Genomic DNA, 72,089 nt, shown 5'->3' with positions numbered 1-72,089 from the left:
CATCTCGAAATGAGCAAGTTGAGGTGTGTCAAGCATCTGCCAAAAACATGGGATGTTTTGGGCTTGTCGATTGGTTTCTAAAGTGTGAAAGAATAATCCGAAATTGTGTTCTGGCACCTTCAGTTAATCACAGGCAGATTAATGCGTAATACTGTCAAATTAGTTTATTTTTAATGTGTTGCAGCCTGCCGTTCCTTACAGCTGATGGCATGGAGATAACCTCCCACACCTGCAACACATCCTCTTTTCAAATTCAAATTCAAATTCAAATTCAAATTTTATTTGTCACGTACACAGTCATACACAGTACGATATGTAGTGAAATGCTTGGACAACTGCTCGTGACCTAAAGAGAACAAAAAAAAGGAAAAGGCTATGAATAAGATAGGAAATAAATATGAAAAATTAAAAAGGGTAAATTTAACTAGGAAGGAATAAAATATAAACTAGAAAAATTTGCATTTCCTGCGAAAATGCAGTGTGGATGCTTAAAGCTGAAGCTGTATGCAAAAAGTAGCTGAAAAAGCTGAAAAGTTGCAGAAATTGTAAAAACTTTGCAGAAGCAAAAGAAGTTTGCTAAAATGGAATAACTTAGCAGAACTGCAATATCTTAGAGGAAACATAATACTTGGCAGAGATACAATAGCATAGCAGAATTTAGCAGAAATATTGTAACTTACCAGAAACATGATAACTTCTCAAAAATACAAGAATTTAGGAGAAATAGTATAAGATAACAGAAAGAATATATTTAGCCAAAAATACTTAAACATTACAGAAACACTATGATTTAGAAAAATAGTACAACAGAGCAGAAATATTGTGATTTACCAGAGACACTGTGATGAACTATGAATATTGTAATTTTAAATTAAGACTATGTTTTAGCACAAATATTATAATTTGGCAGAAATACTATAATTTAGCAGAAATACTATATTAAGCACAAATCCTATAAAAAGCAGAAATGGTATGATTAAGCACAAATACTACATTTAGTAGAAATACTTTGTTTTAGCACAAATCCCATAAAAAGCAGAAATACTGTACTATGATTTAGTAGAAAAACTATAATTAATCAGAAATACTAAATTTAGCAGAAATACTATATTAAGCACAAATCCTATGAAAAGCAGAAATAATATGATTAAGCATAAATACTACATTTAGCAGAAATACTATATTAAGCACAAATCTTATAAAAAGCAGAAATACTATATTAAGCACAAATCCTATAAAAGCAGAAATAGTATATTAAGCACAAATCTTATAAAATAGCAGAAATAGTATGATTTAGCACAATAGTAATAAGTTAAACAGAAAAATTGGAAAAGCAAAATGGACAGCTGAAAAAATGCTGAACATGCTGAGGGTCCCTCAAATATACTTGTTAAATGACAAAAATCTGAAAAAAAATTTATGACAGCCACACAATTACAAATATGTACACATGAGGAAACACACATGCACAGAGAGACACACACACAAGATCCAATTCAGTCAACCAGTCTAACTATATTCAATTTAAATCCTACAATGACATGCTGCCAAATAAGGGCAGGGTCCTCTCTCTCCCACTAAACACACACACACACACACACACACACACACACACACACACACACACACACACACACACACACACACAGAGGGAGAGAGCTGCCGAATTTAAATCCACCAATCAGAGTGGCTGTTTACGTTTTCCCGCCAAAACAGGTGCATCTTTTTACACACGCAGCACAGAGAGGCACAGGATTATTGCAGCCTATTTCTCATAGTGAGGACTCCCCTCAAACAAATGACCATAATTTCCTAACCGTAGGGGCTAGAGCGGTCATTCTTACACCGTTTTGTTCAGAAGTGATTGGGGAATCTTCAAGTGTTGACAATTTATCATTAAAATATGAATTTTTAGAGATATATGACATGGATGACTTATTGACTTAGAAGCCACGAATTCCCCAATATGCAAATTTGAATGGCTCAGGCCACATATATGATTGGCTGGCTGGGAAGCCATGCAGGCCCTGATTTGTGGATTTGAATTCCTCAGCCCTGATATGATTGGCTGGCTTAGAAGCCATGAAGGCCCCAATATGCAAATTTGAATGCCTCAGGACACATATATGATTGGCTGGGAAGCCGTGCAGGCCCTGATTTGAAAATTTGAATGTCTCAGTCCTCAGAGAGGATTGGCTGCCTGGGGACCTGGCAGAAATATATAGAAATACTATGATTAAGCATAAATACTACATTTAGTAGAAATACTATGTTTTCGCACAAATACTATAAAAAGCAGAAATACTATAATTTAGCAGAAATACTATATTAGGCACAAATAGTATAAAAAGCAGAAATACTATATTAGGTACAAATCCTATAAAAAGCAGAAATACTATATTAGGCACAAATCCTATAAAAAGCAGAAATACTATATTAGGCACAAATCTTATAAAAAGAATAAATACTATAATTTAGCAGAAATACTATATTATGCACAAATCTTATGAAAAGCAGAAATAGTATGATTTAGCAGAAATACTGTATTTAGCACAAGTACCGAAAAGTACCAGAAATACTATGATTTAGCAGAATAGTAATAACTTACAGAGGGACACACAAACACAGGCTCTAATCCAGTCAACCAGTCTAACTATATTCAATTTAAATCCTACAATGACATGCTGCCAAATAAGGGCAGGGTCCTCTCTCTCCCACTAAACACACACACACACACACACACACACAGACACAGAGGGAGAGAGCTGCCGAATTTAAATCCACCAATCAGAGTGGCTGTTTACGTTTTCCCGCCAAAAAAGGTGCATCTTTTTACACACGCAGCACAGAGAGGCACAGGATTATTGCAGCCTATTTCTCATAGTGAGGACTCCCCACAAACAAATGACCATAATTTCCTAACCGTAGGGGCTAGAGCGGTCATTCTTAAACCGTTTTGTTCAGAAGAGATGGGGGAATCTTCCAGTGTTAACAATTTATCATTAAAATGTGAATTTTTAGAGATATACGACATGGATGACTTGTTGACTTAGAAGCCACGAATTCCCCAATATGCAAATTTGAATGCCTGAGGCCACATATATGATTGGCTGCCTGGGAAGCTGTGCAGGCCCTGATTTGTGGATTTGAATTCCTCAGCCCTCAGATATGATTGGCTGGCTTAGAAGCCATGAAGGCCCCAATATGCAAATTTGAATGCCTCAGGACACATATATGATTGGCTGGGAAGCCGTGCAGGCCCTGATTTGAAAATTTGAATGTCTCAGTCCTCACAGAAGATTGGCTGCCTGGGTACCTGGCAGAAATATATAGAAATAGTATGATTAAGCATAAATACTACATTTAGTAGAAATACTATGTTTTAGCACAAATACTATAAAAAGCAGAAATATTATAATTTAGCACAAATAGTATAAAAACCAGAAATATTATAATTTAGCACAAATAGTATAAAAAGCAGAAATACTACATTTAGTAGCAATACTATCTTTTAGCACAAATAGTATAATAAAGCAGAAATACTATAATTTAGCAGAAATACTGTATTTACCACAAGTACCGAAAAGTACCAGAAATACTATGATTTAGCAGAATAGCAATAACTTACAAAATTACAAATATGGAGGCATATTGAAACAGAAATGCAGAGAGGGACACACAAACACAGGCTCTAATCCAGTCAACCAGTCTAACTATATTCAATTTAAATCCTACAATGACATGCTGCCAAATAAGGGTAGGGTTCTCCCTCTCCCACTAAACACACACACACACACACACACACACACACACACACACACACACACACACACACACACACACACACACACACAGAGGGAGAGAGCTGCCGAATTTAAATCCACCAATCAGAGTGGCTGTTTACGTTTTCCCGCCAAAACAGGTGCATCTTTTTACACACGCAGCACAGAGAGGCACAGGATTATTGCAGCCTATTTCTCATAGTGAGGACTCCCCTCAAACAAATGACCATAATTTCCTAACCGTAGGGTCTAGAGCGGTCATTCTTACACCGTTTTGTTCAGAAGAGATGGGGGAATCTTCCAGTGTTAACAATTTATCATTAAAATATGAATTATTAAAGATATTTGACTTGTAATGCACCATAACTGAGTAGGGCGAAGCAAAAACTGCCTTGACTTGCCCTCAAACAACGCTTTCTAACTCTAAATCTATTTTGAGTATCGATATCATTCTTTAACCGTAAGAGACAGCAGGCTTTGGTGAACAATCATGGAAATTTTCAGGTCTCTGTGGAAATCCAACAAAAAGTTATGACGAGAGAAAAAAGTGGTTCATTTCCACAGTTTGAAATCTGAAGAAATCTGAGCGAGGGACAAATTTCCTACCCTCAAACAAGTCCAACTCATTTCAGAACGGTAATAGGTGAGAAAGAAATTCTTGAATTGTGAGCGTCAGGAGTGTCTGAAGATATACCGGGACAAGCCTCATGTCTTAAAGTCGCTTCGTTAAGGAGATATGACGATTCGAATATGCCTCTCATTACAGAAATCCAGCGATGATTTTGAACAAGCTCTCCATTGACTTTATATGGAGAGTTTTGAGACCTTGTGTTGGTCTGAGGAGATTTGCCAAAATTCTATAAACCCCACAACAATGATGGTGACATTTTCTGAAAGCCAGCAACAATACCTACGTTTTGATGTATAATTTGTGGAAGTTGAGTGAAAATTGAGCAAGTAGCAAGAAGTTGTTCGGACGTGAAGTGAAAATTGCAAAAGCTTCAGTGGCACACTGGAAGCCAAGAGCATAGCAACCATTACAACGCATGTATTTTGTGAAAAATCACAATTTTGCAACTCAAAACTTTAAGAGGCATAAAAGTAAAACAGTAAAAGATTTGAAAAAGCTGAATCATACCTGAATAGCCCAATAATTTGTGAACATTTTAAAATTTGAATGGTTGTTCTAGGCGAAAGTATGAGGAAGTAGTTAAGTTTCAAAAACAAGCAAAATTTAGCAGAATTTTGGAAGTTTTCCATTCATTTCAATGGGACAAATTAAAGGAAAAAAGTGGAATATTTTAAAAAGTATAATAGCAAAAAATAGCAAAAATCATAGCGATGTTTAGCAGAAATAGCAGAATAGTATAAAATTTGAACGGTGAAAATAGCATAAAAATTGTGGAAGTAGTTAAGTGCCAAAGAAAGCAGAAAAAGTGGCAACTAGAATAATAACTAGAAAAATTTGCATTTCCTGCGAAAATGCAGTGTGGATGCTTAAAGCTGAAGCTGTATGCAAAAAGTAGCTGAAAAAGCTGAAAAGTTGCAGAAATTGTAAAAACTTTGCAGAAGCAAAAGAAGTTTGCTAAAATGGAATAACTTAGCAGAACTGCAATATCTTAGAAGAAACATAATACTTGGCAGAAATACAATAGCATAGCAGAATTTAGCAGAAATATTGTAACTTACCAGAAACATGATAACTTCTCAAAAATACAAGAATTTAGGAGAAATAGTATAAGATAACAGAAAGAATATATTTAGCCAAAAATACTTAAACATTACAGAAACACTATGATTTAGAAAAATAGTACAACAGAGCAGAAATATTGTGATTTACCAGAGACACTGTGATGAACTATGAATATTGTAATTTTAAATTAAGACTATGTTTTAGCACAAATATTATAATTTGGCAGAAATACTATAATTTAGCACAAATACTATAAAAAGCAGAAATACTATAATTTAGCAGAAATACTATATTAAGCACAAACCCTATAAAAAGCAGAAATACTGTACTATGATTTGGTAGAAAAAACTATAATTAATCAGAAATACTATATTTGGCAGAAATACGGTATTTGGCACAAATCTTATAAAATAGCAGAAATAGTATGATTTAGCACAATAGTAATAACTTAAACAGAAAAATTGGAAAAGCAAAAATGGACAGCTGAAAAAATGATGAACATGCTGAAGGTCCCTCAACTATACTTGTTAAATGAAAAAAATCAGCAAAAAAATCTATAACAGCCACACAATCACAAATATGTACACATAAGAAAACACACATGCACAGAGAGACACACACACAAGATCCAATTCAGTCAACCAGTCTAAATATATTGAATTTGAATCTTAGAATGAGATCATCCCATTAAAAGCCTTTCTCTCTCTCTCTCTCTCTCTCTCTGTCACACACACACACACACACACACACACACACACACACACACACACACACAGGGAGAGAAAAGTGAGTTTCTAGGTCAGCCTGGGAGCTGCTGAATTTGAATCCACCAATCAGACACAGAGCCTGTGCACTCTTTCCCTCCAAAACAGGTGCATCCTTTTTACACACGCAGCACAGAGAGACACAGGATCATTGCAGTCTATTTCTCATAATGACGACTCCCCTCAAACAAATGATCATAATTTCCTAACCGTAGGAGCTAGAACGGTCATTCTTACACCGTTTTGTTCAGAAGAGATGGGGGAATCTTCAAGTGTTGACAATTTATCATTAAAATATGAATTTTTAGAGATATATGACACGGATGACTTGTTGACTTAGAAGCCACGAATTCCCCAATATGCAAATTTGAATACCTGGAGCCCACATACATGATTGGCTGGCTGGGAAGCTGTGCAGGCCCTGATTTGTGGATTTGAATTCCTCAGCCCTCAGATATGATTGGCTGGCTTAGAAGCCATGAAGTCCCCAATATGCAAATTTGAATGCCTCAGGACACATATATGATTGGCTGGGAAGCCGTGCAGGACCTGATTTGAAAATTTGAATGTCTAAGTCCTCACAGAGGATTGGCTGCCTGGGGACCAGGCAGAAATATATAGAAATACTATGATTAAGCATAAATACTACATTTAGTAGAAATACTATGTTTTAGCACAAATACTATAAAAAGCAGAAATACTATAATTTAGCAGAAATACTATATTAAGCACAAATCCTATAAAAAGCAGAAATAGTATGATTAAGCATAAATACTACATTTAGTAGAAATACTATGTTTTAGCACAAATCCTATAAAAAGCAGAAATACTATAATTTAGCAGAAATACCATATTAAGCACAAATCATATAAAAAGCAGAAATACTATATTAAGCACAAATTCTATAAAAAGCAGAAATACTATATTAAGCACAAATCCTATTAAAAGCAGAAATACTATATTAAGCACAAATCTTATGAAATAGCAGAAACAGTATGATTTAGCACAATAGTAATAAGTTAAACAGAAAAATTGGAAAAGCAAAATGGACAGCTGAAAAAATGCTGCACATGCTGAGGGTCCCTCAAATATACTTGTTAAATGAAAAAAATCAGCAAAAAAATGCACAGGGAGAGAGAAGTAAGTTTCTAGGTCAGCCTGGGAGCTGCTGAATTTGAATCCACCAATCAGAGAGCCTGTGTACTTTTTCCCGCCAAAACATGTGCCTCTTTTTACACACGCAGCACAGAGAGGCACAGGATTATTGCAGCCTATTTCTCATAGTGAGGACTCCCCTCAAACAAATGACCATAATTTCCTAACCGTAGGGGCTAGAGCGGTCATTCTTACACCGTTTTGTTCAGAAGAGATGGGGGAATCTTCCAGTGTTTACAATTTATCATTAAAATATGAATTATTAAAGATATTTGACTTCTAATGCACCATAACTGAGTAGAGCGAAGCAAAAACTGCCTTGACTTGCCCTCAAACAACGCTTTGTAACTCGAAATCTATTTGGAGTATCGATATCATTCTTTCACCGTAAGAGACAGCAGGCTTTGGTGAACAGTCATGGAAATTTTCAGGTCTCTGTGGAAATCCAAAAAAAAGTTATGACGAGAGAAAAAAGTGGTTCATTTCCACAGTTTGAAATCTGAAGAAATCTGAGCGAAGGACAAATTTCCTACCCTCAAACAAGTCCAACTCATTTCAGAACGGTAATAGGTGAGAAAGAAATTCTTGAATTGTGAGCGTCAGGGGTGTCTGAAGATATTCGGGGACAAGCCTCATGTCTTAAAGTCGCTTCGTTAAGGAGATATGACGATTCGAATATGCCTCTCATTACAGAAATCCAGCGATGATTTTGAACAAGCTCTCCATTGACTTTATATGGAGAGTTTTGAGACCTTGTGTTGGTCTGAGGAGATTTGCAAAAATTCTATAAATCCCACAACAATGATAGTGACATTTTCTGAAAGCCAGCAAAAATACCTACGTTTTGATGTATAATTTGTGGAAGTTGAGTGAAAATTGAGCAAGTAGCAAGAAGTTGTTCGGACATGAAGTGAAAATTGCAAAACCTTCAGTGACACACTGGAAGCCAAGAGCATAGCAACCATAACAACGCATGTATTTTGTGAAAAATCACAATTTTGCAACTCAAAACTTTAAGAGGCATAAAAGTAAAACAGTAAAAGATTTCAAAAAGCTGAATCATACCTGAATAGCCCAATAATTTATGAACATTTTAAAGTTTGAATGGTTGTTCTAGGTGAAAATATGAGGAAGTAGTTAAGTTTCAAAAACAAGCAAATTTTAGCAGAATTGCAGAAGTTTCCCATTCATTTCAATGGGACAAATTAAAGGAAAAAAGTGGAATATTTTAAAAAGTATAATAGTTAAAAATAGCAAAAATCATAGCGTAAATTAGCAGAAATAGCAGAATAGTTTAAAATTTGAACGGTGAAAATCGGCTGAAAATTGTGGAAGTAGTTAAGTGCCAAAAAGTGTACGGAAGCAACTAGAATAATAATAATAATAACTAGAAAGATTTGCATTTCCTGCGAAAATGCAGTGTGGATGCTTTAAAGCTGAAGCTGTATGCAAAAACTAGCTGAAAAAGCTGAAAAGTTGCAGAAATTGTAAAAACTTTGCAGAAGCAAAGGAACTTTGCTAAAATGGAATAACTTAGCAGAACTGCAATATCTTAGAGGAAACATAATACTTGGCAGAAATACAATAGCATAGCAGAACTTAGCAGAAATATTGTAACTTACCAGAAACATGATAACTTCTCAAAAATACAAGAATTTAGGAGAAATAGTATAAGATAACAGAAAGAATATATTTAGCCAAAAATACTTAAGCATTACAGAAACACTATGATTTAGAAAAATAGTACAACAGAGCAGAAATACTGTGATTTACCAGAGACACTGTGATGAACTATGAATATTGTAATTTTAAATCAATACTATGTTTTAGCACAAATACTATAATTTGACAGAAATACTATATTTAGCACAAATCTTATAAAATAGCAGAAATAGTATGATTTAGCACAATAGTAATAACTTAAACAGAAAAATTGGAAAAGCAAAATGGACAGCTGAAAAAATGCTGAACATGCTGAGGGTCCCTCAAATATACTTGTTAAATGAAAAAAATTGGCAAAAAAAATATAACAGCCACACAATCACAAATATGGACACATATGGAAACACACATGCACAGAGAGAGACACACACAAGATCCAATTCAGTCAACCAGTCTAAATATATTGAATTTGAATCTTACAATGAGATCATCCCATAAAAAGGCTTCCTCTCTCTCTCTCTCTCTCACACTCTCACTCACACACACACACACACACACACACACACACACACACACACACACACACACACACACACACACACACAGAAGTAAGTTTCTAGCTCAGTCAAGCAGCCTTGGAGCTGCTGAATTTGAATCCACCAATCAGAGAGCCTGTGCACTTTTTCCCGCCAAAACAGGTGCACGCAGCACAGAGAGGCACAGGATTTTTGCAGTCTATTTCTCATAATGACGACTCCCCTCAAACAAATGACCATAATTTCCTAACCGTAGGGGCTAGAACGGTCATTCTTACACCGTTTTGTTCAGAAGAGATGGGGGAATCTTAAAGTGTTGACAATTTATCATTACAATATGAATTATTAAAGATAATTGACTTCTAATGCACCATAACTGAGTAGAGCAAAGCAAAACTGCCTTGACTTGCCCTCAAACAACGCTTTCTAACTCTAAATCTATTTGGAGTATCAATATCATTCTTTCACCGTAAGAGACAGCAGGCTTTGGTGAACAATCATGGAAATTTTCAGGTCTCTGTGGAAATCCATTAAAAAGATATGACGAGAGAAAAAAGTGGTTCATTTCCAGAGTTTGAAATCTGAAGAAATCTGAGCGAAGGACGAATTTCCTACCCTCAAACAAGTCTAACTCATTTCAGAACGGTAATAGGTGAGAAAATAATTCTTGAATTGTGAGCGTCAGGAGTGTCTGAAGATATACTGGGACAAGCCTTATGTCTTAACTTTGCTTCGTTGAGGAGATATGACGATTCGAATATGCCTCTCATTACAGAAATCAAGCGGTGATTTTGAACAAGCTCTCCATTGACTTTCTATGGAGAGTTTTGCGACTTTGTGTTGGTCTGAGGAGATTTGCCAAAATTCTATAAATCCCACAACAATGATAGTGACATTTTCGGAAACCCAGCAAAAATACCTACGTTTTGATGTATAATTTGTGGAAGTTGAGTGAAGATTGAGCAAGTAGCAAGAAGTTGTTCGGACATGAAGAGAAGACTGCAAAACCTTCAGTGGCAGACTGGAAGCCAAGTGCATAGCAACCATAACAACGCATGTATTTTGTGAAAAATCACAATTTTGCAACTGAAAACTTTAAGAGGCATAAAGGTAAAACGGTAAAAGATTTGAAAAAGCTGAATCATACCTGAATAGCCCAATAATTTGAGAACATTTTAAAGTTTGAATGGTTGTTCTACGTGAAAATATGAGGAAGTAGTTAAGTTTCAGAAACAAGCAAATTTTAGCAGAATTGCAGAAGTTTCCCATTCATTTCAATGGGACAAATTAAGCTTAATATTTTAAAAAGTATAATAGTGAAAAATACCAAAAGACATAGCAGGAATTAGCAGAAATAGCAGAATATTTTAAAATTTGAACGGTGAAAATCGGCTGAAAATTGTGGAAGTAGTTAAGTGCCAAAAAGTGTACGGAAGTCCCAAGAGGAACTCAATAGTGTGGATGCTTAAAGCATCCACACAATAACTAGAAAAATTTGCATTTCCTGCGAAAATGCAGTGTGGATGCTTAAAGCTGAAGCTGTATGCAAAAAGTAGCTGAAAAAGCTGAAAAGTTGCAGAAATTGTAAAAACTTTGCAGAAGCAAAAGAAGTTTGCTAAAATGGAATAACTTAGCAGAACTGCAATATCTTAGAGGAAACATAATACTTGGCAGAGATACAATAGCATAGCAGAATTTAGCAGAAATATTGTAACTTACCAGAAACATGATAACTTCTCAAAAATACAAGAATTTAGGAGAAATAGTATAAGATAACAGAAAGAATATATTTAGCCAAAAATACTTAAACATTACAGAAACACTATGATTTAGAAAAATAGTACAACAGAGCAGAAATATTGTGATTTACCAGAGACACTGTGATGAACTATGAATATTGTAATTTTAAATTAAGACTATGTTTTAGCACAAATATTATAATTTGGCAGAAATACTATAATTTAGCAGAAATACTATATTAAGCACAAATCCTATAAAAAGCAGAAATGGTATGATTAAGCATAAATACTACATTTAGTAGAAATACTTTGTTTTAGCCAAATCCCATAAAAAGCAGAAATACTGTACTATGATTTAGTAGAAAAACTATAATTAATCAGAAATACTAAATTTAGCAGAAATACTATATTAAGCACAAATACTATGAAAAGCAGAAATAATATGATTAAGCATAAATACTACATTTAGCAGAAATACTATATTAAGCACAAATCTTATAAAAAGCAGAAATACTATATTAAGCACAAATCCTATAAAAGCAGAAATAGTATATTAAGCACAAATCTTATAAAATAGCAGAAATAGTATGATTTAGCACAATAGTAATAAGTTAAACAGAAAAATTGGAAAAGCAAAATGGACAGCTGAAAAAATGCTGAACATGCTGAGGGTCCCTCAAATATACTTGTTAAATGACAAAAATCTGAAAAAAAATTTATGACAGCCACACAATTACAAATATGTACACATGAGGAAACACACATGCACAGAGAGACACACACACAAGATCCAATTCAGTCAACCAGTCTAACTATATTCAATTTAAATCCTACAATGACATGCTGCCAAATAAGGGCAGGGTCCTCTCTCTCCCACTAAACACACACACACACACACACACACACACACAGAGGGAGAGAGCTGCCGAATTTAAATCCACCAATCAGAGTTGCTGTTTACGTTTTCCCGCCAAAACAGGTGCATCTTTTTACACACGCAGCACAGAGAGGCACAGGATTATTGCAGTCTATTTCTCATAGTGAGGACTCCCCTCAAACAAATGACCATAATTTCCTAACTGTAGGGGCTAGAGCGGTCATTCTTACACCGTTTTGTTCAGAAGTGATTGGGCAATCTTCAAGTGTTGACAATTTATCATTCAAATATGAATTTTTAGAGATATATGACATGGATGACTTATTGACTTAGAAGCCACGAATTCCCCAATATGCAAATTTGAATGGCTGAGGCCACATATATGATTGGCTGGCTGGGAAGCCATGCAGGCCCTGATTTGTGGATTTGAATTCCTCAGCCCTGATATGATTGGCTGGCTTAGAAGCCATGAAGGCCCCAATATGCAAATTTGAATGCCTCAGGACACATATATGATTGGCTGGGAAGCCGTGCAGGCCCTGATTTGAAAATTTGAATGTCTCAGTCCTCAGAGAGGATTGGCTGCCTGGGGACCTGGCAGATATATATATGTAGAAATACTATGATTAAGCATAAATACTACATTTAGTAGAAATACTATGTTTTCGCACAAATACTATAAAAAGCAGAAATACTATAATTTAGCAGAAATACTATATTAGGCACAAATAGTATAAAAAGCAGAAATACTATATTAGGTACAAATCCTATAAAAAGCAGAAATACTATATTAGGCACAAATCCTATAAAAAGCAGAAATACTATATTAGGCACAAATAGTATAAAAAGTAGAAATACTATAATTTAGCAGAAATACTATGTTAGGCACAAATCTTACAAAAAGAATAAATACTATAATTTAGCAGAAATACTATATTATGCACAAATCTTATGAAAAGCAGAAATAGTATGATTTAGCAGAAATACTGTATTTAGCACAAGTGCCGAAAAGTACCAGAAATACTATGATTTAGTAGAATAGTAATAACTTACAAAATTACAAATATGGAGGCATATTGAAACAGAAATGCACAGAGGGACACACAAACACAGGCTCTAATCCAGTCAACCAGTCTAACTATATTCAATTTAAATCCTACAATGACATGCTGCCAAATAAGGGCAGGGTCCTCTCTCTCCCACTAAACACACACACACACACACACACACACACACACACACACACACACACACACACACACACACACACACACACACAGACAGACACAGAGGGAGAGAGCTGCCGAATTTAAATCCACCAATCAGAGTGGCTGTTTACGTTTTCCTGCCAAAACAGGTGCATCTTTTTACACACGCAGCACAGAGAGGCACAGGATTTTTGCAGTCTATTTCTCATAGTGACGACTCCCCTCAAACAAATGACCATAATTTCCTAACCGTAGGGGCTAGAACGGTCATTCTTAAGCCGTTTTGTTCAGAAGAGATGGGGGAATCTTCCAGTGTTAACAATTTATCATTAAAATGTGAATTTTTAGAGATATACAACATGGATGACTTGTTGACTTAGAAGCCACGAATTCCCCAATATGCAAATTTGAATGCCTGAGGCCACATATATGATTGGCTGGCTGGGAAGCCGTGCAGGCCCTGATTTGTGGATTTGAATTCCTCAGCCCTCAGATATGATTGGCTGGCTTAGAAGCCATGAAGGCCCCAATATGCAAATTTGAATGCCTCAGGACACATATATGATTGGCTGGGAAACCGTGCAGGCCCTGATTTGAAAATTTGAATGTCTAAGTCCTCACAGAGGATTGGCTGCCTGGGGACCAGGCAGAAATATATAGAAATACTATGATTAAGCATAAATACTACATTTAGTAGAAATACTATGTTTTAGCACAAATACTATAAAAAGCAGAAATACTATAATTTAGCAGAAATACTATATTAAGCACAAATTCTATAAAAAGCAGAAATACTATATTAAGCACAAATTCTATAAAAAGCAGAAATACTATATTAAGCACAAATCCTATTAAAAGCAGAAATACTATATTAAGCACAAATCTTATAAAATAGCAGAAACAGTATGATTTAGCACAATAGTAATAAGTTAAACAGAAAAATTGGAAAAGCAAAATGGACAGCTGAAAAAATGCTGAACATGCTGAGGGTCCCTCAAATATACTTGTTAAATGAAAAAATCAGCAAAAAAATGCACAGGGAGAGAGAAGTAAGTTTCTAGGTCAGCCTGGGAGCTGCTGAATTTGAATCCACCAATCAGAGAGCCTGTGTACTTTTTCCCGCCAAAACATGTGCCTCTTTTTACACACGCAGCACAGAGAGGCACAGGATTATTGCAGCCTATTTCTCATAGTGAGGACTCCCCTCAAACAAATGACCATAATTTCCAAACCGTAGGGGCTAGAGCGGTCATTCTTACACCGTTTTGTTCAGAAGAGATGGGGGAATCTTCCAGTGTTTACAATTTATCATTAAAATATGAATTATTAAAGATATTTGACTTCTAATGCACCATAACTGAGTAGAGCGAAGCAAAAACTGCCTTGACTTGCCCTCAAACAACGCTTTCTAACTCGAAATCTATTTGGAGTATCGATATCATTCTTTCACCGTAAGAGACAGCAGGCTTTGGTGAACAGTCATGGAAATTTTCAGGTCTCTGTGGAAATCCAAAAAAAAGTTATGACGAGAGAAAAAAGTGGTTCATTTCCACAGTTTGAAATCTGAAGAAATCTGAGCGAAGGACGAATTTCCTACCCTCAAACAAGTCCAACTCATTTCAGAACGGTAATAGGTGAGAAAGAAATTCTTGAATTGTGAGCGTCAGGGGTGTCTGAAGATATTCGGGGACAAGCCTCATGTCTTAAAGTCGCTTCGTTAAGGAGATATGACGATTCGAATATGCCTCTCATTACAGAAATCCAGCGATGATTTTGAACAAGCTCTCCATTGACTTTATATGGAGAGTTTTGAGACCTTGTGTTGGTCTGAGGAGATTTGCAAAAATTCTATAAATCCCACAACAATGATAGTGACATTTTCTGAAAGCCAGCAAAAATACCTACGTTTTGATGTATAATTTGTGGAAGTTGAGTGAAAATTGAGCAAGTAGCAAGAAGTTGTTCGGACATGAAGTGAAAATTGCAAAACCTTCAGTGACACACTGGAAGCCAAGAGCATAGCAACCATAACAACGCATGTATTTTGTGAAAAATCACAATTTTGCAACTCAAAACTTTAAGAGGCATAAAAGTAAAACAGTAAAAGATTTCAAAAAGCTGAATCATACCTGAATAGCCCAATAATTTATGAACATTTTAAAGTTTGAATGGTTGTTCTAGGTGAAAATATGAGGAAGTAGTTAAGTTTCAAAAACAAGCAAATTTTAGCAGAATTGCAGAAGTTTCCCATTCATTTCAATGGGACAAATTAAAGGAAAAAAGTGGAATATTTTAAAAAGTATAATAGTTAAAAATAGCAAAAATCGTAGCGTAAATTAGCAGAAATAGCAGAATAGTTTAAAATTTGAACGGTGAAAATCGGCTGAAAATTGTGGAAGTAGTTAAGTGCCAAAAAGTGTACGGAAGCAACTAGAATAATAATAATAAAGAATAAAGAGAAACAGGAACTCAATAGTGTGGATGCTTAAAGCATCCACACAATAATAATAAAGAATAAAGAGAAACAGGAACTCTATAGTGTGGATGCTTAAGCATCCACACAATAATAAAAAAAATAATAACTAGAAAAATTTGCATTTCCTGCGAAAATGCAGTGTGGATGCTTAAAGCTGAAGTTGTATGCAAAAAGTAGCTGAAAAAGCTGAAAAGTTGCAGAAATTGTAAAAACTTTGCAGAAGCAAAAGAAGTTTGCTAAAATGGAATAACTTAGCAGAACTGCAATATCTTAGAGGAAACATAATACTTGGCAGAAATACAATAGCATAGCAGAATTTAGCAGAAATATTGTAACTTACCAGAAACATGATAACTTCTCAAAAATACAAAAATTTAGGAGAAATAGTATAAGATAACAGAAAGAATATATTTAGCCAAAAATACTTAAACATTACAGAAACACTATGATTTAGAAAAATAGTACAACAGAGCAGAAATATTGTGATTTACCAGAGACACTGTGATGAACTATGAATATTGTAATTTTAAATTAAGACTATGTTTTAGCACAAATATTATAATTTGGCAGAAATACTATAATTTAGCAGAAATACTATATTAAGCACAAATCCTATAAAAAGCAGAAATGGTATGATTAAGCATAAATACTACATTTAGTAGAAATACTTTGTTTTAGCACAAATCCCATAAAAAGCAGAAATACTGTACTATGATTTAGTAGAAAGACTATAATTAATCAGAAATACTAAATTTAGCAGAAATACTATATTAAGCACAAATCCTATGAAAAGCAGAAATAGTATGATTAAGCATAAATACTACATTTAGCAGAAATACTATATTAAGCACAAATCTTATAAAATAGCAGAAATAGTGTGATTTAGCACAATAGTAATAAGTTAAACAGAAAAATTGGAAAAGCAAAATGGACAGCTGAAAAAATGCTGAACATGCTGAGGGTCCCTCAAATATACTTGTTAAATGAAAAAAATTGGCAAAAAAATCTATAACAGCCACACAATCACAAATATGTACACACAAGGAAACACACATGCACAGAGAGACACACACACAAGATCCAATTCAGTCACCCAGTCTAAATATATTGAATTTGAATCTTAGAATGAGGTCATCCCATTAAAAGCCTTTCTCTCTCTCTCTCTCTCTCTCTCTCTCTCACTCTCTCTCACACACACACACACACACACACACACACACACACACACACACACACACACACACACACACACACACAGGGAGAGAAAAGTGAGTTTCTAGGTCAGCCTGGGAGCTGCTGAATTTGAATCCACCAATCAGACAGAGAGCCTGTGCACTCTTTCCCTCCAAAACAGGTGCATCCTTTTTACACACGCAGCACAGAGAGACACAGGATCATTGCAGTCTATTTCTCATAATGACGACTCCCCTCAAACAAATGACCATAATTTCCTAACCGTAGGAGCTAGAACGGTCATTCTTACACCGTTTTGTTCAGAAGAGATGGGGGAATCTTCAAGTGTTGACAATTTATCATTAAAATATGAATTTTTAGAGATATATGACACGGATGACTTGTTGACTTAGAAGCCACGAATTCCCCAATATGCAAATTTGAATACCTGGAGCCCACATATATGATTGGCTGGCTGGGAAGCTGTGCAGGCCCTGATTTGTGGATTTGAATTCCTCAGCCCTCAGATATGATTGGCTGGCTTAGAAGCCATGAAGTCCCCAATATGCAAATTTGAATGCCTCAGGACACATATATGATTGGCTGGGAAACCGTGCAGGACCTGATTTGAAAATTTGAATGTCTAAGTCCTCACAGAGGATTGGCTGCCTGGGGACCAGGCAGAAATATATAGAAATACTATGATTAAGCATAAATACTACATTTAGTAGAAATACTATGTTTTAGCACAAATCCTATAAAAAGCAGAAATACTATAATTTAGCAGAAATACCATATTAAGCACAAATCATATAAAAAGCAGAAATAGTATGATTAAGCATAAATACTACATTTAGTAGAAATACTATGTTTTAGCACAAATAGTATAAAAAGCAGAAATATTATAATTTAGCACAAATAGTATAAAAAGCAGAAATATTATAATTTAGCACAAATAGTATAAAAAGCAGAAATACTACATTTAGTAGAAATACTATGTTTTAGCACAAATCCTATAAAAAGCAGAAATACTATAATTTAGCAGAAATACCATATTAAGCACAAATCATATAAAAAGCAGAAATACTATATTAAGCACAAATTCTATAAAAAGCAGAAATACTATATTAAGCACAAATCCTATTAAAAGCAGAAATACTATATTAAGCACAAATCTTATGAAATAGCAGAAACAGTATGATTTAGCACAATAGTAATAAGTTAAACAGAAAAATTGGAAAAGCAAAATGGACAGCTGAAAAAATGCTGAACATGCTGAGGGTCCCTCAAATATACTTGTTAAATGAAAAAATCAGCATAAAAATGCACAGGGAGAGAGAAGTAAGTTTCTAGGTCAGCCTGGGAGCTGCTGAATTTGAATCCACCAATCAGAGAGCCTGTGTACTTTTTCCCGCCAAAACAGGTGCATCTTTTTACACACGCAGCAGAGAGAGGCACAGGATTATTGCAGCCTATTTCTCATAGTGAGGACTCCCCTCAAACAAATGACCATAATTTCCTAACCGTAGGGGCTAGAGCGGTCATTCTTACACCGTTTTGTTCAGAAGAGATGGGGGAATCTTCCAGTGTTAACAATTTATCATTAAAATGTGAATTTTTAGAGATATACGACATGGATGACTTGTTGACTTAGAAGCCACGAATTCCCCCAATATGCAAATTTGAATGCCTGAGGCCACATATATGATTGGCTGCCTGGGAAGCCGTGCAGGCCCTGATTTGTGGATTTGAATTCCTCAGCCCTCAGATATGATTGGCTGGCTTAGAAGCCATGAAGGCCCCAATATGCAAATTTGAATGCCTCAGGACACATATATGATTGGCTGGGAAACCGTGCAGGCCCTGATTTGAAAATTTGAATGTCTAAGTCCTCACAGAGGATTGGCTGCCTGGGGACCTGGCAGAAATATATAGAAATACTATGATTAAGCATAAATACTACATTTAGTAGAAATACTATGTTTTAGCACAAATCCTATAAAAAGCAGAAATACTATATTAAGCACAAATTCTATAAAAAGCAGAAATACTATATTAAGCACAAATTCTATAAAAAGCAGAAATACTATATTAAGCACAAATCCTATTAAAAGCAGAAATACTATGTTTTAGCACAAATAGTATAAAAAGCAGAAATACTGTAATTTAGCAGAAATAGTATGATTTAGCACAATAGTAATAAGTTAAACAGAAAAATTGGAAAAGCAAAATGGACAGCTGAAAAAATGCTGAACATGCTGAGGGTCCCTCAAATATACTTGTTAAATGAAAAAATCAGCAAAAAAATGCACAGGGAGAGAGAAGTAAGTTTCTAGGTCAGCCTGGGAGCTGCTGAATTTGAATCCACCAATCAGAGAGCCTGTGTACTTTTTCCCGCCAAAACATGTGCCTCTTTTTACACACGCAGCACAGAGAGGCACAGGATTATTGCAGCCTATTTCTCATAGTGACGACTCCCCTCAAACAAATGACCATAATTTCCAAACCGTAGGGGCTAGAGCGGTCATTCTTACACCGTTTTGTTCAGAAGAGATGGGGGAATCTTCCAGTGTTTACAATTTATCATTAAAATATGAATTATTAAAGATATTTGACTTCTAATGCACCATAACTGAGTAGAGCGAAGCAAAAACTGCCTTGACTTGCCCTCAAACAACGCTTTGTGACTTGAAATCTATTTGGAGTATCGATATCATTCTTTCACCGTAAGAGACAGCAGGTTTTGGTGAACAATCATGGAAATTTTCAGGTCTCTGTGGAAATCCAACAAAAAGTTATGACGAGAGAAAAAAGTGGTTCATTTCCACAGTTTGAAATCTGAAGAAATCTGAGCGAAGGACGAATTTCCTACCCTCAAACAAGTCCAACTCATTTCAGAACGGTAATAGGTGAGAAAGAAATTCTTGAATTGTGAGCGTCAGGGGTGTCTGAAGATATTCGGGGACAAGCCTCATGTCTTAACTTTGCTTCGTTAAGGAGATATGACGATTCGAATATGCCTCTCATTACAGAAATGCAGCGGTGATTTTGAACAAGCTCTCCATTGACTTTATATGGAGAGTTTTCTGACATTGTGTTGGTCTGAGGAGATTTGAGAAAATTCTATAAATCCCACAACAATGATAGTGACATTTCCTGAAAGCCAGCAAAAATACCTACGTTTTGATGTATAATTTGTGGAAGTTGAGTGAAAATTGAGCAAGTAGCAAACAGTTGTTCGGACATGAAGAGAAGACTGCAAAACCTTCAGTGACACACTGGAAGCCAAGAGCATAGCAACCATAACAACACATGTATTTTGTGAAAAATCACAATTTTGCAACTCAAAACTTTAAGAGGCATAAAAGTAAAACAGTAGAAGATTTGAAAAAGCTGAATCATACCTGAATAGCCCAATAATTTGTGAACATTTTAAAATTTGAATGGTTGTTCTAGGTGAAAATATGAGGAAGTAGTTAAGTTTCAAAAACAAGCAAATTTTAGCAGAATTGCAGAAGTTTCCCATTCATTTCAATGGGACAAATTAAAGGAAAAAAGCTTAATATTTTAAAAAGTATAATAGTTAAAAATACCAAAAGTCATAGCGCACATTAGCAGAAGAAGCAGAATAGTTTAAAATTTGAACGGTGAAAATCGGCTGAAAATTGTGGAAGTAGTTAAGTGCCAAAAAGTGTACGGAAGCAACTAGAATAATAACTAGAAAAATTTGCATTTCCTGCGAAAATGCAGTGTGGATGCTTAAAGCTGAAGCTGTATGCAAAAAGTAGCTGAAAAAGCTGAAAAGTTGCAGAAATTGTAAAAACTTTGCAGAAGCAAAGGAACATTGCTAAAATGTAATAATTTAGCAGAACTGCAATATCTTAGAGGAAACATAATACTTGGCAGAAATACAATAGCATAGCAGAACTTAGCAGAAATATTGTAACTTACCAGAAACATAACTTCTCAAAAATACAAGAACTTAGGAGAAATAGTATAAGATAACAGAAAGAATATATTTAGCCAAAAATACTTAAACATTACAGAAACACTATGATTTAGAAAAATAGTACAACATAGCAGAAATACTGTGATTTACCAGAGACACTGTGATGAACTATGAATATTGTAATTTTAAATTAATACTATGTTTTAGCACAAATACTATAATTTGACAGAAATACTATCATTTGGCAGAAATACTATGATACAGGAGAAGTACTGAGATGTAGTAAAAGTACTTTGATTTAACAGAAATACAATTATGGAGGAGTAATACTTTAAAATGGGAGAAATATTGATACACACACACACATACACAGAGCCTAAAGGGAAGAGTATTTGTGCCATGGAGTGTTAACAAGAATGTGAGGTCCATATTAGAAAACCTCGTAAAATCACAAAAGTTTGCAGAATTGTAATAAATGATGAATATGAATTACTGGTCTGTGACAGTGTATTAATTTGTAGGGAAAAAAAATGTTGACCAAGGTGGAATCGAACCGGCGACCTTTGGCTTGCAGACCCGTGTCATTACCAACTGCGCCACTGGGAAAAAGAGCAGCCGCTTGGAAAAACAGGGTGATGAGCAGTCAGAATTAGATCGAGGTGAGAGGCGAAAAACGCAGTTTTTTGGAGTTACAAAACGTTGTGTAACTCAAACACTAGGTGGACTAGAAGCATAATCCTTGTACTGGGTGAATCAGCGGACTTTGGTGTACTTTGACTGCGATTTTCATTGCTCTATGTACATCCGTCGCTGAGATATGACGAGAGAGGAAACGAAAGACCTCAGACATGATTGGCTGGCTGGGAAGCCGTGCAGGCCCTGATATGTGATATGAGTCTGAGTCCTCACAGAGGATTGGCTGCCTGGCAGAAATATATAGAAATAGTATGATTAAGCATAAATACTACATTTAGCAGAAATACCATGATTAAGCACAAATCCTATAAGAAGCAGAAATAGTATATTAAGCACAAATCCTATTAAAAGCAGAAATAGTACATTAAGCACAAATCTTATAAAATAGCAGACATAGTATGAATTAGCAGAATAGTAATACGTTAAACAGAAAAATTGGAAAAGCAAAATGGACAGCTGAAAAAATGCTGAACATGCTGAGGGTCACTTAAATATACTTGTTAAATGAAAAAAATCAGCAAAAAAATATATATAACAGCCACACAATCAGAAATATGTACACATAAGGAAGCACACATGCACAGAGAGACACACACACAAGATCAAATTCAGTCACCCAGTCTAAATATATTGAATTTGAATCTTACAATGAGATCATCCCATTAAAAGGCTTTCTCTCTCTCTCTCTCTCTCTCTCTCTCTCTCTCCCTGTCACACACAGACACACACACACACACAGGGAGAGAGAAGTAAGTTTCTAGGTCAGCCTGGGAGCTGCTGAATTTGAATCCACCAATCAGAGAGCCTGTGTACTTTTTCCCGCCAAAACATGTGCCTCTTTTTACACACGCAGCACAGAGAGGCACAGGATTATTGCAGCCTATTTCTCATAATGAGGACTCCCCTCAAACAAATGACCATAATTTCCAAACCGTAGGGGCTAGAGCGGTCATTCTTACACCGTTTTGTTCAGAAGAGATGGGGGAATCTTCCAGTGTTAACAATTTATCATTAAAATATGAATTATTAAAGATATTTGACTTGTAATGCACCATAACTGAGTAGAGCGAAGCAAAAACTGCCTTGACTTGCCCTCAAACAACGCTTTCTAACTCTAAATCTATTTGGAGTATCGATATCATTCTTTCACCGTAAGAGACAGCAGGCTTTGGTGAACAATCATGGAAATTTTCAGGTCTCTGTGGAAATCCAACAAAAAGTTATGACGAGAGAAAAAAGTGGTTCATTTCCAGAGTTTGAAATCTGAAGAAATCTGAGCGAGGGACAAATTTCCTACCCTCAAACAAACATAATTCATGGCCAAATGGTAATAGGTGAGAAAACAATTCTTGAATTGTGAGCGTCAGGAGTGTCTGAAGATATACCAGGACAAGCCTCATGTCTTAACTTTGCTTCGTTAAGGAGATATGACGATTCGAATATGCCTCTCATTACAGAAATCCAGCGATGATTTTGAACAAACTCTCCATTGACTTTGTATGGAGAGTTTTCTGACCTTGTGTTGGTCTGAGGAGATTTGCCAAAATTCTATAAATCCCACAACAATGATAGTGACATTTTCTGAAAGCCAGCAAAAATACCTACGTTTTGATGTATAATTTGTGGAAGTTGAGTGAAAATTGAGCAAGTAGCAAGAAGTTGTTCGGACATGAAGTGAAAATTGCAAAACCTTCAGTGACACACTGGAAGCCAAGAGCATAGCAACCATAACAACGCATGTATTTTGTGAAAAATCACAATTGTGCAACTGAAAACTTTAAGAGGCATAAAAGTAAAATGGTAAAAGATTTGAAAAAGCTGAATCATACATCAATAGCCCAATAATTTGTGAACATTTTAAAGTTTGAATGGTTGTTCTAGGTGAAAGTATGAGGAAGTAGTTAAGTTTCAAAAACAAGCAAAATTTAGCAGAATTTTGGAAGTTTCCCATTCATTTCAATGGGACAAATTAAAGGAAAAAAGTGGAATATTTTAAAAAGTATAATAGCAAAAAATAGCAAAAATCATAGCGATCATTAGCAGAAATAGCAGAATAGTTTAAAATTTGAACGGTGAAAATCGGCTGAAAATTGTGGAAGTAGTTAAGTGCCAAAAAGTGTACGGAAGCAACTGGAATAATAAAGTATAAAGAATAAAGAGAAACAGGAACTCAATAGTGTGGATGCTTAAAGCATCCACACAACTAGAAAAATTTGCATTTCCTGCGAAAATGCAGTGTGGATGCTTAAAGCTGAAGCTGTATGCAAAAAGTAGCTGAAAAAGCTGAAAAGTTGCAGAAATTGTAAAAACTTTGCAGAAGCAAAAGAACTTTGCTAAAATGTAATAACTTAGCAGAACTGCAATCACTTAGAGGAAACTGTAAAGCTGAAGCTGTCTGCTGAAAATAGTTGAAAATAGCTGAAGAAGCTGAAGAAATCAAAGTCAGTGTTTAAAAAGTTGCTGAAATTTTAATAACTTTGCAGAACAATATCAAGTTAAGAAAAATGTAATAACTTAGCAGAAATGCAATAATTTAGAATAACATAACTTAACATAACATAACAAACAAAAGTAGTGTAACCTAGCAGAAATAATATAATTTAGTAGAAAATTAAAAACTTGGCAGAAATATTACAACTTATCAGAACTGCTAGAAATTTGCAGAAATGTAATAATTAGGCAAAACTGTCAACAGATAACAGCTGAAAATGCTGAAGTAACCTCAAAGTTACTTGTTTAACTGTGAAAAATTACCAAAAACATTAGAAAAGGAAGAAAACGTGCCGGCAGATAAACTAATGTGGAACAAAACCAAGGTAAAATTGTGAGTTTGCACAGCTGGTGAAATCTAAAAATGGCAAAAAAACATAACAAAGGCAAGACCCACACAAACAACATTTAGGTAATAAATGCACAAGATGCTGCGGTCAGAGATTAAAACACCCAAAAATAATGTTATTGAAATGCCAAAAAGTGGCAGAAAGTTTAGAAAGTAGAAAACCAGTAGTAGAAAAGTAGAACATTCAAATATTTTTAGAAACATATGATACAAAATATTTACTCAGTTGTTTCCAATGATTACAATAATGGCATAAAGAAATAAAAATACCATTTGGGACAAACAGAAAAATATTAATAGAAAATGCAAATCAAATTGATCTAAAATCTATACAAACAATTGAAGCATCTGTTGGAATTGTGAACATATCCTTGTTTGCCATGTTTATGTTTATGGCCCTAAGATGCGCAGACACATGATAGGCTATTAACTGCAAAAATATACACATATATAGCAAGTGAGAGACAAAAATATATCCTCTGATTTGCTGGAGTTTTGTGTAAATACCATTTGGCAAGGATAAACAACATGTTCCTATGCCACATTAAAATTTTCATAAGCTTAATTTTTTCAATTAGTTTACAGTTTCCTGATTTGATGATAAATATGGTACCAATCTACAAAATACTGTCAAAATGAAGTCCACATTGTGATATATTTGAGGTGTGGAGAGTCACACAGCTGAACAATCGATTTGCATATTTAAAGAAACAAGGATCAAATAAAGAACATCGTTGTGGAATAAATTACAGTGAAAAATAATCACTGCTTTGCGTTAGAGAGTGACTTATGATGAGGTATTAATTGGCTTAACTTTACCTCTAACAGCTTTTCACATAGTGCTGTGACCAGGGTGAAATCCATCATAAAGTAACTGTAAACAGTAGAACCATTAGCATGAATGTTATGGTTCTACTCTGATCAAAACTCAAGTCAGCTGTTTGACCTGATATAAAATGATAAAGAGGAACACATATAAATGACCTTTATGAACTTTTCAAAATGACTTTATATGTCTGACCCATTATCTATATATATTACAGCAGCGGTCCCCAACCCCCGGGCCTCGGACCGGTACCGGTCCGTGAGTCGTTTGGTACCGGGCCGCGAGAGATGAGGCTCAGGTGTGAAATGTATAGTTTTCAGGGTTTTTATCGGTTTTCAGCGTTATTTTGTTATCGTTTTTATCGTTTACTCGGTTTTCCTGGGTCTTTTCACGTGTGTTATGAATAAATTTTCTTTTTTTCAGTACCGGTACTAGTTTTATTTTGTTATATTTATCCGCGACACCTTAAAGGCCGGTCCATGAAAATATTGTCGGGCATAAACCGGTCCGTGGCGCAAAAAAGGTTGGGGACTGCTGTATTAGAGCAGATGTGGAAAACCACTGTTAGACCTACTCTATACTAATGTAGTTACTGACACCCCATACTAAGGCAGGATTCATACAAACACACATTATTTATTCTCTTAAACACTTTCTTTTTTCACATTTTGAGATTGTGTAATTTCTAAAAAGAATACATGTAATGGTTCAATAGATATAGTTATTTAAATGTCCATAATAATCACATGATCATTTTTGTACATCCTACAATCCAGGATTTAGAGCTGTGTGTCTGTATGAATTCAGCTTGCTATACTTATAGACTTAGATATATTAATCCACTATTTACCCAAACAAGTTACATTGTTTGGGTAAATAGATTGGGTTTGTTCTACAAAATAATTATTCAACAATAAAAAAAAACACAAAAAAAATCTGCACATTAATCCAGAGTTCAGTTTCATATGTCTGATATTGTTAGTTAAATCTGATGACACAAACACAGTCAATAATTCATTGCTAGTGTGACATGTGGTCCTTTTTGCCTTTGACCAATGATATGCTGGGTACTTGGACCAGTTTAGTATTTGCTGTCACAGAGGAATGTTAACCAGAAATCCAGAAGACAAAACTTAAAAAAAATATGTTAATTGCAAACATGTTTTTGCTTAGTAAAAGGATTGAAATTACATGGAAACTGTCACCTTAAAGCCTCATTGTAAATATCATCACAAACAGATGTTTTCCACACAGTTAACAAAGCTCCACCACATCCGATCAGTGCACATAAATCTAAAAGAAAACAAAAACAAATAAAAAAAATAAAATTAACACAAGGGAAGACTTTTGACTTAATAACTACGCTTAAAATAAGTGTTTCCTTTGAATATTTGTGGGAAAAATCTGATGCTACCCCAAGAATACAAAGCCACACTGGAAACGATGACAGGCTTGCAGCCCTCTGTCTTCCTGGAGTCAGGTGCCTGATCAGTAGCAGTGAGTTGACAGAAGTCGGTGTCTGTAAGAGTGGCCAAACACTGATACTCTGTCCACTTGAGTAGAGTCTAAGAAGCTGGAATGCAGGCACACTGGACGAGCTTGTTCTAAAAAATACAGAAAAAGGAACATTTTATTTGTGTTAAGGCCTAAAAACTACAAATAAGTTATGCAATGAACAATGTTGAAATACCTTATAGGTGCTGCAGGCCACATAACCAGAATCCAGAGCAATCTCACACTCACATGATGGTGAGGAAAGACATGAGCTCTGCAATGAGGTTTGAATGTCTCAGTTGGGACACGGAAGAACTCAGAAGACAGCAATACCTGCACAGAGAGACAGAGTAGAAAAAGCATAGATTTGTAATCCATAATGTGAATTAAAACTCAAAAAGTGTCAACAAGTATAATCATTTGAGTGTGGAATTATTTATGCACTAAACAGGATTTTAATTAATTAATTGAATTAAAAACACTGACATTTTTTATCAAAGATAAAGAATCATACCGCTCTCTGCTCTGAGGATCACTGAGCATCTCTGACAGGAAATACAGTTTCCTCAGTAGGAGTCATCATTCATGGTCTCAGAGGTGTGTAGTGTGGCAGCATCATGATGGTCTCCAGATCAGGCAGGAGGTCAGGTGATGGGTGTGTCATCTTCTCCATTGAAGACATACTGGTATGGCAGTTCATAAAACAGCAGTCTCTGTGTGGCATGTAGTTATCTGTGCAGTCCAGCACTGATGGATCAGGTTTGGCTCAGCAGTTCATGAAGATGGTGTTAAGATGTTGTTGTTTCAGCTGAGGATGGTGAAGTTTGAAGGTTTTCCCACAAAGGAAACAGGACTGTGTGTGCCCTGTCTGAAAAAAATACATCTACAAAACATAAAGTGCTTTTAACACCACCCACCCCCCCTCCCCACCCACCCATCTCAGCCCCCAAGTGTCTATATAATGCTGGTATGGGGTGTCAGTTACTAAATCTAATTAGTGCGTCAGAAAGCGGGGGCTACACCTAAAGCCCCCGCTTTCTGATGTCTTTGTTTATTAGCAGCTTTTTCCAGCTGCTCAGAGAATTCTGACTTGGCCTTTATCCACCCAAACCCAAACCCACCCGGATAAAGGCCAAGTCAGAAAATTGATGCAGAAACTTTCCATGTACTTCTAAATCAGTTTTTATACAAATTCTGTAAGCTGTGAAAATGTTTTTCTCTACATAATGTATAATTATAGACATCTCTGGTAGCCTAAAGATAGTTTAAAACTTTTAACATTTTTTACCTGTAAAACATGATAAGCAAAACCTCATTCATCCAAAAAACATTTGATTCTACAAAATTTACTATAATCAAGAAAATATAATTGTCTGTATTTATTCATGTGACCCATAATAAATACCTGCATTTATCTGTGATTTATTTATTTACTATTTCATATTTGAAAGCATCTTGGAGGGGAAGATCTCGTTTGTTGAGATACATACGTCAGAGTAAAAAAAGTATCAAAAAAGGAGATGACAATTAACATCCATGAAAAAATGTATAAGTAGATTTAGTCATTTAAAACATGAGAATAAAAAATAAATTATGTCCGTTTAATGCAGTATATTTCAGATCTGAGGTGCATGATAACAGAAAGCAGATCTCCCGGCTCTGCATGAAGTACAGCCATGATTTGGTGACATGATTAATAACATTGCAATAAGAAAGGGTCTTCTTACAGACAGAGTAGGGAAGACCCTTTTTTCAATGAAAAATCTTTTTCATACTCTACAATCAGTAAACTCTGTAACAAACATGATCTGTAATTGTTTCAAAACTCACCAGACGACTTCATGATTGGCTCGAGGACAGGACACAAAACACAGGGTTGTGGTAACTGTAGTATGATCTCAGAACACCGGAATGGAGACATTGATCTGGCTGAGAAATAAAAATGAGGTCAAGCAGGGTGTTCTTGTCTGTAGTGGCAGAAGTGATCAGCTGTGAATACCCTCTCGACTGAAACTGCTCCAGAATCTGTTTTCTTCCACTCTGCAACTGGTTCTCATTAAAATCTCCACACACAATGATTGGGTGACAGTCCATTATTTCAAGTGAATCTAAAAGACTTACCAGGTTTTGCATGAATGGTGTCAAACTGTAGTCAGGGGGTCTGTACACAACAGCAATGAGTGCAGGGAATGGAGCCTGAACCTTCAACACTAAAAACTCAAGATCAGTGACATTATGCAGATACTGTTTTACCTGAACCTGAAAATGATTCCTCAAATACACAACAACTCCCCCACCACTTCGGCTGGCCATGTGAGGAAAGTTTGTGTAGGACACATGTCTGTTGCGTTTGAACATGGTGTAGCCGTCCAAATGAAGACTGTCTGCAACAAAGGAGCCTTGGAGGTGAGACTCTGTGAGACACAAAACATCTGCTAAACACATTTCATGATGACTCTTGATGTCACTGATGTGAGATGGCAAACCCTCCGTATTGTGATGGATCAGTGTAAGAGTGTCAAGTCTGCTGGCTGTTTCTCTGACCTGAAGAAGAGGCATCATTTCCTCAACGCTGGCTTGTCTCATGGTTTGGAGTGCTGCAGTTACCTCGGGATTGGAGTAAATCTTTTTCTCATCCAAGTCCTGCAAATAGAGTCCACTGAGAGACGTCACCCTGCTGAGAGCAACATAAGCCATACCTGGTTCAAAAATGTTCTTCATTGAAACTACAGCTGTCTGTGTTGTAAGACCCTGAGTTTTGTGAATTGTGCAGGCAAATGCTAGCTTTACAGGAAACTGTCTGCGTACCGCTCCTTTAAACTTCAGACTCTCCTCTGCTCTCTCAATGTAAACCAGATCATCAGATGCTGCATTAGCACTGCGGTTGTGTCTCATAGGCTGCCGGTTATCCATCCTGAGCCCCAGTTTGATTATGTGTCCATCATTTTCAGATCTCACCACCTTTACCAGTATACCAAAAGCACCGTTGACTAAACCGTTTAGTGTGTCCAAGTTTCTGGTCAGCATGACTCGAGCTCCTTCAGCAACATTCAGAGTGTCAGGTAAATCATTTCTCCCACCTGTAAATGGTTTGTCTCTTCGTTCCATTCTGCCTGTACGTTTATCCTTCTGGAAATCGTCTGCATTGATGATTATGATGTTTGAATGAAGCTTCTTCAGGGTATCTGTGTTATGGGATTCCACATTCTTGTTGGTGGCATAAATGTGTAAGACCTCAGTTGGACATTCTTCTGGTGCAGTCACAGCCTGTGACAACAAATCTCTGTCGCACTGAGAAAGCTCATCCGTCTTTTCTTTCACTCTAATCCTGTTCAGCATCTCTGCAAAGGCCACATCATCTTTCTGACGCATGATCTCGGTTAGAGTGATCATCTGAAAATGTTCCTGCCATAGGTCAATCTGTTCTGGATCGTAAACGCAGAGAGGTTTAGACTGTCGCACTGGTGGCAGCTGGTAAAAATCTCCAACAGCTAAAACTGACATTCCACCAAAAGGTCTCTGAGTGCCTTTGATTTGTTTCAGTCTTGCATCCACATAGGCAAAAAGGGGTTTTGAAACCATTGAAATCTCATCAATAACAATAATTTCTGCATTCATCAGCTCAGATCTGACTTCATCCAGTTGGTTACCAAGTCCTTGAATGGGTGGTTTCAGACTCCTGGGTAGTTTCAGTAGAGAATGTAATGTAGAGCCATTGATAGAAAAAGCTGCTGTCCCGGTAAATGAAGTAAGTAAAACAGTTGGATTTGATATGTCAGCTTCTTCTGCATTAGCAGGCAGTCTGCTCAGGATCTTTGATGCTTCAGAGTGAATACATTTAATCAGATGTGACTTTCCAGTTCCTGCACCACCGTTGATATAGAAGAAAAATGTATCTGGGTTCAAACCACAAACTCGCTGAATACACCAGTCTCTTATGGCATAGAACACGCAGGCCTGCTTCTGGTTCAGATTCTGATACATTACACGTACCACGGCTGGATCTACTGCAGGTTGTTCTCTGATGGCTCTGATCTTTGTTACAGCATCAGACTGACGACTGTAGTCAGGGACATTCTCCTGTTCGTTCTCATCATCAGAATGTCTCTCAGGAAGATTCTCATCACATTGCAGCCTCACAACTTCAGATTCAGGAGCAAGATTACACCATTCATCAATCACAACATCCCTATTTTGTTCAAACTCTTCCAGTGCACTCTCAATATCCTCAGAGTTCTTCTCATACTTGTCTTTATTTCTTTTCACAATCCGTTTCACAGACTCACTGTGGTCTGAACATGGAAGTCGCACAAAACCCGAGTTGTAGAAGGACTGATAGGTTTGGAAACATTGTGGTTTCAGTTCCTGCTCTGATCTGTGTGGAAGGTAAAGTCTCAACAGTCGACCATAATATTGCTCAGGATCTTTTTCCTGTGAACAGTGGTAATACCTGATTATAGCTGGTTTATCATTCTTTCGCCTTTGTACAAATCCAAGCTGGTTTAGAAGAGGAAGCACATCTTTTCCTTCATTTGGACCACTCACCAACCGGCACAGGGCAGCAAAATCAGCCAGCGACATTTCCTCATATTCTGGGGTCTCAGGTCTGCATTTGTATTTATCACTCAAACTTGTCATCCAAATATTACAGCTGTCATGTGTTGTGCTTTCCAGGAAGCTCATGGGCCGACTCATTTTTAATGGGTTATCATCTGTTGGTACAAATACAACACTGCGGGAACATTTTTTCATTTTTAGGCCACAGACTCGAGTCACACACTCCTGTGCGCTGATCTCTCTCTTTTTTGAGTAAGCCTGCATCACAGCTCTCATTTCATCACATTCATTGACGGTGTTCTTATCAGAGTTATCGATAACTGTCTTCAGGTATTCAGAGAGGCCAGATTCTTTCTTTGTTATATATTTACAGAGGTATTCTACACATGAATAGGCATTCAAAATGAATGAGACATCTAAATTAGAGTTCCAGGCTTCAAGCAGATCTGGGTTGTAATTGTTGATCCAACAGTCCTTTGGGTCACGTTTCAGAATCAGAGCTGTTTTCTTGTTTATGTTCTGGAGGCATTGTTCATACTCATTCATTGTCAAGTTGCATCGTGACAAAATCTGCTCTATGGTGAGGGAAGCAGCTTCAGGTTCCTTCAGCAGGTTCAACAAAGGTCTGAGTTTGGCTTTTGCAGCTTCAGTGTCTGAATCCTCATCCTGTCTCACAATCATTGTTCTTGTGGATGGTGGTTTTGGAAACCCAAATCTACAACCAGAGTTCACACTCTTAAAGCATGTCTTTGTGTGGTTCTTGCTGTGCTTTTGTAGTTCAGAGACTTTTTTGTGCAGTTCAGGTTGTTTTTCTGGATCAGGGAGTTGAGCTGAGATGTATCTGTCCACAAAGTCACAGACAGTTTGGTCATCATCCACATCTGCTTCTACCTTTTCTCGAATCCACAGCAACATGTGTATATGCGGACTACCTCTGTGCTGGAACTCAACTCTGTAAAAGTAATCAATGATCTCACCAAGGGGCTGTGCAGGAGAAAAAAGCAAATCTCTGAACAAAGCCTCAACACGCTTATCAAACATCCGCATGGTGGTTACTGGATTTGATCTTAGAATTTCACACTTTTCTGACCAGTCCAGGGCTTCAAAATCAACCTCTTCACCTTGCTGTCTCTTTATTGCTTGAATCACTTCAGGCCATCTCATCTCAGCAGCAGAGAAAGTGACAAAGAACTGAGGTGTTCCTATTTGACGAATCATACTGAATAAATCTTTGGTAGTTTTCTGCCAGTAAGCTGGAGTTCCTCTGAGTGGCTGCATAAATCTGATTGCATCTTTATTTCTTACCAGCTTCTCTACTTCTGTCTTACTTTGTAACATTCCTGATGTGATTTTGCGTCCATCTTTCGTCATAGTTTTACCTTTCCTTAGCTGTATTGTCATGCTGGAATTAGCCAAATGTATTTCAGTGACAAACTGTGAGAAAAACAGGTAATTTGTGTCTTTAGCAAATCTTGCATCAATGTTGAAAAGCCTTGACTTGAAGTAAGCACTTGGTGTGAGTTTAAGAAGTCTCTTTTCATCCAGTGTATTCTGACCAGTAGGAAACTGCACAGGAAATGCCATGGCTTCCAAATGAGGAGTTCTGAAGAAGCTGACAGGATTGTTTCTTTCTGCAGGAGCCACACAATATGTGTTATCACTGAAACAGAGAATCTCTTCTGAAATGTCAACAGGCTGCAGACAACTTTCTAGAGCAAAACCTCCATTGTTCAAATCACTTTCTGGTTCATCTGGATTTTGTTCCTCTGGTTGTTCATCACAGGATTGCATATTAATAGCTTGTTCACTTTCAGACTCACTTTCGCACAAAAGGGCATCTTTTTCATAGTTGTCAATTTCCATTAAATCTGCTTCATCATAATCATCACTTCCCATGCTGGCTTCATCACTGCTGTCATCATCAGGTAATGTTGGATCACAAAGCAATGCATCATCTCTGATAACAATATCTGTGTACTGTGGGTGAATCTGTTTCAGTTTACGCAGGGCTTCGATCAGTTTAGACCAGGTGACAGTCTGGAACAGCTGATGGCCTTTGTAGCACAGTCGTCTTTTCAATTTCACCCTCATGATCTGTGATTGGCTTCTGAGCCGAGGTAGATAGTCAACTGTTTGTTGGACTTCAGATGGTACACACACCACATTACCACGTATGAGTCTTTGTCTGCCCTTTGGAAGAGGAATAATCTTTGCAAATGGTATGCATTTGGCAATCAGATGTCTCTCCAGAATGTTGAGATCACACAGTTCAGCTGGAATATCCTGCAGTTCTAAACCGTTGACAGCAGCAAGCCTGGGCATGCATCCACTTTTGAGGGAACTGTGACACGTGTGACAGATATACTCCTTTTTTCTCTCAACGGGAAAGCTGCAGTGATCATTACATGCTTCATCACACACATGAACAAATTTACCAGTTAGACACTGCTGAGCTACAGTTTGGTGTTTTGAGTAATTTTCTCTTTTGCAGATTTTCACCTGATTAGGAAAAGAAGCTTTTAGACAAACAGTACAAACATAAGATGGTGCTGACTTAATGTTGGATCTGAAACGAGATATGGCCTCATTCATTAAACTGTTATCTGGATGACACTGTAAACTTTCAGCTGGTCGATGCATCTGACGATATTTTCTTTTTATGTTCATTGCACATCTGATATTATGCATCTGTCTAAAAGAAAAAACGTTCCAATATTTTACTCTCATTCGTTCTCTCATATTCTCTTTGTGTTGTTGCTGAAATTGTCTCTCTTCTCCATAACGTTTAGTGATGTAACATTTTTTTTTCTGTCTAAATTCTACACTTTCTTTATATAGGTTAGAAACATATGACCTCATGTAAGCTTTATGTTTCTCTCTGAATTCGGCACAAGTTCTGTATGTTCTTGTTATTCGTTCCTTCTGCTTTTCTCGGAACACGGGAGATTCTCTGTATGTTCTTGTTATTCGTTCCTTCTGCTTTTCTCGGAACACGGGAGATTCTCTGTATGTTCTTGCTATTCGTTCCTTCTGCTTTTCTCGGAACACGGGAGATTCTCTGTATGTTCTTGTTATTCGTTCCTTCTGCTTTTCTCGGAACACGGGAGATTCTCTGTATGTTCTTGTTATTCGTTCCTTCTGCTTTTCTCGGAACACGGGAGATTCTCTGTATGTTCTTGCTATTCGTTCCTTCTGCTTTTCTCGGAACACGGGAGATTCTCTGTATGTTCTTGTTATTCGTTCCTTCTGCTTTTCTCGGAACACGGGAGATTCTCTGTATGTTCTTGTTATTCGTTCCTTCTGCTTTTCTCGGAACACGGGAGATTCTCTGTATGTTCTTGTTATTCGTTCCTTCTGCTTTTCTCTGAATAAAGAATCTTCTTTATACATCCTTATGACACGTTCTCTTTTTCTCTCTCTAATTTTAGCACTTTCTCTATAGATCCTTCTCATTTGCGCCTTCTGTTTTTCCTTAAAATCATCTCTTTCCTTATAGATCTTTCTCAAATGTTCCCTCTGTTTCTCTCTATATATAGGATTTAGCTTATATAGATTACTTTTGTACACACTCTTCTTTTGTCTGTGATCAGGATCCTTTCTTTTTGGTAGTTTTTGTTGGGCCAATGATCTTCTCCTCATTTTTTTCCTTCCCTGTTTACTATATTTCAGCAGTTTATGTGAAAGTTCCTGTGTTGTCTTTGTTGAACAGCGGTTGGCAGCGGTTGGATCCTTCTGAGGAACAGAATCTGATGTTACCTGAGGTTCTCTCACAGAAGATGCAGAGGTTTCTATTTCTAAATAATCAGAATTGTTCAGCTCAGCAGCTGGCTCATTTGAATAATCCACTCTGGATGACATCACTTCAGTAGCTAAAGTGTCGGCCACAGTTTTCTGTGTCTGCTCAGTGGACTTTGGGGTTTCAAATTCAGGTTCATTTAAAGCTGGTGGTGAAACAGTTGTAGCTGTTTGTCTGTTTTCATCAGCATTTCTTTGGTCAGCAGCGTTTTCACTGTGGAACTCAACAGGCTGTAGCTCATAAGCACAGGTTGGTGCAATGCAAAACATTCGGTACAAACGTTTGATCCTGTCAATCATGTCGTTAAGACGTGTGAATTTTAACATAACTGCAGTTCCACCACTTACACTTAGCGACAATGGCATTCCTGTAGACCTACGTGGGTGAGGGTCAAAGTATGCGTATTCACCTGAAGTCAGCCTGGAAACTGCGATGGCTGTTCCTCCCATGACTAGCAAAGCGTAGCGAAACTCTGAAGCCAAACGCTGTAGTCCCTGTTCAAGGCTCGGAAGATGACCTGTACCGTCAAATGTGCCATAATGAGCAAACTGAGACATGTCGACTTGATACTCGTGTCTGCGGCTGATGATCACAGTGGGAAGTTCATCACAGGCTAGAAACACGCTGTTCACAAACCTCTTTCTGGCATCTGAATACACGGCATGGCCTTTGTCCAACACACGGTTGAGATCTGCTCTGGTAATGAATTCATCCTCGTGTAAGAATGACAGGAAAACCAAACTGTTCGCCATGCATTGCTGATTCCGGTACTTTCCATACTTAGCATTGGCCTGGCTTCGAGACGCACAGATGCTACTCACTCGTGGACAACTTTCACTGTTTGTAACCTGTACATGAGACGGTCCTGGAGCTTCTCCATCATGCTGCGTTTGCACAGTTAGCTGGGGTTCAGTCTGGATTACCTGCTGTACTTTAGCATTTGGCACAGATGATGAGCAAACACCTCTCTTTACCACATCTGCATAAGACACTGCGGCCGTCTGAACGCTGAGCTGCACTTCTGGACTGGGAATACTTGTAACAGACACCTTTACCTGCTCACCGGTCTGAGAAAGATTTACCTGTTCCTTCTGCTTTTGCCATCTAAGCTTCTGGGACTGTGACCTTTGACCTTTCCTTGGCATTTTGTGCAAGTACAAATTGGACCTTATATGTATTTATACACAAATGTATACAAAACTCAACCTGTAAACACTGAAAAACTCAAGTTTCTATTAAATGGATCAACTATACAAATGGTAAAGTGTTCTTATGACCGTTTAATTGATGTAAAAGGCTGGCTTAAATACAAACTCAATATAAAAGTTATTGAAAGATCCTTAAAAACGTTTTATTGTAGCTTTTTCAACAACTGTATATTATTACTTCTTTTTTTTAACCAGACTGGTTAATGAATAGGTCTATACTTCTGTGAAGTAATATGCAGAATAAATCTCAACAATCAATCAACAGGCTATAATAAAACTCTTAGCTTTGAAGTAGACTTTGTGTAAATCTTTGAGATATCTAAAATCTAAAGCAAATATAAGGAGCTGTGGTGGTGTGGTGATCAGATGACAGGCGATGAGGATTCTTCAGCTGGATGTTCTGCAGCAGTCAGGAAACAGGAAGTCTGGGTCCTCAGGGCAGCTTCTCAATGACAATTGTAACTCAATACTTACACTGAGTAATAGAAATGGGTTTGTCCTTAAATAATATTAGTATAAACTTACTGTAGTCAAATGTTATAGTCAGTGATACAGACTTGAAAAATGTATTTGAATCTAATTTAATATTTATGTAAATAGAGCAGTCTGAATGTATATATTACAAAATAACCAGATTGTCTTATTACAAATAAACCTTTAAGAGGTGTATATTTTATATAATTTATCAAAGCAATTGCACCTGTAAGCCAATCAATGTTTATTCCAAAGTGTAATGCAAAATTAAAATGACAAATGTAGGGCTGTGTAAGTAGTTTCTACTGTGAGTTCTACTGTACTGTAATTCTACTACTGTAATTTTAACTTTCTACTTGTGATTTCCAGAAAAATGACTGGATGTGAGAGAGTTTAACGACAGGAAAGATGGAGCAGTGAGAGCAGAGATCTCTCAGAATTCTGAATACAGACTGACAAAGTTCAGGTAACTTCAATTCCAAAAACTTAGATTCTGGTAAAACTGGATTTCAAGTCACAGGATTGCGTTTCAACTCAGGTTCAAGTTTGTCAAATTAGATAGAGCACATGGCGGAGAATGGATAGAAGATAGAATGGCTTGTCAAAAAAGATTGAGCAGGGAGAGGGAGAGTGATAGGACAGACTGAATTGCTTGTTAATGATAGAGGGAGAGGGTTTTCTGCAGCAGGTCACCTGTAAGACAGAAAGAAAGTGGAATTAGACACACTTCCAATAAACCTGGCTTTACCGTATTTTTCAGACTATAAGGCACATTTAAAAGCCTTTAATTTTCTCAAAAATAGACAGTGCACCTTATGTATGGTTGTGCTTACTGATTTTAAACCAATTCTATGTGGTACACGGGCACCACTTGATGTATTGTCGGAGCATGGATACCATAGTCAGCACCCTCGTAGAGTAATTCGTACTGTGCTTCAACATAATATGGTGTGTGTGTATAAGGGCCTGGCACCTGTTGAGAGCCATGCTTATGAAGCAGATTTCAAACTGATCAATCCACATTCATCAGTCCATAAATCCTGAAAAGTGAGTGTATTGTTCTGTATTTTATGTCTTACAACTGAACAATTTTGAGAGTTATTGTAAATTAGTTGAATAAAGTTTCACTTATCTGTTTTGTTTGGCTTAATGTGCCTTAGAATTTAGTGCGCCTTACAGTCCGAAAAATACAGAACACATATATCATTACACACTGAAGAGTCGTACAGTACATTATTAGATTCAACTGAATGAAAATGTTTATCATATGGTGGTGGAACATTTCTAAGGACATTTTTGCATTCTATTAACACAATAAAAACAAACACAGTCTGTAAACCAAGATATGGTGCTACAGTAACTTACTATAAACATTATATGGTCAAGCTAAACCCACACAATGAAGTCAGAGCAGACAGTTTCAGACCACCTGCTTTAAACACTTCACAGCACTCAACTCACATGATCCTAAATGCCCAAAGGTCTCAAATTCCCGTTTCTGTGTGTACTTACCTGGTTCAACAGTATATCATAATGTCTGGGGAGCCGTTAACATAAAAGTAAAAAATAATTTACTCAGTATGACTTTTGGCAAAATGAAAAATTTGGAGACAGATGACTCCTAAACAGCAGTTTCTACATTTTTCAGTCAAATATGGGGCATGTTTAATACACACTCCACTAAATCTACAATAAACTTAGCATGGCCGATATTAGGGCCTAATTAAAAATGTACTATGATGATAAGAGAGATCTGTAAGTCTGGAAATGTTTACACAGACTTTTCTACGATCTGATTATTCCCAAGAGCTGTGCTGACTCACTCCACTAAACTGAATGTCCTATAATGAGAAACATTTCCCAGCACTGTACCTCAGACAAACCTTTACTTACCAGACTGGAGACGATCAGATCAGCAGTCTAGAGAAAGGAAACAATTCATCAGATCACTGTTTGATGATTCAGACTGTTGAGCCTCTTCACACACAATCCAATTTACTGTGACATAAATTAACTAGTAAAATTCTTAATTTATTTAAGGCTTTATGAGCTTACTGTAGTCTAAAGAGGAGATAAATGAACTGCAGCGTCTCACATGGCTGTAGCAAGTGTAATAAAAGCATTCATTACTACAGAAATATAAAGAATAGCCACCAATATTTGTTGGCACAAGTGCAGGATATACCAAATATTTCCTACACAGAAGCTTTGTGGCTCCAACATTTTCTACAACAGGTCAGTACTACTAAAGTGTGAAAGCCAAAACTTTTAAAAATGTTAGATACAAAATAATTATATAAATCAGAAGCAACAGAAAACCTCGTCATGTCTGATATGAATATGTAAATCTTAAAATAGTTTTAAATATTGACATGTTACAATAGCAGAGGTGCACCATGTTTTGTAATTAAAATTAAATGTCTTAAATTTTTACACTAAAAAGTCCTTTCATTATACCTGTTGCTAGGAATATTTATGTATTTTGCAGTGTACCTTTTTGGCAACTTTTCTATAAAATTTTAAAACACATTATATTCACCAAATAAGTGATAAACTAATTAGACACACTGGCTGTAATGTACCTAACAATGTCCACTCACACCTCTGGTTCTCTTAGTTTTTCATTATTGCTTAACTGTACAAAATACTTCTACAGTGTTCTGACTTTAATGTAACACATCAGCAGAATTTGAGAGACAATATGAATCAATACCTGTGCAGCTCTTAAGTGTTTGAGCAACCACTTATACTGACTCCCCTAAAACACTTTCATTGTTTTGTCTGCTACTTAAATCCACAAACATAAGGAGAAAATGAACAACTGACATTTACCTATGTTTGGATTCAATAAGCCATAAGAAATTTAAATCATACATAAATGGGCTATTAAACTTCAGGGACATTTTCAGGGACAGTCAGAGGTCCTGTGTGAGGGCTTTGCTGCTACAGGTAATAAATCCTGACTTTGTGTTTTTGCCCATCAGTAAATGGAAACATATCACAAAAAGTCAAACTACTGTATGTAAGTTGCCAAATGTGCTACGCAATGCCAGGTTCATACTGCCTCAGTTACAATCACTGTTTACTTACCAGCAAAGGCAAAACCAAAGATCTCTTTCACTCTGTGTAACAAAAGACAAAGCACAAAAATACAGAATGAGACAACTCAAATCAGCATCACAGTCAATACTGCATCACTCTGTGTAGTCCAAAAGATTCAGTACACTTCTTTGTTTATCACAGCAACAAACAACTCACCTTTTTCTACACCTTATTAAAGATTACTGTCTTCATTAAGGTAAAATGTGGTTTCATCCATTTGTAATAAGCCACACACGTTTCTCAGTTATGTGATAGCTCTATTAGTTTGGTGCTATTAGATAACACAGTAGATTTAATAAGCAATGATTTGCTACACCTAGCTCTGCACACTTTATCAAATTCTGACATCACAATTTCAAAGCATGAACAATCATAAATGAAAGCTTGGATGATATTTTTGTAGGCTTCAACATTTGAGTTCGTCTGCATTCAAATTCTGCTTCCTAAAAATATTATCACCTGCACACAGTATCATTTAATATGCTGTTGTTTTAAATATCTACATATCATATTTATAATATTAATGGTGCACTGCTGCATTTTATTTATTTGAAGGTGGACTTTTTTATATTTCGTTAGTTTTTCACAAAGTGAGAAGTTAAACAGAGCTGCAGGTGTAGGTTTCATTTAAAAAAAAAAACAACCTGCACAAACAAGTGTTTGTTAAACAGTTCTTAAAAATTTAACTAAAAAACTAAAATTACCTAATTAAAAAAAAACTTCTTGTTAAGAGATGTTATTATTCTTATATTATGTGTTTCATCCTCACTCTCTCTCTCCCTTCTGTTAATTAACCCACAGCACAAAAACACACCGGTACAGGCACGTGACTCTTTTTCTCCCGGCTTTCAGTCAGAAGCTGTGTCCCAAAATGTCGGCTGCATCCTCTGGAGGCCGCATTTGAAGGCCGATTATGTCACAGCCAGTCGACGAAGGCTGTCTCAAATGCGGCCGACAAATGAGTCCTTCATTTCCCCGAATAAACTTTTAACATATTTTTAGGCGAGAAAGTAGCGGTGTAAATATCTGCTTGGTTTATCAAGACATCGCATATTTGCAAAAGTGTGCCGACGTTTTCAGAGGCTCGATGGCAAGCCGGGAGGGGGGTTCAGACCCCCGCTCTTTCGCTACTCAGGTTAAACATGATATACAAGTCACTCTGATAACTTAAAAATGTAATTGTTTGCCTTTTTCTGTGTTTTATTTGTTCTGGAGTAAATCGGTTTGGCTGAGATCAAAGTTATTAGATTATTAGATTAAATAAAGCTTTATTAATCAATCCGGTGGGTTCCTCCGGGATTTTCACACAGCTCAATAAACGTTAAACGGTCGAGAATTTACGCCAGTGTCCTGTTATATTTTAAATAGCAAGGAGCAGACGGCCGAGTTTATTAAACTCCAGCGAGACAGCGGTGACGCAAATCTGAAGGCTAGACCGTCCACTTTCACAGCCTTCTCGGTCCACGTAGACCGCGAAGGCTGGGTCCTCCGAAAGATGCAGCCGACGTTTTGGGACACAGCTAATGGCGGTAAAATGGCTCCTTTGAAGTTGCCGACCCTGCTGCTTCAGCAGCTAATCAGTGGTTCTAAAATGACGGCTTACAACCGAAAGAATGAGGCCGTTTTTAACTGACTGATTTGTGAAGAGAATTAACTTCAGCTTCCCTAACAGACTCAGAAACACTAACACACCGAATGAACCAAATACAACACAATAACTGTAATAAACAATCAAATGAACCATATTAATTTCACACTGGGCCTATAGCAGCTAGGCTAGGCGTTAGCACTTAGTGCTAGCATACCAAACACTCCTTTTAAATAGTAAAATTACAACGTTTCACTAAAAAAGCAGCCATTGTGTTACTTTAACATGACTTGTACTTCGACTGGCTTCATAAGTCACTAACAACAACTGGGTAAATCCCTCATACAGCTTATAGACATTTCATTTCAGAAAAGAGAGACAGAGAAGCAGCGCTTACCGGTGGGGATCGAGCTGAGAGTGGACGGAGATTCAGGAGTCAGGCAGAGACGTTAAAAAAAGAGGCATTCACGGGTAGTGGGAAACTCCGCAATTACACAAAATTGGCATGGAAAACGTGAAAAATATATGTAAATTTAAATATTATTATACTAGTTGCTAGTTGCTTTTTTTGCAACAAAAAGCAACTAGCAGAAATTTAATTCTATAAGTTTAATAAATGTTTCAAACAGGATTCTTTGAATTTGAAATAATGGTTAAAAGACATAAATAAACATAAGGTCATTATGTTAAAATGTACTTTATTATGATAGATTTATTTAACTGACTGCAGTAATAAGAACAGTCTTCTGCTGAACACCAACACCAAGGAGCTGGTGTTGGTGATCGCCTAAGCATCCTCACAGTAGGAGCTGCAGAGGTTCATCTCACTCCACTGCAGGACTCAAGAGGTTCAGGAGGTCCCTTAACCCCACTGCTATGAGACTTTTTAACAGCGACTCCTGATATGTTCATTGCACATTTGTTTCTTTTATTCTACTACATATTGGTTGTAATCATGAATTCTGAATTGCTTTAAAGCTGAAGCTGTCTGCTAAAACTAGCTGAAAAAGCTGAAAAGTTGCAGAAATTGTAAAAACTTTGCAGAAGCAAAGGAACTTTGCTAAAATGGAATAACTTAGCAGAACTGCAATATCTTAGAGGAAACATAATACTTGGCAGAAATACAATAGCATAGCAGAACTTAACAGAAATATTGTAACTTACCAGAAACATGATAACTTCTCAAAAATACAAGAATTTAGGAGAAATAGTATAAGATAACAGAAAGAATATATTTAGCCAAAAATACTTAAACATTACAGAAACATTATGATTTAGAAAAATAGTACAACATAGCAGGAATACTGTGATTTACCAGAAATACAATTATGGAGGACTAATACTTTAAAATGGGAGACATATTGATACACACACACATACACAGAGCCTAAAGGGAAGAGTACTTGTGCCATGGAGTCTTAACAAGAATGTGAGGTCCATATTAGAAAAGCTGGTAAAATCATAAAAGTTTGCAGAATTGTAATAAATGATGAATATGAATTACTGGTCTGTGACAGTGTATTAATTTGTAGGGAAAAAAACATGTTGACCAAGGTGGAATCGAACCCACGATCTTTGGCTTGCAGACCCATGTCATTACCAACTGCGCCACTGGGAACGCGAGGAGCCATTTTGAAAAACAGGGTAATGAGGAGTCAGAATTAGATCGCGGCGAGAGGCGAAAAACGCCGTTTTTTGGAGTTACAAAACGTTGTGTAACTCAAAACCTAGGTGGACTAGAAGCATAATTCTTGTACTACTGATCAGGCACCTTACTCCAGGAAGACAGAGGGCTGCAAGCCTGTCATCGTTTCCAGTGTGGCTTTGTATTCTTGGGGTAGCACATCTGTGCTTAGACTGCTCTAATATATATATAGATAATGGGTCAGACATATAGTTTGACCCATTAAGTCTATTTGAAAAGTTTATGAAGTTCATGAAGATCACATCCAGTCAGATGTGTTTCTGTTTATCATTTTATGAGGTCACACAGCTGATATGAGTTTTGATCACACTGGAACCATAACATTCATGTTAATGAGTCTACTGTTTCCAGCTACTTTATGATAAATTTTATCCCGGTCACAGCACTATGTTAAAAGCTGTAAGAGGTAAAGTTAACCCAATTAATACCTGATCATAAATCACTCTCTAACACAGGGCAGTGATTATTTTTCAATGTAATTTATTCCACAGCAATGTTCTTTATTTGATCCCTGTTTCTTTAAATATGTGCATCAATTGTTCAGCTGTGTGACTCTCCACACCTGAAATATATCACAATGTGAACTTCATTTCAACAATATTCTGTAGTTTATCATCAAATCAGGAAAGCTATACTAAAACTAAACTAAATGAAAAAAATAAGCTCTTGGGAGTTTTAATGTAGTTGTAATGTTGTTTATCCTTGCCATACGGGATGTGCACAAAACTCCAGCAAATCAAAGAATATATTTTGTCTCTCATTTCCTGTTTATATATGCATATATTTTTGCAGTTAATAGCCTATCATGTGTCTGCGCATCTTAGGGCCATAAATGTAAACATGACAAACAAGGATGTATTCACAATTCCAACGGATGCTTCAATTGTTTGTATAGATTTTGGATTAATTTGTAATGTAATTAATGTAAATTAATGTAACTATGTAAAAATCGTGTTTCTGTTCTGTGTCCTGTTCTGTTTGTATATCTGTGTGTGTGTGTGTTTTCTTTTTTTCTGTACTGCTGATACAACCAAATTTCCCCTTGTGGGACAATTAAAGGATTATTCTATTCTATTCTATTCTCATTGATATCATGTCTACCCAAAAATCTCAAGTTCATCATTTTGCGCTTCCACAATTATTTGAATAAAAAATTAAAAGAGCAGGAATGTTAAAATGAATATTTATTAGATTTTCAAAACAGTTAATTATGGTACAGGGCTAGATTCTAATGAACAGTCTGTACTTTATAATAAAAAACAAACAGAATAATTATTTTATATACCTGTGTATATAAATTTACACAAAGGTCTTCATCTTAATATATACTTTATAATAAAAATAAAAGCATATACAATATACAATTATAAATACATAGAAAATAAGAACTTCATTGTTTTTAATTTATGAAATATAACATTTTATATTTTTGAACAAACAAACAAGTAACAAACAAAGGAACAAATGAATACATTTTTTAAATTATTCACAGTGGGGTTTTTTTAATCTGCATAATTTGCTTCCCCTTAATTTGAATTTTTACCCTGACCGCTGCCTCCTCAAGTTCATTATCAAATGGGGTCCAGAGCTCACTGTCGATGAAGAGGCTCTGCCCATCATCCAGAAGAACCTCAAGCTGATTTGGCTTGTCACTCATGGCCACACCAATGATGAGGACCTCCTCTCTGTCCTCTACTTTTGTCTGTTGACAAAGCATAAGCACATATTTAGCCCTCCAAACATTCCCTTTTTTTATCCAAAAAGAAAATCTATGGTCATCATGTGGTTTAAGTAAGTCACCAAGACATACACATTATGTTTATACGTTTATATGTATGTGTTACATTATGCATTATATGATGCATGATCAATCATGCAGGTAATTAAATCCCAAAGACGTCTTGGGATTATGTTCATCTGGACATCTACACTCAACAAAAATATAAACGTAACACCTTTGTTTTTGCTCCCATTCCCCATGGGATGGACGCAGAGACCTAAAATTCATTCCAGATACACAATATAACCATCCCTCCCAAACAGTGGTCACAAATCAGTCCAAATGTGTGGTAGTGGGCACATCTGCTATATTGAGATAATCCATCCCACCTCACAGGTGTGCCACATCAGGATGCTGATCTGACATCATGAGTAGTGCACAGGTGTACCTCAGACTGCCCACAACAAAAGGCACTACTCATGATGTCAGATCAGCATCCTGAGGGAGGGATGGTTATATTGTGTATCTGGAATGAATTTTAGGTCTCTACGTCCATCCCATGGGGAATGGGAGCAGTAACAAAGGTGTTGCGTTTATATTTTTGTTGAGTGTATATATGTGTGTGTGTGTGTGTGTGTGTGTGTGTGTGTGTGTGTGTGTGTGTGTGTGTGTGTATAAGATAATTTGATATAAATATATATATAATATTATTTCATATTTTGACCCAGACTGAAAGAATATGTAGTTACATTTCAAAACCTAGTTCTAAACATTTGTTGTTGCTGTGAAATATTGGTACAAAGGTTTAGCTTCTTCATACCTCAACCTTCGTATAACTAGTGCTGTGCAGCTGTGGCCCATATGCGGTGTGGTTCAGCTTCATGTGGGAGAGGTTAATCTGGTCTCCCACATTAAAGGTGTGAATTCCTGCCTCCCTCCAGAGGCAGACTGATACGGTGTAACCATCCTGAAATCACAAATATGACAGAATTATAGATTTATTAATTAAATAATCCAAAATCCAGTAACTAGAAAAAGAAAGCCCACTGCTCATGTACCAGCAATGTCAAATTTGTCACATTAGTTTAACCAATTTCAATATAAAACTAAAATTGCATCATTACCTCCTTTAGCTGGAGATTTCGCAAGGGAACGTGCTGTTTTCCTGACACTACGTCCTTTACTGCAGAAAACTGAAAAGTAAATTGAAATAAAATATCAGTAATAGTTAGTGTATTGATATGTGGTAGGTTTTTATTTCTTCAGTAAGATTTTTAGATTATATTATTGCTGTTATTAAGTATTCTTCATTGAACTTATCAGGATGTTTTTCATAATTATTAAACAGCTTGAAGGAAATCTTTCTACAAACAATACATTTGTAACTTAGTTGGATTCTTAAGTGACAGCAACATAAATGAAAAGTTTGCCAGTTTCCAAATTCTAGTTGGTGTCCATTATGCCCAATTCAGGGTAATTTTGCCAGTTTCCATTGTATCTGCTTTTATTTTTATTATAAAGTATAGGTAAATTAAGATGAAGACCTTTGTATAAATTTATATACACAGGTATATAAAATAATTATTCTGTTTGTTTTTTATTATCAAGTAGAGACTGTTCATTAGAATCTAGCCCTTACAATACAAATGTATGTAGACACAATGCAAATTGGCTGCATAAATACCAGAAACGGTCTTAGGAAAATATTTTTAAAAAATTGTGCTTAACAATCTTAACAGAATTTAGTCTCTGCTTGACAGCAAAAATTATTTTTAACTGTAAAAAAATACACGCAATAATGGGTTATTTGGAAACCTAAAGCCATGTAAATTCTGATGGAACCACAAATACTTACCTCCACCACCTCCCCTTGGACTGTGATGAGCCCGCCATTTGTCGAGCTCATCTTCAGAGGTGTCAGTGGAGCAGGAGGATGTAGAAGGCACTCTGCTTCGGTGAAACGATCCTCACTAACAGTTAAGTTTGCAGCCCTAAAAAATTGGGTTCGTGCAGTTATGTTTATATTGTATGGTGGGGCCGTGCCCCTGAGTTCATACCCCCTCATTATGTAGCACCGCCCCTGCTGGATTTTAGAGGAAAATTCCTCAAATAGTGTGACCTTGGTCACAGTCTCGGTATCTGTGATGGCTGCCACAGTGTTCTTTTTGGTGATAAGGGGTGTAGCTGTCCCATCTTGGAAGCGCCAGCTAGTGACCCTCAGCTGGTCGCATGATCTTAACACTTTGAAGTGCAGTGGGGGTGGCCGGAAATACGGCGTGTCAGGGCAAGTATTTAAAAGCTTCATCAAAGCCATTCTGAAAAAAAGGCAACACAAAAATTATTAAGAAGTTAATACATTTCTGTTACAACCAAGGGTCATATAATATGGTAACACCTGTAGATTTTGTGCAGTCTCTTTGCTTTCTGATGTCAAACAAAAGTCAAAAATACCTTTCTGAGGTTCCCGCTTAAAAATGACAGGCCAAAAAACCCAGGCCTGTCTAAAAGTATTTTTCTGATATTAAATACAATGTTGGTTTTAAAATAAAGCTAACAGTTCTAAGATTTCATTGAATTAATGCAAATATTACAGCAAAGAGAGTTGGTCAAAGTAACTGAAGACTGAACACATACTCATAGAACCAATGAGATGTTTTTTCTTAACCAATTTTTATTCATTTATTTTTTGTATTTTCTAGCATATAATGTCCTTTGAAAATATGCTGGCAATACACTCCAGAAAATAAGGAATCATCACATCAATATTATCTGTGCAAAGATTGATGCTGCTGAAGTGAAACACAGTGAAACAACAGTTTTAGTTAAGACAAAGCTAGGTATTCATAATTTGTGAATAGCTTCTTTGGCTCTAAATTTGTGAACAAGAAATGATTTAACTTTATTTAAATGCCTAAAATATTTGTTGTTTGTTGGAGATCCCCCTCCACGAACGTAATGCACTTGCATAGTTCCTGTGGCTGTGGCTCTTTCTATTGGTCCCCCTTGTTAATCATTTGAGCCAATAGAATGACAGTAATCTAGCACGCTTTCATGTCAGTCACAACCTCTATAACCGCGCAGAAAATGGCCTTTTTTTGATGAGTAATGGCTCTGAGGCATTGTGGGAAATGAAGTTATTCAAAATATGGTTTCCATTAGGTTTTTGTTTAAGTCTTTTAGCCTAACTCCTATTGGTTATTCAGTTTTTGTATAGCTTAATTGAGAAAGTTCTAGAAAGTGTTGTTGCCAGGGCAGACTGCCAGCCTTAAGCAAAGTTAGAGACTCACAGCTCAAACTTAACATCTTAAAGTTTATAAAACTGTTATAGATCTTGAAGATTTGTCAAATTCGTTAAGATCTTAACCCTCACGTGATACTTTAAAAAACTTACGTTCATCACCCTAGGGACCGTTTTCTGCCACGCCCGAAAAAGTGCTATAAAAAATTTATATATTAAATATAAGGCACAAAACGGTCCCTAGGGTGTTGAGTGTGAGTATTTTTGCTGCTAAGCCGTGTTAGGCTGATGTAAGAAAATCAGACTGAAAATTTGAAGATTTTACAAAAACGAAACCGGCTGGCAAGTTTGGCTATGTTACACCCAACACAGCGGAAATGGCGTTCATACGAATGAAAAAAGTGGCACAAAAAGAGCCCAGTATGACGTGAGGGTTAATAAAATGATCAGCGTTCTGCTCTACCAGGTGTAACAATTGAGTTTAACATCCAGGCATCCATAAAAACGGACATTTAACGGAGTTAGAAGTCGGATACTTACGTTTTATGAAGTTTTTGAGAAGAGTAAAAGCCGTCTGTGTCCCTCGAAGTATCGTAGAAAGATTCGGAAAGATCAAATAAGGTTTCCCGCCGGTCTTTAACTTGTGACGTAATCTGTTGTCACCCGCTCTGATTGGCTAACTACGATTGTGTTTCGTGATTGGACTGCCTTGTAATGAGTTTATGTTATCACTGTTTTGGGTTATTTTTGTTTGTTAACTCGTCTAATTTTAATTATGGAATTATCATTACTATTTGTGTTTGTTTTGATTAAAATGGTGGCATGCTCCCACCATTTTATCAGGCCACGAATCAAAACAAACACACTCGTTTGGACGGAAGATACAAACCGTACTTAAAAGCAGCTCAAAACAAAAAAAACTTTATAGACTCAGATTGTGTCGGATGCGAAGAGACGGTACTTGCAAAAAATAGCGTGCATTGGAAATGTGGACCCGTATGAAAAAACGGCAGTGGAGCAGAAACCCCGAAGCCTGATATATTTCTGTACCTGTGGAGTCAGCGCATACACAGCGAACCATTTCGCAATTATAAATGTCTGGAGGCGCACATCCGATTAACCAATGGTTGGTTACAAGATTTGGCTATTTTTAGACTCCACGTTGTGAATACCTCATCATTCAAACAAAGGTAAGTCAGCTTGAGTACTGCCAGTAAAATGCGTTTGATTTCCCTCCGAACATTCAGATTAGTGCAGCATAAATTCATTCATGAGGGGAAATTACAGTGGGAACATGTTGAGGCTCTGTTAGATGGATAACATAGTGAGTTCAGTGCACTGATATGACCATTGTCCTGAAGGATTTAGTCATTCTCTATGGTTAAAGAAATTGCACTAATGAATCCATATTTATTATATGTAATTCTAATTACACGTCTTGCTTCCGTGTTTGTGTGCTGTGTAACTAAAATACATTTTTTATTTTAGTTTTATATATTGATTAATGACCTGCAGATTTGATCATCACTTAAGTTGAACTTTATGTGTTGTCTTATAAATCATACACAAAATGCCACATTGAAAAAAGGTTTTATTATCATTTTGACACTTGAATTAAATTTATTTCCAGAAATAACTTTTAAAATTGAATATCAGTTACCTGTATTCTAGCGCTATTTATTAAAATTACATTTTAATAAAGGTATGCTATTTGGGTACTCTGTCGGACACTGAGAAAGGTCAGAGAAATTATACTCTGAGAGACTTGGTAAACAATGCATGCATGGTTGTTCAGTTCAGTTCAGTGTTGCTGTTTGTCTACTTGTAAAAAGATAAATTCACAGAATTATAAATGACTCTGACTAACTCGAGCTTCATTTTGAGTGCCATCATCTAGCCCTCTTTGTACCTGGTGGATGTCACAGGCCTCTGCCTCTCAATTATTGTATAGCCATTGTGTGTAAGACTGCCTCTCTGCTGGGCAGACACTGTGCGACTTTTTTCGGCCCGATTTTGGCCTGCCTCGTGCATCGTGTAGTATACGTGGGGTAACGAGAAGCGATTAACACCTCACGACCAGCTCCCGATCATCAATCGCTTGGTCCTGCCTCAGGACTGTCCTGAGGGTGTCACCGCAGCTTCTCACACTTCGCACGCGCAAACACAAATGTCAGCGAAAAAGACGGAGCAGCACGGCAGTGCAGCGTGTGATCTGGACACAAGCGATGGAGGCACAACTTGTAGAACTTTGGAAAGCTCACCCGAGTCTTTTCGATGTGGCCTCACAAAATTATCACGACCACAACAACCGTGAAAATAGTTGGATAGACATTGCTGCTCAATCACAGCTGCCTGACGTTTTTCATTAGCAATTTAGCAAAGTTGATGGCGGTGGTGTGTCTGTGTGAGTGAAAGACAGACAGGGAGAGCGACAGATTTTCTGTTATAACCTTCATTTTATGGACGCACAGTGTGAGCACTCAGGTCGCATCAGAGCATCGGGCGGTATAGTGTGAGACCTGCATCATGACCTATGAACTTCTAACCCATAGGTGTCAAACTCTGCCCCGCGGGCCAAATTTGTCCCGCAGCCTAATTACATTTGGCCCGCGAAGCCATACCAAATTACTATTAGAGCTGGCCTACTGGTATTATCCAGCTTATATATATATTGTTTAGTATTAAACTTTGCTTGTTCCATATTCAGTTTTTCAGCAAAACTTGTTTGAGTCCATAAGAACAGATTCATTCTTAAATCTGGAGGAAGATTTTTTTTTTTCAATGAATATTAATGTTAGCCCGCGACCTTGTTCCAGTTTTGAATTTTGGCCCACTGTGTATTTGAGTTTGACACCCCTGCTCTAACCCCTGCGAGTCAATCGTACAGTTTGAGCAGGAGCTGAATCGCGCGACTGACAAAATCACACAGTATGAGCCTTGCTCTTTCAATCAGAAATGAAGCTGCAGGTTGTCTCTTCACACCTACACCGAGACAGAGCAACCGTGAGACAAACCCAAACAGCACTGAGATTCATATTAAGGCCTCACCCTTTAATGTTCTTTTCTAACCTGCAATAAATAATATGTTATATGCTTGTTTGATAAGTTTTTTTTTTTTTAATATTTGTTATTGCTTTTTTTTCAGGGGTTGGAACCTATGGAACGCCAGGACAGCCATAATGAATTAATTAAATACGCCATTAAATAATTAATTAAATGTGTCAATAATTAATTAAATGTGTCAATAATTAACTAAATAGTTATGACACATGTAATTAATTAATTATTGACACATTTAATTAATTATTTATGTATTTCACATTTTAATTAATTATTGACACATTTAATTAATTATTGACACATTTAATTAATTATTTAATGATATATTTATTTATTTCATTTTGGCAGTCCTGACGCCTGGCTCTCGTCATGAAATAATTTTATCTGTCAGCCTCACCCTGTGTACCGGGGCCTGCGCTTTGTCGGTGGGATTGCTTGCGAGGCGAGCGGGTCTATCCCACGCTTTGCCGTGAGACTGGGCAGACATCTCCGAAATCATCGAAACACTTTTGCAAAGAGGCTGTATCTTGACATAGACCCGCTCGCCTCGCAAGCAATCCCCAATTAATTATTGACACATTTAATTAATTATTTAATGGCGTATTTAATTAATTCATTATGGCTGTCCTGGCGTTCCATAGGTTCCAACCCCTGAAAAAAAAGCAATAACAAATATTTAAAAAAAAAAAACTTATCAAACAAGCATATAACATATTATTTATTGCAGGTTAGAAAAGAACATTAAAGGGTGAGGCCTTAATATGAATCTCAGTGCTGTTTGGGTTTGTCTCACGGTTGCTCTGTCTCGGTGTAGGTGTGAAGAGACAACCTGCAGCTTCATTTCTGATTGAAAGAGCAAGGCTCATACCGAAATCATCGAAACACTTTTGCAAAGAGGCTGTATCTTGACATAGACCCGCTCGCCTCGCAAGCAATCCCACCGACAAAGCGCAGGCCCCGGTACACAGCTGTAGTAACCCCCGCTGACTTCTTTTACTGAGGTTATATTTATCGATGTTTTATTTCCTGATGTTCTTATGTGTCCTACGTGTTTCAGTCGCCAATTCTGAATTATAACTAACATTAAAAACATGTTTAAGGAGGAGAGAGAGCAAATAAATCTGTTTAACATCTGATCTTTGGGTTTTTGTTCAGTAATCAGCGTGACCTGTGTATAAACGCATAAAAGAGATAACGTTGGTGTTTCCGTCATGTAGTAACTGCTGGCTTTAACTGTACAAAGGTTGTTCGACACTATGAAACACATACAGACTTCATGATGTTCGGCTAATATTTTTATTGTGAATATTAATCATGCTGACCTCGCTCTGTACACCACGCAGCGAGGTCAGCATATCCACGATATCCTCAGCTCCATGAGTTAACACAAAGTTTCCCAGCTGACTATCTAACTGCCAACTATTCCAGAGACGTGAAAATATACAGCATAAAGAAAAGTGTAAGAGACTCAGCAGCAGATTAGAATAACAGTTATACATTTAATAAATCGCCAAATGAATCCAAGAAACGAGCAAACCTGTTCCGACAATTTGAATTTGTATTCCCTCAGCTGCAGACTCGCTGCTGTTTAAATGTTTGAAAAGGAAGATTAGATATAAAAAAAACGTCAAACATAGACTCAGTCTGCCTTCACATTTGATATGAGGCCAGCACGTATAGTGGCCTCAGCAGGCTATTACTGAAATACACATGCTATATCTTAAACTATGATATAAACAGGGAGGTCCTATTAACATGTTTAGTTTTAAAGGACACCTTCCTGCCTTTAGTCTCATTCATGAGCAGTATTAGTTTTCTTCTAACATCCAGAAGTCTGCACGATGTGTTTCATAGTTTGTAACAAGCCTTTGACAGGTAAACATAACATGACCGAAAAAGCAAAAAAAAAGAAAAAAAAAAGAGAGAGAGTGTTGACATAAGAAGAGAAAATTCTCTCAATTATGGAGACAGACAAATGGTTCATTTATGTTTGATGTGTGTTTATTCCTCCCTAAATATCGTCGGTGAAGTTCGCCATGCACGTCAGATTTTCCTGCGCATTTTTATACCTCTGCCAACAGAGAGAGAGAAAAAATCACATTCTAACAGACAGCTGGTGCTTAGAATACAGTTGAATAACTATTAAAAAACAGATGATATTTAGATGATAGTTCAGTCTAACACATGTGCCAGTGAACCATTAAACGTCTGTGAAACTATGCAGTTATGAAACGTAACTTTAACCTCAGCCAAACCGATTTGCTCAGTTGTAAATAAAACAGCGAAGTAAACGTGACCCGACAGACAGAACCTGAGTGAATGAAGTCCAGCGTTTAACCACTGAGAGCTAAAACTCAGCTGAGGTTTGAAAGCTGTGTGCCGGTGATTGGACATCAGCCGCTGATAAAGCTGGCTCGCCTATAAAGTGCTCTGTAAGGAAACGAGCTCCAGCAGCTCTGCGCTCGGGGAAAACACTATATTTACTTATCTTGTGCAGAAAAATGCGCTGACATTGCGTTATATCGAGCACCGGCTGCCCAGTTAAACTGTGACTATCACCAGGTAACGTAGGCGTGTTTCTTGAATTAGCAGCAGGTGTTAAACAGCTGACAGATGAGGAGGAGGATGCATGCAGGTAAACTGAGGGTCTGTTGAGCTGATCGCTGGTTTCGTGAGAAAAATGTCAGCTCGTTCTTTATGTTACAGAAGCACAGAGACACAAGACCAGGCGGAAAGAGACGATCGTTCGGTGAAAATGAGAATCTGCGAATGCAACATGTGGAACACGGAGAGTGGAATATGTAAACAAACCGGTTAACGTAACCCCCTCGGTGCGCTCTGCATGCTAACTGTTAGCAGAGCTAGTGAAATCTCTGAAAACATCTGAGCACTTTTGCAAACATGTTCTATGTTGACAACCTGACCAGACATACGTCGCGACATTCGCGGCTAAAACACTGTTAAAAGTGTAGCTGGTGACAGAAAAACGGGGTATTTTAAAACTACACCACCACCATTGCTGCTTGTGATTTGATCTGCATTCTGGGATAACTGGCTGCCCCAAGTCTACACAGGTAATCGATTTTCTAGGATCGACCTGTTTTGACTTACTTTGCACGGCAACCAATCAAATGTTAGAGAAGCTGCAGGCTCAATCAAGTCATGGAAGGAGGAATCAGGTGAGATAGTAAGCTGCTGTTATATACAATATTAGTGTACAACAGTCAGGTAACATGCTCCAAGCACAATAGAAAGTGCAATGTTTAAATATAATTAATATAATTATATATACATCCTACAGCAGCTATTCACAAAAGTAAAGACAATAAACATAAACAGTAAAACTTGTAAACAGACCAAAAACTGTCAGATATTGATAATCCAGTTAAAAGTGATTTAAGTGATGAATAAAGTGCTCTAACTTTAAGTGCTCAGGTGCAAAACTATTGTGTGCGGGGTAGTTTTTAAGTGTATATATTGTTGTTGTTGTTGTTATTATTATTATTATTATTATTGTCATTATTACACAGATGACTTTCACAGTGCCTCATTTTACCCTCATATTATTATGTGAGGCATTTAACAGAAATAAACTGTACAACGACTTGGCTGGTGACCCACTTCACATCTCCTTGCTAAACACTGGAGAATCATGCAAAGACTTTGATGTAATAGATTGACCTCTAACAGCAACCATGGGCATCAGTGATGAGAAAACCTGTGTTGAGACAGCATTGGTGAGTGTGCTTTGTTACCAGCAGCCCAAATTAGCCACAACATCTGTAAACATTTACCAAGATCCTCTTCTTTACCTGCCACTGCTACTCTACACTGTGAGTACGTTGTCCACCCTGACGCTCCCTGGCTTGGTTCCTCACGAGATGGGTTGATCTTTGATCCATCTGCACAGCCACCGTTTGGACTGCTTGAGATAAAGTGTCTTTATGTGAGGAATTATGTTCACTTCAGATACCTTCAACTAAGAATAGCACCCTGTCTCTCTGTAAAAGTCACTCGTAATGACTATGTTGACACAAAGTTAACAGCAGCATCAGAGAGAGCGTGAACTGGTATTACTTTCATGTTCACACGCTGATGCACTTCTCTCTTAAAAATAATTTGATTTCTATTGTGTGGTCTTAAAAAAGTACGGGTGATTTAAAGATGCCAAGTTAAATGTTCAGTATGTTGGTCACACCAAACACATGCACTCTCCAGTTTCTTCTTCTCATCTAATGCAATCTTAATGGTAAATCAACAGGGTACCTGGTTGCATAATTAGGTACCCTGTTGAGGGTACCAGGGAGCGTCAGGGTGGACAACGAGGCCATGAGGCCTATAGTTAAAGTTTTTCAATTTGCAGTTTTCTCCAGCTACGTTAAACTCCATGTCTGTCCCTGTGCTCACGTCTGCAGTCTGTCTCGTTCCTTTGAGGATTCTCTCTGCACAGTTTCACCCCTCATATAACAAACCTCTTAAACATGAAGATGTAATCTTGGCCTCTGGAACTGATGCCACTCCTGGTCGGCTGCCTGTTCACCTGTTGCTGTCTCAATCTTATTTGCCATGTCGTCTGTGCTTTCATCCTCACTGCAGACATGCACACACTCTGTGGGGTCCAGCCTGTACTCACAGTGTAGAGTAGCAGTGGCAGGTAAAGAAGAGGATCTTGGTAAATGTTTACCAGATAATCACATTAAAAGGCTCTCTCTCTCTCTCTCTCTCTCTCTCTCTCTCTCTGACACACACACACACACACACACACACACACACACACACACACACACACACACACACACACACACACACACACACACACAGACAAACAGGGAAAGAGAAGTAAGTTTCTAGGTCAGCCTGGGAGCTGCTGAATTTGAATCCACCAATCAGAGAGGCTGTGTACTTTTTCCCGCCAAAACTGGTGCCTGCAGCACACAGAGAGACACAGGATTTTTACAGTCTATTTCTCATAGTGAGGACTCCCCTCAAACAAATGACTATAATTTCCTAACCGTAGGGGCTAGAGCGGTCATTCTTACACCGTTTTGTTCAGAAGAGATGGGGGAATCTTCCAGTGTTGACAATTTATCATTAAAATATGAATTATTAAAGATATTTGACTTGTAATGCACCATAACTGAGTAGAGCGAAGCAAAAACTGCCTTGACTTGCCCTCAAACAACGCTTTGTAACTCTAAATCTATTTGGAGTATCGATATCATTCTTTCACCGTAAGAGACAGCAGGCGTTGGTGAACAGTCATGGAAATTTTCAGTTCTCTGTGGAAATCCAACAAAAAGTTATGACGAGAGAAAAAAGTGGTTCATTTCCACAGTTTGAAATCTGAAGAAATCTGAGCGAAGGACGAATTTCCTACCCTCAAACAAGTCCAACTCATTTCAGAACGGTAATAGGTGAGAAAGAAATTCTTGAATTGTGAGCGTCAGGAGTGTCTGAAGATATACCGGGACAAGCCTCATGTCTTAAAGTCGCTTCGTTAAGGAGATATGACGATTCGAATATGCCTCTCATTACAGAAATGCAGCGGTGATTTTGAACAAGCTCTCCATTGACTTTATATGGAGAGTTTTGAGACCTTGTGTTGGTCTGAGGAGATTTGCCAAAATTCTATAAATCCCACAACAATGATAGTGACATGTTCTGAAAGCCAGCAAAAATACCTACGTTTTGATGTATAATTTGTGGAAGTTGAGTGAAAATTGAGCAAGTAGCAAGAAGTTGTTCGGACATGAAGAGAAGACTGCAAAAGCTTCAGTGACACACTGGAAGCCAAGAGCATAGCAACCATAACAACGCATGTATTTTGTGAAAAATCACAATTTTGCAACTGAAAACTTTAAGAGGCATAAAAGTAAAACGGTAAAAGATTTGAAAAAGCTGAATCATACATGAATAGCCCAATAATTTGTGAACATTTTAAAGTTTGAATGGTTTTTCTAGGCGAAAGTATGAGGAAGTAGTTACGTTTCAAAAACAAGCAAAATTTAGCAGAATTGCTGAAGTTTTCCATTCATTTCAATGGGACAAATTAAAGGAAAAAAGCTTAATATTTTAAAAAGTATAATAGCAAAAAATAGCAAAAATCATAGCGCAAATTAGCAGAAATAGCAGAATAGTTTAAAATTTGAACGGTGAAAATAGCACAAAAATTGTGGAAGTAGTTAAAGGACGAAAAATGAGCAACTTGAAGAATAATAATAACTAGAAAAATTTGCATTTCCTGCGAAAATGCAGTGTGGATGCTTAAAGCTGAAGCTGCATGCAAAAAGTAGCTGAAAAAGCTGAAAAGTTGCAGAAATTGTAAAAACTTTGCAGAAGCAAAAGAACTTTGCTAAAATGGAATAACTTAGCAGAACTGCAATATCTTAGAGGAAACATAATACTTGGCAGAAATACAATTATATAGCAGAAATGCTATATTTAGAAAGAAAAATACAATATACTAGAAATAGTATGATTTAGCAGAAATACTGTATTTAGTACAAGTACCAAAAAGTAGCAGAAATACTATGATTCAGCAGAAATATTATGATTCAGCAGAAGTACTAAGATGTAGTAAAAGTATTTTGATTTAACAGAAATACAATTATGGAGGAGTAATACTTTAAAATGGGAGAAATATTGATACACACACACACACATACACAGAGCCTAAAGGGAAGAGAATTTGTACCATGGAGTGTTAACAAGAATGTGAGGTCCATATTAGAAAAGCTGGTAAAATCATAAAAGTTTGCATAATTGTAATAAATGCTGAATATGAACTACTGGTCTGTGACAGTGTATTAATTTGTAGGGAAAAAAACATGTTGACCAAGGTGGAATCGAACCCACGATCTTTGGCTTGTAGACCCGTGTCATTACCAACTGCGCCACTGGGAAAGAGAGGAGCTTCTTGGAAAGACAGGGTGATGAGCAGTCAGAATTAGATCGCGGTGAGAGGCGAAAAACGCCGTTTTTTGGAGTTACAAAACGTTGTGTAACTCAAAAACTAGGTGGACTAGAAGCATAATTCTTCTACTGGCTGAATCAGCGGACTTTGGTGTACTTTGACTGTGATTTTCATTGCTCTTTGTACAACCGTCGCTGAGATATAACGAGAGAGGAAACGGAAGACCTCAGATATGATTGGCTGGCTGGGAAGCAGGCCCTGATCTGTGTATTTGAATGTCTGAGTTCTCACAGAGGATTGGCTGCCTGGGGACCTGGCAGAAATATATAGAAATAGTATGATTAAGCATAAATACTACATTTAGCAGAAATACTATATTAAGCACAAATCCTATAAAAAGCAGAAATACTATATTAGGTACAAATCCTATAAAAAGCAGAAATACTATATTAGGCACAAATCCTATAAAAAGCAGAAATACTATATTAGGCACAAATAGTATAAAAAGCAGAAATACTATAATTTAGCAGAAATACTATATTAGGCACAAATCTTATGAAAAGCAGAAATACTATGATTTAGCAGAATAGTAATAACTTACAAAATTACAAATATGGAGGCATATTGAAACACAAATGCACAGAGGGACACACAAACACAGGCTCTAATCCAGTCAACCAGTCTAACTATATTCAATTTAAATCCTACAATGACATGCTGCCAAATAAGGGCAGGGTCCTCTCTCGCCCACTAAACACACACACACACACACACACACACACACACACACACACACACACACACACACAGAGGGAGAGAGCTGCTGAATTTGAATCCACCAATCAGAGAGGCTGTGTACTTTTTCCCGCCAAAACTGGTGCCTGCAGCACACAGAGAGACACAGGATTTTTACAGTCTATTTCTCATAGTGAGGACTCCCCTCAAACAAATGACTATAATTTCCTAACCGTAGGGGCTAGAGCGGTCATTCTTACACCGTTTTGTTCAGAAGAGATGGGGGAATCTTCCAGTGTTGACAATTTATCATTAAAATATGAATTATTAAAGATATTTGACTTGTAATGCACCATAACTGAGTAGAGCGAAGCAAAAACTGCCTTGACTTGCCCTCAAACAACGCTTTGTAACTCTAAATCTATTTGGAGTATCGATATCATTCTTTCACCGTAAGAGACAGCAGGCTTTGGTGAACAATCATGGAAATTTTCAGGTCTCTGTGGAAATCCAACAAAAAGTTATGACGAGAGAAAAAAGTGGTTCATTTCCACAGTTTGAAATCTGAAGAAATCTGTGCGAAGGACGAATTTCCTACCCTCAAACAAGTCCAACTCATTTCAGAACGGTAATAGGTGAGAAAGAAATTCTTGAATTGTGAGCATCAGGAGTGTCTGAAGATATACCGGGACAAGCCTCATGTCTTAAAGTCGCTTCGTTAAGGAGATATGACGATTCGAATATGCCTCTCATTACAGAAATGCAGCGGTGATTTTGAACAAGCTCTCCATTGACTTTATATGGAGAGTTTTGAGACCTTGTGTTGGTCTGAGGAGATTTGCCAAAATTCTATAAATCCCACAACAATGATAGTGACATGTTCTGAAAGCCAGCAAAAATACCTACGTTTTGATGTATAATTTGTGGAAGTTGAGTGAAAAATGAGCAAGTAGCAAGAAGTTGTTCGGACATGAAGAGAAGACTGCAAAAGCTTCAGTGTCACACTGGAAGCCAAGAGCATAGCAACCATAACAACGCATGTATTTTGTGAAAACTCACAATTTTGCAACTGAAAACTTTAAGAGGCATAAAAGTAAAACGGTAAAAGATTTGAAAAAGCTGAATCATACATGAATAGCCCAATAATTTGTGAACATTTTAAAGTTTGAATGGTTTTTCTAGGCGAAAGTATGAGGAAGTAGTTAAGTTTCAAAAACAAGCAAAATTTAGCAGAATTTTGGAAGTTTTCCATTCATTTCAATGGGACAAATTAAAGGAAAAAAGCTTAATATTTTAAAAAGTATAATAGCAAAAAATAGCAAAAATCATAGCGCAAATTAGCAGAAATAGCAGAATAGTTTAAAATTTGAACGGTGAAAATAGCACAAAAATTGTGGAAGTAGTTAAAGGACGAAAAACGAGCAACTTGAAGAATAATAATAATAATAATAATAATAATAATAAAGAATAAAGAGAAACAGGAACTCAATAGTGTGGATGCTTAAAGCATCCACACAATAACTAGAAAAATTTGCATTTCCTGCGAAAATGCAGTGTGGATGCTTAAAGCTGAAGCTGCATGCAAAAAGTAGCTGAAAAAGCTGAAAAGTTGCAGAAATTGTAAAAACTTTGCAGAAGCAAAAGAACTTTGCTAAAATGGAATAACTTAGCAGAACTGCAATATCTTAGAGGAAACATAATACTTGGCAGAAATACAATTATATAGCAGAAATGCTATATTTAGAAAGAAAAATACAATATACTAGAAATAGTATGATTTAGCAGAAATACTGTATTTAGTACAAGTACCAAAAAGTAGCAGAAATACTATGATTCAGCAGAAATATTATGATTCAGCAGAAGTACTAAGATGTAGTAAAAGTATTTTGATTTAACAGAAATACAATTATGGAGGAGTAATACTTTAAAATGGGAGAAATATTGATACACACACACACACATACACAGAGCCTAAAGGGAAGAGAATTTGTACCATGGAGTGTTAACAAGAATGTGAGGTCCATATTAGAAAAGCTGGTAAAATCATAAAAGTTTGCATAATTGTAATAAATGCTGAATATGAACTACTGGTCTGTGACAGTGTATTAATTTGTAGGGAAAAAAACATGTTGACCAAGGTGGAATCGAACCCACGATCTTTGGCTTGTAGACCCGTGTCATTACCAACTGCGCCACTGGGAAAGAGAGGAGCTTCTTGGAAAGACAGGGTGATGAGCAGTCAGAATTAGATCGCGGTGAGAGGCGAAAAACGCCGTTTTTTGGAGTTACAAAACGTTGTGTAACTCAAAAACTAGGTGGACTAGAAGCATAATTCTTCTACTGGCTGAATCAGCGGACTTTGGTGTACTTTGACTGTGATTTTCATTGCTCTTTGTACAACCGTCGCTGAGATATAACGAGAGAGGAAACGGAAGACCTCAGATATGATTGGCTGGCTGGGAAGCAGGCCCTGATCTGTGTATTTGAATGTCTGAGTTCTCACAGAGGATTGGCTGCCTGGGGACCTGGCAGAAATATATAGAAATAGTATGATTAAGCATAAATACTACATTTAGCAGAAATACTATATTAAGCACAAATCCTATAAAAAGCAGAAATACTATATTAGGTACAAATCCTATAAAAAGCAGAAATACTATATTAGGCACAAATCCTATAAAAAGCAGAAATACTATATTAGGCACAAATAGTATAAAAAGCAGAAATACTATAATTTAGCAGAAATACTATATTAGGCACAAATCTTATGAAAAGCAGAAATACTATGATTTAGCAGAATAGTAATAACTTACAAAATTACAAATATGGAGGCATATTGAAACACAAATGCACAGAGGGACACACAAACACAGGCTCTAATCCAGTCAACCAGTCTAACTATATTCAATTTAAATCCTACAATGACATGCTGCCAAATAAGGGCAGGGTCCTCTCTCGCCCACTAAACACACACACACACACACACACACACACACACACACACACACACACACACACACACACACACAGAGGGAGAGAGCTGCTGAATTTGAATCCACCAATCAGAGAGGCTGTGTACTTTTTCCCGCCAAAACTGGTGCCTGCAGCACACAGAGAGACACAGGATTTTTACAGTCTATTTCTCATAGTGAGGACTCCCCTCAAACAAATGACTATAATTTCCTAACCGTAGGGGCTAGAGCGGTCATTCTTACACCGTTTTGTTCAGAAGAGATGGGGGAATCTTCCAGTGTTGACAATTTATCATTAAAATATGAATTATTAAAGATATTTGACTTGTAATGCACCATAACTGAGTAGAGCGAAGCAAAAACTGCCTTGACTTGCCCTCAAACAACGCTTTGTAACTCTAAATCTATTTGGAGTATCGATATCATTCTTTCACCGTAAGAGACAGCAGGCTTTGGTGAACAATCATGGAAATTTTCAGGTCTCTGTGGAAATCCAACAAAAAGTTATGACGAGAGAAAAAAGTGGTTCATTTCCACAGTTTGAAATCTGAAGAAATCTGTGCGAAGGACGAATTTCCTACCCTCAAACAAGTCCAACTCATTTCAGAACGGTAATAGGTGAGAAAGAAATTCTTGAATTGTGAGCATCAGGAGTGTCTGAAGATATACCGGGACAAGCCTCATGTCTTAAAGTCGCTTCGTTAAGGAGATATGACGATTCGAATATGCCTCTCATTACAGAAATGCAGCGGTGATTTTGAACAAGCTCTCCATTGACTTTATATGGAGAGTTTTGAGACCTTGTGTTGGTCTGAGGAGATTTGCCAAAATTCTATAAATCCCACAACAATGATAGTGACATGTTCTGAAAGCCAGCAAAAATACCTACGTTTTGATGTATAATTTGTGGAAGTTGAGTGAAAAATGAGCAAGTAGCAAGAAGTTGTTCGGACATGAAGAGAAGACTGCAAAAGCTTCAGTGTCACACTGGAAGCCAAGAGCATAGCAACCATAACAACGCATGTATTTTGTGAAAACTCACAATTTTGCAACTGAAAACTTTAAGAGGCATAAAAGTAAAACGGTAAAAGATTTGAAAAAGCTGAATCATACATGAATAGCCCAATAATTTGTGAACATTTTAAAGTTTGAATGGTTTTTCTAGGCGAAAGTATGAGGAAGTAGTTAAGTTTCAAAAACAAGCAAAATTTAGCAGAATTTTGGAAGTTTTCCATTCATTTCAATGGGACAAATTAAAGGAAAAAAGCTTAATATTTTAAAAAGTATAATAGCAAAAAATAGCAAAAATCATAGCGCAAATTAGCAGAAATAGCAGAATAGTTTAAAATTTGAACGGTGAAAATAGCACAAAAATTGTGGAAGTAGTTAAAGGACGAAAAACGAGCAACTTGAAGAATAATAATAACTAGAAAAATTTGCATTTCCTGCGAAAATGCAGTGTGGATGCTTAAAGCTGAAGCTGTATGCAAAAAGTAGCTGAAAAAGCTGAAAAGTTGCCGAAATTGTAAAAACTTTGCAGAAGCAAAAGAAGTTTGCTAAAATGGAATAACTTAGCAGAACTGCAATATCTTAGAGGAAACATAATACTTGGCAGAGATACAATAGCATAGCAGAATTTAGCAGAAATATTGTAACTTACCAGAAACATGATAACTTCTCAAAAATACAAGAATTTAGGAGAAATAGTATAAGATAACAGAAAGAATATATTTAGCCAAAAATACTTAAACATTACAGAAACACTATGATTTAGAAAAATAGTACAACAGAGCAGAAATATTGTGATTTACCAGAGACACTGTGATGAACTATGAATATTGTAATTTTAAATTAAGACTATGTTTTAGCACAAATATTATAATTTGGCAGAAATACTATAATTTAGCAGAAATACTATATTAAGCACAAATCCTATAAAAAGCAGAAATGGTATGATTAAGCATAAATACTACATTTAGTAGAAATACTTTGTTTTAGCACAAATCCCATAAAAAGCAGAAATACTATATTAAGCACAAATCCTATGAAAAGCAGAAATAATATGATTAAGCATAAATACTACATTTAGCAGAAATACTATATTAAGCACAAATCTTATAAAAAGCAGAAATACTATATTAAGCACAAATCCTATAAAAGCAGAAATAGTATATTAAGCACAAATAGTATAAAAAGCAGAAATACTATAATTTAGCAGAAATACTATGTTAGGCACAAATCCTATAAAAAGAACAAATACTATAATTTAGCAGAAATACTATATTAGGCACAAATCTTATGAAAAGCAGAAATAGTATGATTTAGCAGAAATACTGTATTTAGCACAAGTACCGAAAAGTACCAGAAATACTATGATTTAGCCGAATAGTAATAACTTACAAAATTACAAATATGGAGGCATATTGAAACACAAATGCACAGAAGGACACACAAACACAGGCTCTAATCCAGTCAACCAGTCTAACTATATTCAATTTAAATCCTACAATGACATGCTGCCAAATAAGGGCAGGGTCCTCTCTCTCCCACTAAACACACACACACACACACACACACACACACACACACACACACACACACACACACACACACACAGGGAGAGAGAAGTAAGTTTCTAGGTCAGCCTGGGAGCTGCTGAATTTGAATCCACCAATCAGAGTGGCTGTGTACTTTTTCCCGCCAAAACAGGTGCTTCTGTTTACACACGCAGCACAGAGAGACACAGGATTATTGCAGCCTATTTCTCATAGTGAGGACTCCCCTCAAACAAATGACCATAATTTCCTAACTGTAGGGGTTAGAGTGTCATTCTTACACCGTTTTGTTCAGAAGTGATTGGGGAATCTTCAAGTGTTGACAATTTATCATTAAAATATGAATTTTTAGAGATATATGACATGGATGACTTATTGACTTAGAAGCCACGAATTCCCCAATATGCAAATTTGAATGCCTGAGGCCACATATATGATTGGCTGGCTGGGAAGCTGTGCAGGCCCTGATTTGAAAATTTGAATTTCTCAGTCCTCACAGAGGATTGGCTGCCTGGGGACCTGGCAGAAATATATAGAAATATTATGATTAAGCATAAATACTACATTTAGTAGAAATACTATGTTTTAGCACAAATACTATAAAAAGCAGAAATACTATAATTTAGCAGAAATACTATATTAAGCACAAATCCTATAAAAAGCAGAAATACTATATTAGGTACAAATCCTATAAAAAGCAGAAATACTATATTAGGCACAAATCTTATAAAAAGCAGAAATACTATATTAGGCACAAATAGTATAAAAAGCAGAAATACTATAATTTAGCAGAAATACTATGTTAGGCACAAATCCTATAAAAAGAATAAATACTATAATTTAGCAGAAATACTATATTAGGCACAAATCTTATGAAAAGCAGAAATAGTATGATTTAGCAGAATAGTAATAACTTACAAAATTACAAATATGGAGGCATATTGGAACACAAATGCACAGAGGGACACACAAACACAGGCTCTAATCCAGTCAACCAGTCTAACTATATTCAATTTAAATCCTACAATGACATGCTGCCAAATAAGGGCAGGGTCCTCTCTCTCCCACTAAACACACACACACACACACACACACACACACACACACAGAGGGAGAGAGCTGCCGAATTTAAATCCACCAATCAGAGTGGCTGTTTACGTTTTCCCGCCAAAACAGGTGCATCTTTTTACACACGCAGGACAGAGAGGCACAGGATTATTGCAGCCTATTTCTCATAGTGAGGACTCCCCTCAAACAAATGACCATAATTTCCTAACCGTAGGGGCTAGAGCGGTCATTCTTACACCGTTTTGTTCAGAAGAGATGGGGGAATCTTCCAGTGTTTACAATTTATCATTAAAATATGAATTATTAAAGATATTTGACTTCTAATGCACCATAACTGAGCAGAGCGAAGCAAAAACTGCCTTGACTTGCCCTCAAACAACGCTTTCTAACTCTAAATCTATTTGGAGTATCGATATCATTCTTTCACCGTAAGAGACAGCAGGCTTTGGTGAACAGTCATAGAAATTTTCAGGTCTCTGTGGAAATCCAACAAAAAGTTATGACGAGAGAAAAAAGTGGTTCATTTCCACAGTATGAAATCTGAAGAAATCTGAGTGACGGACGAATTTCCTACCCTCAAACAAGTCCAACTCATTTCAGAACGGTAATAGGTGAGAAAGAAATTCTTGAATTGTGAGCGTCAGGGGTGTCTGAAGATATTCGGGGACAAGCCTCATGTCTTAAAGTCGTTTCGTTAAGGAGATATGACGATTCGAATATGCCTCTCATTACAGAAATCCAGCGATGATTTTGAACAAGCTCTCCATTGACTTTATATGGAGAGTTTTGAGACCTTGTGTTGGTCTGAGGAGATTTGCCAAAATTCTATAAATCCCACAACAATGATAGTGACATTTTCTGAAAGCCAGCAAAAATACCTACGTTTTGATGTATAATTTGTGGAAGTTGAGTGAAAATTGAGCAAGTAGCAAGAAGTTGTTCGGACATGAAGTGAAAATTGCAAAACCTTCAGTGACACACTGGAAGCCAAGAGCATAGCAACCATAACAACGCATGTATTTTGTGAAAAATCACAATTTTGCAACTGAAAACTTTAAGAGGCATAAAAGTAAAACGGTAAAAGATTTGAAAAAGCTGAATCATACATGAATAGCCCAATAATTTGTGAACATTTTAAAGTTTGAATGGTTTTTCTAGGCGAAAGTATGAGGAAGTAGTTAAGTTTCAAAAACAAGCAAAATTTAGCAGAATTTTGGAAGTTTTCCATTCATTTCAATGGGACAAATTAAAGGAAAAAAGTGGAATATTTTAAAAAGTATAATAGCAAAAAATAGCAAAAATCATAGCGCAAATTAGCAGAAATAGCAGAATAGTTTAAAATTTGAACGGTGAAAATAGCACAAAAATTGTGGAAGTAGTTAAAGGACGAAAAATGAGCAACTTGAAGAATAATAATAATAATAATAATAAAGAATAAAGAGAAACAGGAACTCAATAGTGTGGATGCTTAAAGCATCCACACAATAATAATAATAATAATAATAAAGAATAAAGAGAAACAGGAACTCAATAGTGTGGATGCTTAAAGCATCCACACAATAATAATAATAATAACTAGAAAAATTTGCATTTCCTGCGAAAATGCAGTGTGGATGCTTAAAGCTGAAGCTGTATGCAAAAAGTAGCTGAAAAAGCTGAAAAGTTGCAGAAATTGTAAAAACTTTGCAGAAGCAAAAGAAGTTTGCTAAAATGGAATAACTTAGCAGAACTGCAATATCTTAGAGGAAACATAATACTTGGCAGAGATACAATAGCATAGCAGAATTTAGCAGAAATATTGTAACTTACCAGAAACATGATAACTTCTCAAAAATACAAGAATTTAGGAGAAATAGTATAAGATAACAGAAAGAATATATTTAGCCAAAAATACTTAAACATTACAGAAACACTATGATTTAGAAAAATAGTACAACAGAGCAGAAATATTGTGATTTACCAGAGACACTGTGATGAACTATGAATATTGTAATTTTAAATTAAGACTATGTTTTAGCACAAATATTATAATTTGGCAGAAATACTATAATTTAGCAGAAATACTATATTAAGCACAAATCCTATAAAAAGCAGAAATGGTATGATTAAGCATAAATACTACATTTAGTAGAAATACTTTGTTTTAGCACAAATCCCATAAAAAGCAGAAATACTGTACTATGATTTAGTAGAAAAACTATAATTAATCAGAAATACTAAATTTAGCAGAAATACTATATTAAGCACAAATCCTATGAAAAGCAGAAATAATATGATTAAGCATAAATACTACATTTAGCAGAAATACTATATTAAGCACAAATCTTATAAAAAGCAGAAATACTATATTAAGCACAAATCCTATAAAAGCAGAAATAGTATATTAAGCACAAATCTTATAAAATAGCAGAAATAGTATGATTTAGCACAATAGTAATAAGTTAAACAGAAAAATTGGAAAAGCAAAATGGACAGCTGAAAAAATGCTGAACATGCTGAGGGTCCCTCAAATATACTTGTTAAATGACAAAAATCTGAAAAAAAATTTATGACAGCCACACAATTACAAATATGTACACATGAGGAAACACACATGCACATAGAGACACACACACAAGATCCAATTCAGTCAACCAGTCTAACTATATTCAATTTAAATCCTACAATGACATGCTGCCAAATAAGGGCAGGGTCCTCTCTCTCCCACTAAACACACACACACACACACACACACACACACACACACACACACAGAGGGAGAGAGCTGCCGAATTTAAATCCACCAATCAGAGTGGCTGTTTACGTTTTCCCGCCAAAACAGGTGCATCTTTTTACACACGCAGCACAGAGAGGCACAGGATTATTGCAGTCTATTTCTCATAGTGAGGACTCCCCTCAAACAAATGACCATAATTTCCTAACCGTAGGGGCTAGAGCGGTCATTCTTACACCGTTTTGTTCAGAAGTGATTGGGGAATCTTCAAGTGTTGACAATTTATCATTAAAATATGAATTTTTAGAGATATATGACATGGATGACTTATTGACTTAGAAGCCACGAATTCCCCAATATGCAAATTTGAATGGCTGAGGCCACATATATGATTGGCTGGCTGGGAAGCCATGCAGGCCCTGATTTGTGGATTTGAATTCCTCAGCCCTGATATGATTGGCTGGCTTAGAAGCCATGAAGGCCCCAATATGCAAATTTGAATGCCTCAGGACACATATATGATTGGCTGGGAAGCCGTGCAGGCCCTGATTTGAAAATTTGAATGTCTCAGTCCTCAGAGAGGATTGGCTGCCTGGGGACCTGGCAGATATATATATAGAAATACTATGATTAAGCATAAATACTACATTTAGTAGAAATACTATGTTTTCGCACAAATACTATAAAAAGCAGAAATACTATAATTTAGCAGAAATACTATATTAGGCACAAATAGTATAAAAAGCAGAAATACTATATTAGGTACAAATCCTATAAAAAGCAGAAATACTATATTAGGCACAAATCCTATAAAAAGCAGAAATACTATATTAGGCACAAATAGTATAAAAAGCAGAAATACTATAATTTAGCAGAAATACTATGTTAGGCACAAATCTTATAAAAAGAATAAATACTATAATTTAGCAGAAATACTATATTATGCACAAATCTTATGAAAAGCAGAAATAGTATGATTTAGCAGAAATACTGTATTTAGCACAAGTGCCGAAAAGTACCAGAAATACTATGATTTAGCAGAATAGTAATAACTTACAAAATTACAAATATGGAGGCATATTGAAACAGAAATGCACAGAGGGACACACAAACACAGGCTCTAATCCAGTCAACCAGTCTAACTATATTCAATTTAAATCCTACAATGACATGCTGCCAAATAAGGGCAGGGTCCTCTCTCTCCCACTAAACACACACACACACACACACACACACACACACACACACACACACACACACACACACACAGACAGACACAGAGGGACACAGAGGGAGAGAGCTGCCGAATTTAAATCCACCAATCAGAGTGGCTGTTTACGTTTTCCTGCCAAAACAGGTGCATCTTTTTACACACGCAGCACAGAGAGGCACAGGATTTTTGCAGTCTATTTCTCATAGTGACGACTCCCCTCAAACAAATGACCATAATTTCCTAACCGTAGGGGCTAGAACGGTCATTCTTAAACCGTTTTGTTCAGAAGAGATGGGGGAATCTTCCAGTGTTAACAATTTATCATTAAAATGTGAATTTTTAGAGATATACGACATGGATGACTTGTTGACTTAGAAGCCACGAATTCCCCAATATGCAAATTTGAATGCCTGAGGCCACATATATGATTGGCTGCCTGGGAAGCCGTGCAGGCCCTGATTTGTGGATTTGAATTCCTCAGCCCTCAGATATGATTGGCTGGCTTAGAAGCCATGAAGGCCCCAATATGCAAATTTGAATGCCTCAGGACACATATATGATTGGCTGGGAAACCGTGCAGGCCCTGATTTGAAAATTTGAATGTCTAAGTCCTCACAGAGGATTGGCTGCCTGGGGACCAGGCAGAAATATATAGAAATACTATGATTAAGCATAAATACTACATTTAGTAGAAATACTATGTTTTAGCACAAATACTATAAAAAGCAGAAATACTATAATTTAGCAGAAATACTATATTAAGCACAAATTCTATAAAAAGCAGAAATACTATATTAAGCACAAATTCTATAAAAAGCAGAAATACTATATTAAGCACAAATCCTATTAAAAGCAGAAATACTATATTAAGCACAAATCTTATAAAATAGCAGAAACAGTATGATTTAGCACAATAGTAATAAGTTAAACAGAAAAATTGGAAAAGCAAAATGGACAGCTGAAAAAATGCTGAACATGCTGAGGGTCCCTCAAATATACTTGTTAAATGAAAAAATCAGCAAAAAAATGCACAGGGAGAGAGAAGTAAGTTTCTAGGTCAGCCTGGGAGCTGCTGAATTTGAATCCACCAATCAGAGAGCCTGTGTACTTTTTCCCGCCAAAACATGTGCCTCTTTTTACACACGCAGCACAGAGAGGCACAGGATTATTGCAGCCTATTTCTCATAGTGAGGACTCCCCTCAAACAAATGACCATAATTTCCAAACCGTAGGGGCTAGAGCGGTCATTCTTACACCGTTTTGTTCAGAAGAGATGGGGGAATCTTCCAGTGTTTACAATTTATCATTAAAATATGAATTATTAAAGATATTTGACTTCTAATGCACCATAACTGAGTAGAGCGAAGCAAAAACTGCCTTGACTTGCCCTCAAACAACGCTTTGTAACTCGAAATCTATTTGGAGTATCGATATCATTCTTTCACCGTAAGAGACAGCAGGCTTTGGTGAACAGTCATGGAAATTTTCAGGTCTCTGTGGAAATCCAAAAAAAAGTTATGACGAGAGAAAAAAGTGGTTCATTTCCACAGTTTGAAATCTGAAGAAATCTGAGCGAAGGACGAATTTCCTACCCTCAAACAAGTCCAACTCATTTCAGAACGGTAATAGGTGAGAAAGAAATTCTTGAATTGTGAGCGTCAGGGGTGTCTGAAGATATTCGGGGACAAGCCTCATGTCTTAAAGTCGCTTCGTTAAGGAGATATGACGATTCGAATATGCCTCTCATTACAGAAATCCAGCGATGATTTTGAACAAGCTCTCCATTGACTTTATATGGAGAGTTTTGAGACCTTGTGTTGGTCTGAGGAGATTTGCAAAAATTCTATAAATCCCACAACAATGATAGTGACATTTTCTGAAAGCCAGCAAAAATACCTACGTTTTGATGTATAATTTGTGGAAGTTGAGTGAAAATTGAGCAAGTAGCAAGAAGTTGTTCGGACATGAAGTGAAAATTGCAAAACCTTCAGTGACACACTGGAAGCCAAGAGCATAGCAACCATAACAACGCATGTATTTTGTGAAAAATCACAATTTTGCAACTCAAAACTTTAAGAGGCATAAAAGTAAAACAGTAAAAGATTTCAAAAAGCTGAATCATACCTGAATAGCCCAATAATTTATGAACATTTTAAAGTTTGAATGGTTGTTCTAGGTGAAAATATGAGGAAGTAGTTAAGTTTCAAAAACAAGCAAATTTTAGCAGAATTGCAGAAGTTTCCCATTCATTTCAATGGGACAAATTAAAGGAAAAAAGTGGAATATTTTAAAAAGTATAATAGTTAAAAATAGCAAAAATCGTAGCGTAAATTAGCAGAAATAGCAGAATAGTTTAAAATTTGAACGGTGAAAATCGGCTGAAAATTGTGGAAGTAGTTAAGTGCCAAAAAGTGTACGGAAGCAACTAGAATAATAATAATAAAGAATAAAGAGAAACAGGAACTCAATAGTGTGGATGCTTAAAGCATCCACACAATAAAGAATAAAGAGAAACAGGAACTCAATAGTGTGGATGCTTAAAGCATCCACACAACTAGAAAAATTTGCATTTCCTGCGAAAATGCAGTGTGGATGCTTAAAGC

General features: G+C 36.6%; 1 protein-coding gene and 1 long non-coding RNA gene across 2 annotated transcripts; both read right to left on the bottom strand.

The window, feature by feature from the left end:
• Nucleotides 1-36,784: 36,784 nt before the first annotated feature.
• Nucleotides 36,785-40,013, bottom strand: LOC308408809. The gene is made up of 3 exons (XR_013973844.1): nt 39,995-40,013; nt 38,798-38,824; nt 36,785-37,597 (listed from the first exon to the last, which is right to left on the bottom strand). It is a non-coding gene; the product is annotated as an uncharacterized lncRNA (long non-coding RNA).
• A 1,974-nt stretch (nt 40,014-41,987) lies between these two features.
• LOC308408756 (uncharacterized protein) lies at nt 41,988-47,333 on the bottom strand (the record flags this gene model as incomplete). The annotated part of the gene is made up of 5 exons (XM_080901167.1): nt 41,988-42,005; nt 44,843-45,001; nt 45,840-45,986; nt 46,144-46,212; nt 46,875-47,333. 5 exons carry the CDS (start codon nt 47,331-47,333, stop codon nt 41,988-41,990), a joined length of 852 nt encoding a protein of 283 aa, XP_080757293.1.
• Between the last annotated feature and the right edge of the window lie 24,756 nt (nt 47,334-72,089).

This window comes from Rhamphochromis sp. 'chilingali', assembly GCF_963969265.1.
Source record: "Rhamphochromis sp. 'chilingali' genome assembly, chromosome: 13".
Taxonomy (NCBI): Eukaryota; Metazoa; Chordata; class Actinopteri; order Cichliformes; family Cichlidae; genus Rhamphochromis; species Rhamphochromis sp. 'chilingali'.
Note: the sequence above shows the minus strand (reverse complement) of the source record. Positions and strands in the feature narration are given on the sequence as shown.